Raw genomic sequence first — 72,089 nt, 5'->3', positions numbered from 1 at the left:
CCACGGGGGCGTGCCCAGCGGACACGGGGCCGTGGTCAACTCTAAGATTCGCAGAATCTAGGGAAATCTTGATAGTACGGATACGCTTCTGCACACGGGGTCGTTCTCAGCGGACACGGGTGTAGGATCGTGAGACGACCTGACGAGTCGATCAGAAGAGTGCTCAGACTGAATCAGAGGCGGAATTCATTGATTCAGTCTTTGTTTAGCTTGATTTCACTATTAATTTTCTCTTGTATTGATTATAAAGCTGTTACAGATGCGGAGACACTTCGACAGGGCTTCGCCATCGAAAACAAGACTACTACTACCTGATTTCGCTCATCTCACATATATATAGTGCTGAGATTTCGCTCCAAGGGACACAGGTCCACATGAGCGAAATCAGCCATTACCACATAAGCGAATCACCTACACAATACCCTATGAGCGAAATCACAATCTAATACACACACATTCTCATGTTTTCTCGTAAAACGTGCCCTAATCTATACAATGTAATCTAAGACTCGATCCAAGACGAAGTTGACATATGTAGTGCACCAACAGACTCCCCCTCAGATGTTGACGAGTCGTCCATCGAGTCTTTGACAATATCATGTCTTCACTTCTTCAGTCTTGATCAGTCTCTGGGCTTCTCTCTCTCTATTTAAGACTCGAACAAAGATGTAGTCGACAGACAACTGCACCAACAGTCTCCCCCTTGAATGTTGACGGAATCTTTAGTGAGAGTCTTCAACATGTCAACTCTTCAATCTTGATCGGTCTGCATAGATGATGTTCCAGGATCTCTCTTTGACTCTAATTTCATCAGACTCTCCCTCTCATCATGCTAGAATCACTGTATGGAATTTGTTGGTCAGACTCTCCCTATCATCATGCTGGGTATGCTGTCTGAAATTAGATTTTGCCTTTAAACCGAATCCTGGCTTTATCCCTATTCAGCTCAAACACCTACACATCTCAAACACTCTATTACAACAAACCATGTTGTGATTCAAATTAATAAATCAACTAAACATTCTAGAATTATCACATTTAAAACTTATCAAACTTTGAAATATTTCTAAATCTGATTCAATTTAATGAATCATCTAAAACATTTCAAATCATTTAACCAATCCATCTGTTCATCATGTTTAGCCTTTGAGATTTTGAATATCAGTTTTCCAACATCAGTTGTCGAATTTTTTTTTGTATTTTTCATACTATGAAACATAAATGCAATAACAGAAATTAAATGCAGAAATTAAATATGTACAAACATATTTTTTGTGAGTTTGCGAAAGAGGATCATATCAGATTTTAGACACATCACAAACACCGTTAAGCTTTTAATCTTTTTAAGTTCTAAACGATTCACATAGATTGGCGATATTTTTGTCCACTTAAACTCAATCTAAAAACTTTCGACATGCTTACCGATACGTTAAAGTATATTAATTTTGCACACAATTCTAATGGACCCCACGATATCAGCATATCCCCTCATCAGGTAATACACTAACTCAAGTAATGCCTTTAAACTTTCATCAACTGTGATATGTGTGAAAATAACGCAGAATGTTTAAACATTAACAATCAGGTCGATACTTCCGTATACACAGAGAAAGTCCAATGTTTAAACAAAATAAGAAAAATAAAAATAAGTTGAAGTTGTTTAGGCTTTAACCACCAGGTCGATACTTCCGTATACGCAGAGAAGGTCCAAAGCTTAAACGAAACACCATAGAAAATAAAGCAGAACGTTTAGGCAATAACATCTAAGTCGATACTCACGTATACGCAGAGGATGTCCAATGCTTAAACAAAATAAAGATATAAAACAAGTTTAAATCTTTGCAAAATAAAATGCACAATCACAGTGTTATTTTTAGTGAAGTTGTGAAAGCTCACAAACTTAACCAGTTTTTATGCTTTTGGCACTCAGCAATTACTGAGCAGGCACACAATCAAGAAGGATAAAACTAAGTACTATGCTTTTGATCATGTTTTTTCACTAGAACTAGGCTTTTTCTTTATGTTTGTATCGTTATCGCAAATCTACTAGTCTAGCTGAGCCTATCGTCATATCTTTCGTGAGACCGTTTATCACATTTAAACTTTTCATTTCTTTAGCATGCTGTGATAGTCCACTGATTTTCTATCATTTCCTCTTGTTTCAGCAAAACTCATTTTTAAATTTTTAATGTTTTTGACATTTTCAAATTTTCTATTTTTTTAAAAATTTTTCTCCCCCTAAAATCAAAAGATGTCTCAATTTTGATTTTCTAGGAAAATTTGAAACAAACTGCACAAACTTGACAACTTGATGAGAATCACTTCAATTCTCCATTCTCATGGCGTAAACAATCAGAACTCCCCCTCACAACAAACTATTTTCCCATTATGATTTCAAAACACTTAAGTTTGTTTTAATCAAAATGGGTTTTCTGGAAAAAAATTAGTTTGTTTACTAATCATTTGTAGGTTCGGGGTCACTTCATCACATTGTTTTCTTCATACACATGACAGATTTTACAATTTCAGTTTTAAATCTCAAACATCACTTGTAGAAAATCAAGTACAACTTAATGTCCCTGATTTACCACGTGTAAGTCGAAAAATCACCAGAGTGAAATTTCTCAAGAAATGTGCCGATTCATGTTCCACGCTTACCAACCTGGGAACTCCGGCAAGTCAGGCTTTTCTATTTGAACAGATTCACCCAAGCCTGACGATCCTTGGGTGATTTTGAATTCTTGTTCAACAATGGTGGAAAATTTGATCATCCATTGTTAAACCCGAATTCTCCCTTTTTACCTCAACACCAGGCTCCTCTGGCTTTGATAAGCCAGAATCATTGCCTGCACATGGCTTGTCTGACCTTGATCTATCAGATTCATTGCCTGAAGGTGGCTTGTCTGACTTTAACACGTCAGATTCATCGCCGACCATTTTCTTCTTCTTCTTTTCTTCTTTCGTCCTTAGATTTGTATCCGATGAATTCGTCTTGCTTGACTTTGCCATCGAGGGAGTCAATTCATCAGAACTCTTATTCTTACCAGCTGATGAACCCGAGGACAAAATTTTTTCGAGATACTCTCTCGCCTTCTTCCTCTTTTTCCTCGGTCTGTCTTTCTGCCCTTAAAAAGCTTCACTTTCTTTTCTAGAACTTTAGGTTCTTGAACCTTCTGTTCTTTGGGCTTGACATTGACTGGTTTCTTTTTCATCTGCTTCTGAGATTCAGCTCTCGATCTTCTCATTCATTTCATTGAGCAATCTCTAGCAATGTGACCTATGATATTACAGTTAAAGCATCTTCTCGTCTCAAAATTCTAACTCTGGCAGTTAACAGCAATGTGTCCTTGATAACCGCACCGGTAACACACCCTGTTATCGTACCAATCATCATTGTCAGTCCAAATGCTCAAATCAAAGCACTGTTTGGCTTGGTGATAATCCTTTTTCCTGTTGATTGTTGGATTTGACTTTTGAGCACTGTGGTCCGACCTGCACCACTTATTGCCAACAATTTTGAATTATCATTTTTTTACTTTTTGTAATTTTTGATTTTGATTTTGATTGGATGATTGATCTGATGAGCTGTTATTTTCTTTTTGTACATTTTTTAAATTTTTATCTTTTTGTTTATGTTCCACTTTCTTCTTCAAAGGTTTTTGCTTAGAGCATTCTCCCTTTTCAGTTGATTGTAAAACAGTTTTCTGAAATTTTTCTTTTAATTTCAAAAACAATTTTTGTTTTTCACATTTTTCATTTTCATCATCAGATTTTTCATCACAATCTTCAACTTTGACATTATCAAAGTTTGTGACATCGTCACTTATTGGAACTAAATTGATCGGTTTTGGACAGAGAAAATTCAAACTATCTGATGAAGTCACAAAACCTTTCAATTTCTTTTCAAGTTCATCAATCTTGTTTCTTGAATTTTCAGCTTCGTTTTCAAGCTGAAATATTCTTTCAAGATGAGACTTGATTGATTTTTCATTCTCATTCTTCATGTTTTCAAGAACAGATTTTTCATTTTCCAAAACTTTTAACTGTTCTTGAAATTTTATTTCATTTGCTTTCAGATTCTTGTTTTCCAGTTTTATCCAGAAATCTTCATTTTCTGAAGATTTCTTTTTGCTTTCAAAGTTTTTTTCTTTTTCTTTCAAAGTTTTATTTTCTGATGTTAAAATGTTTAAGTCATTTAACAGTTTAACATTCTCAGATTTCAACTTCACACAATTTTCCTGTAAATCCAGAATCTGTTTTACATCAGTTTGTTTCTGATCTTTCAACTTCTTGACATCCGATGTCAAACTTTCCGCATCTTTCAAGAGTTTGTCATTGTCAGTCTTAAAGTTGTCACATTTGGTGCATACTGATTCAGAACTTGAAGATTCATTCTTCATAGATTTTTCAATCTTTGGAGCTTGCTCTTTCTCTATCTTATATGTTCCTGCACCAAAGATTTTAGCAAAATCAAGAGGATTTTCATTTTCATCAATATAACAACCTCTCTTCATATCGTATTTCAAACTTCTTTTTGCTGCCCAACAAACATTGATTCTTTTATTTATTTCATCTATTACGTCTAAATTCAAATCTTCTAAATTCAGTTTTATTTTATCCATCAAATCTCTCTTCTTTTTATAAATTTTATAATTGTGATTTTTAAGTTCACTGATGAATTTAGTCAAAGATAATTTTGAAAAACTTGAATTTTCTCTCAGATTTTTCAAAAAATCATCCCATTTAGCTGGTAATCCATTAGCAAACTTTGATACCATTTCAGCTTCTGATATAACTATTTGATTTTCTTTCAAATAGTCAATCAAACGATCAAAACGCTTCTCCAAATCATCCAATTTTTCATCTTTCTAACACGGAAAACATTCGAACTGATTACTCCAAACCTTTTTGGGAAAACCTTGATAAGAACTACTGAAATATCCTCGATACCAATCATTTAACCTTTTAAGATCATTGTTTTCTTTTTCATCAAAGACCATTGTCATCTTTTAAACTGTCCTGATAAATTTTCTCAACGAAATTTGAGTTTTCAAGTAGAAAACTCTTTGGAACGAAATTACTTGTTGAGCCTCCTTGGAATGAGATAACCAAATTTCAGTCTTAAGAGCGAAATCCCAATAAACCACAAAAGTGAAATCACCAGATTGCACACAGGAGCGAAATTACTATCAATTGTGTCACAGGAGCGAAATCAGGATAAAGGTTCACAAGAGCGAAATCAAATCAAGGCTTCCTTGGAGCAAAATCACACTGTACTCTTGAGCGAAATCCCTATTTGATGTCACAAAAACGAAATCCCAAGATATGAGTGACACAAGAGCGAAATCCCAAGATATGATGTCCTATGAGTGAAATCAGAACGATCTATGGGCGAAATCTCTCAACTTATGTAACCTTTGGAGCGAAATCCCAAGATATGATGTCACAAAAGCGAAATCAGGACTGACACAAAAGCGAAATCAGACTAAGTCCGTAAAAACGAAATCAACTCGAATGCTAATTTTGTCTATTTTTAGTCCGTGTTTATGTCTCAAACTTTCAGGGATTTGTCTATGTCCAATTATACACAATCTATGAAATTTTGAGCGAATTTTGACCGTTAAAATTCGATCTGATGATGAAAGAAGGTGTAGAAATCAGAATTTTCCAGCGAAAACGAACTAAACGGTAAGAACTCTTCCTCCTGAGCTCTGATACCACTTGTAGGATCGTGAGACGACCTGACGAGTCGATCAGAAGAGTGCTCAAACTGAATCAGAGGCGGAATTCATTGATTCAGTCTTTGTTTAGCTTAATTTCACTATTAATTGTCTCTTGTATTGATTATAAAGCTGTTACAAATGCGGAGACACTTCGACAGGTGACGGGTGGTCCGTAGGACAACCCTTAAAAGGTTTAATACAACGCATATTCTACACTTTATTCGGTTACTTGCTTGAACTAGATAACCACTTTATGTTGGACTGTGCAGGTGTTAAAGCTACCAAGATGTAGCTTTTAGGAGGTATGATGGAATGCTAGAAGTTATTGGAGTCCAAGAGGGAAGGAATGAAGAGTTAGTGAAGAATTGGAAAAGAAAACAAAGTTCAGCACCGTAAGCTACGCCACCAGGCCGTAGCTTACGGTCCTCATTCCATGCCAAAAGTTCCCGCCGTAAGACAGGAAGGATGCGCCGTAAAAGAACATTGATCGCCGTAAGCTACGGTGATCTGGCGTAGCTTACGGCGATATGCTGATTGTTGGGACACACTGACCGCCGTAAGCTACGGTGATCTGGCGTAGCTTACGGCGCCGACTGGGTTCAAGTTGTAACTTCTGCATTGAATGACCTTTTTATGGAGCTTTATGAAGTTCAATCATGTTTTTTTCAGTTACTACTTGGAGGAAACGAATTGAAGGCTATATTTAGGGACTTGGAGCAAAGAAAACATCATCCAATCTTCTATCTTTTACTATCTTTCACTTAAAAATCTCTAGCTACTTCTTGTTGGTAAAACTTGTGAACAATATTTCCTTTCCACTTTGTTATGATGTTTGTTAAAGCCGTGAGTGGCTAAATACTTGGATGATTATCTTGTGTTGAAGGTTTGTGGAAGACTTTGTGTTTTTATTTATATTTCTAGAATAACAATTCCTTTTTATTTGAATTGATTGTTATGGTGCATAATTGGTTGTTAGTAACTTGTTGATTCTTAGGAATTGAGTACTTAGTCCCCTTTCATCACTGCAATTGATTATACATGAACTATGTCCATGTAGTTCTTTCTAGTTGAATGCTAACACAAAAGTCGAAACAAACCGGAAACTCAAGATAGTCATTTGTCTCTCAAATTGTTTACAAACTAAATTTTCATTTTGCTAATTAATTAGCATTCTTAGTTTTAAAATTCAACCAATCAAAACCACTCTTGAATTTACTTTTATTTGCATTTAGTCTAATTTTAGTTAACATAATAAAATTCAGATAGCACATTTTCCACAAACTCCCTATGTTCGATACCCTCTTGCCACTATCTACATAGTTGTTATTGGGATTAAATTTGATTGTGACCACGACATCACGTCAAATTTTGGCGCCGTTGCCGGGGAGTAGTGCGCAACGTGTGTTATCTTTGTTCTTGCTTTGAGTTTGTCATTTTTCTGGTTTACGCGAGGTGTGTTTAGTGTGCAGGTATTTACAGGTGCATGCGTACTAGAAGCTCTCACAAGCTTTCACCACTAGTGTTTGATCCGGAAATCGAGCGAACTTTGCGAGCAAACAGAATTTTGCTAAGGGAAAATACAATCAGCAGTTCACCAACAACACCAATTACACCGATTACACCACTTCGATACATGGATCCACCACCACCACCACCCACTACGGGTGAATCCACTTCATCATTTATACCAACATCCACTCAACCTTCACCAAATACCACCATTCCACCAAATACTACTGATGCGTGTGTAGTGTAACATATTTTTAATGTATAATTAAGCCCTTTTTACACCTTTAGCCAAGTTTTAAATTTATAAAACACGATATTCACTAACACTAAACACACATATGGGCAAGTGCACCCATCGTGGACGTAGTATAGTGTTGGTAAGATACCGAGGTCGTCCAAGGACACAAGAACTTTTAATACCGGTTTATCCTCAACGTCTAATCAAATCAAAAAGTGAGAAAAATGTTTTAAACTAAGAAAATAAAAACTAACTAAATGCTGAAAAATAAAATGAAAATAAAAAAAAACAGATAGACAAGATGAATCACTTGGATCCGACTCGTGTATTAGTATAACCTTTGATTATTTTCGCACTTTTGCACTTGTTTAAGAGATTATCTTAGTTATTATAGTAGGCCCCTCTTTTGAAGGCGACGTTACCCTCAACCCAGTAGTTTGAGTCAGCAAGGATACAATCCTAAAGGGTCGGATTATTGAAAGATAATGAATTAAGTTATTAATGCAAATTGTGGTAGGCCCCGCTTTCGACGGTGACGTTACCCTCGGCTAAGTAGTCTGAGTCAGCAGGGATACAGTCCTAAATAGCCGGGTTATAGTATTAATAGTAGTTAACTTATGAGGGGGTCAAAGAGTTTGGATCCCCGCCATCCAAAACCTTTGGGCATTGAAGGAGATCCTACTAAATTTGACCCAGGTCCCAAGCAGGACCTCTAAACGCTGAACAAGGGCAAGACCCTTACCAAACCGTTCCCTTAACCCCCGACCAGGTAGCCAACATACCTCCATATAGACCGTGGAGATATGAATGGTGAAAATCTTTTATTTTATATAGACAGTAAAATAATGCCAAGACACCACGGACAAACGATAAGGAAAGATCACCTTCAACATAAGTAACTAGTTATTAAAGTCATTAATACAAAACCAAATAAAAAGTGCAAAAGATTGAAAATAAAAAGTATTATACTAAACACTTGTCTTCACCAAGTGATGTAAGAGACTTAGGCAAACATGACCTTGATTGTCAAGAACTCTTACGATCAATCTTGGATCCCGAGACGACTCACACACTCTACGATGGACAATGGATGATGGTGGTGGATGATGGTGTTATGGTGGTGGTGGGTGGTGGATGAAGTGTGAGAGAGGTGGTGTGCCAAGGGATGAGATGGAATGAAACCAAGCACTCCTATTTATAGGCTGAACAGAAGGCTGGGCACGGCCCCGTTTCCGCTGGACACGCCCCCGTGCCCGTCTGACACTCTCTCTCCTCATTAATTGTAATTCGCAATTACAATTAATGCGCCTGCTGTACTTTCACCATGCCCCCGTTCCCGCTGGACATGGCCCCGTGGTGGGCAATGGAAGCTTCTATAAGTTTGTCTTTTATGCTGCTTCTTGGGCACGGCCCCGTGCTGGCTGAGCACGGGGCGTGTTCAGACTTCTACTTTCTCTTCTTTGCTTTGGGGGATGCCGTTGAGGGTCCGGGCAGTCTACTTTTATTCCTTTTCTTGTATTTATGCTAGAATTAGTTGTCTTTTTTGCTTCTTTTATGAATTTGAGCTCATTTCATCCTGAAAATACAAAAGGAAGACAAAAACACTCTTTTTCCAACATTAGTACTTAAAAAGGGTTAGTTTTATGCCTTAATTGATGTGATTTATATGTTGCATTTTACACACATCAAATACCCCCACACTTGAACTTTTGCTTGTCCTCAAGCAAAACTCTTTAAATGTGGCTTACACTCCCAAATGGAATAGGTAGAAGAGAAAGTTTTTGGCTTGTCATAGAGTGTCGGGAATCCAAGATCTTTGTAAGTTTTATTTTTATTTATTTACAATCCTATTCGTTATGATTTATTTAGAACGTTTCACAGGATAAATTACTTATTCGGGCATAGCATGCCTTATTAAAATTCCATTTATATACAAGTTCACATACCTCACGGGAGATCACTCAACACTCGGCCGAAGGTGTATTTTTTTAGTGAATCACTCGAGAGCGGCATGGAACTTACGCCTTCCATAGGCTTGCCAAGCAATCAACCCTCCTCCTTTTTAACTTTTTACCTTTGTAAATATCAAGAGGACTTTTTGGGTGAAGGGTTAGGCTTGGGTTAAAGGTGGGTGGATGGGTTAGTGGTTAGTAAAAAGGGCGAAAATCGTAAAAAGCGTCGGTTTTCGTGACACACCTTGTTTTTAGTGACTCTTTATTTTGAAGTATTTCTCCAAACAAGCTTTTATATAGCTTTTGTTTGTTTTTGACTTCATCATATATATATATATATTTTTTTTTTGGAAAGTCACATAAAATAGTGATCTTACGAAAAACCGAGCTTGTTACTAAAATAAAGGGTGAAAAATAAAATAAAAAAAAAGTTTTTGATGGGTAAAAAGGGTTTTAGGGTAATGAAATGAAAGGTTTAGGCTCAAAGGGGCTAACTAGGGGGATTTTGGGTAGGTGGTAAAAAAAATTTGAAAAATAATGGTGTAGAAAGAAAAATATGGTTAGTCCTAATGCCTCCATCACTTACTTACTTGGGTTTAAGTTGGTAAGGACCGGGAATGTATCGTCGTGGCAAGTTCTAGAGTTGTAAGAACCAAGCGGCTATTCACACAAGAAACGAAAAATGAGCATTTAGTCTAAAGATGTATATTTGTATGCTCAATAAAGGCTCAAAACTCACTTTTGTGGGAATGGGTTTTTAATGCGATCAAGTATATATAATCGAATTTTTAACTAGACTTGTTATGCCGTTTCGTAATTTTCTTATGTTGGTTCTTTGTTATCACGACGCTATCGGTTGTAAATTTGTAAAAATATAACCTTTTTAGAACTTGTTATTCCCAAATTAAACCAAGACAAGTAAAAAAAAACAAAAAGTTTTTGAAAAAAATTTGGGGTGTTTAGCGGTTCCAATAGAGTTTTGTGTAAGGCTTGTAATTAGGATTTGCAAAATTCAAGGTTTTAGCATCCCCCCACACTTAAATTACACATTGTCCTCAATGTGTCCCAAAAATAAGATTTTCGGTTGATTAGAATGTGTAAAAGTGGGTTAAAAAGCAAAGATTTATGTTACTGGCAGCCTGGACACGGCCCCGTGTCCACTGGACACGGCCCCGTGGTGAACTGCCAGTAATGAAAACTTACAGAAGATGAACACGGGGGCGTGTCCACTGGACACGGCCTCGTGTCTGGCAAATAATTGCAGGTCAGTAACCTAACAGCAGATCTGGGAGATGAACACGGGGGCGTGTCGGCTGGACACGTCCCCGTGTGGACAGTCTGTGAGCCTGAAAAACAGGTTTTGTCTCCCGGTTTCTCCATTTTGGGGCTGCAAGTGCTAAGGTTTAGCACTCTAACCCTTGCATTGTACCTGTTTAATCACTCAATACCACACCAAGCAAACATAAAACATCCTAACTTACCAACGTCAATTGTCTCCAAGCATAAAGTGAAAGTAAAACGAAAATAAAAAAAAAACAGCTAAAGAAAGTAAATTGTTCAACAAGCGGCACGCAGGCCATAAATTGTTCGGTAGAAAAGGGTACTTAAACCTGTGGGCTCACCATCAACCCGCCCCTTATCTCTTCAAACGTCCATGTCTTCACCGCTATCATCACCTCCATCCCCATGCCCCGCCATGTACTCCCGGATGCTACCGATATCATCTTGTATATCGTTGATGTTGCGCTCAATAGCTCCAACCCGGTGGTATGTGTTGTTGGCGAGGTTGTAGGTGTTCCTGGTACACATGAGGTTTTCCTGCAAAAGATCATGTAAGCTTTGAAAGTTAGGAAAACCGCCTCCTTGTGAGGAGGATTGACCCGGATCACCATGGGGTTGGTACTGGTAGTGGGGAGGTGGTGCGTGTAGAACTAGGGCCTCTTGTGGGTTCCATGCATAGCCTTGTGTCCTTTGGAAGCTTACCGTCCCGTCTTCCGCCTCATAAAGTAAGTTCATGGCTCGGCAAATGTGGTAGTCAACTCGTCCCGACCATGGACTCCTTTCAAAGGACCTTGGGATTCTCGTGAAATGCTTGAAAAGACGGTACACCCATCCCCCGAAGAAGATAGGCGTAGGAGCGTGAGCAAGGCGATTGAGGTGCATGTTTCGTAACAAGAGATATGGAACATCGAGAGGCTTCTGGTTGTGGATGCAGTGAAGGACAACCAAATCTTTCAACCCTACAACACCACTACTGTCGTGACGCTGGTTTAGCGAGTAGGTGAGGAGCCTGTGAATGTAGCGGTAAAGCGGGTCCCTCAGTTTGGTACTCTTGGTGCTACTAGGGTTGTAGATTCCTTCACCGATCTGAGCCCATGCGGCTTGACGTTCATTTACATCCAAGTCTCGTAATCCCCCGGTATTCTCCTCATTCCCCGATTCCTCTTCACCATATAGCCCTATGATATATCCAAACTGTGCCATGGAGATTGAGTACGTTGTCCCTACACATCGAAATGTGACCCCCTCATTGTCAAACGGGTCACACCTTGAGTTGAAAACGAAAGTACTGTAAAACTCCATTGTGCATTGATGCACCGACCGAAGCCGGGTGTTCAATGCAACTGCAAGTGGCCCTCTCACGATGTTGTTGAATCGGTCAAGTTGATTCACCATGGTTAACAAGTCGGTACATGCCCGCCTAGGGTACTCCTCCGGTCTTGTTTGTAGTATCTCATACCGTGCCCTAGCGTCAAGTTCGCTTGCGTTGAACCTTGTGAATTTTGACATCTGAAAGAATACATTAGAAGTTAGTATGAAACAAGGATATTTGGGGTGAAACTGCAAACAGTGGGCTGGACACGGCCCCGTGTTCAGTGGACACGGCCCCGTGTCCAGGCGTCTGTAACCCAAAAACTTCATTTTTCGTCCCGGTTCCGAAAACCTGAAAATTTTTAGCCCAATAGCTGCAGTTTCCCCCGAATGAAACCCTAAGTGTCGTTTTTCCCAAAATAAACCATTTACCCTTCCAATTTTGTCTTTTTCGGTTCAAAAACAAGGGTTTGGGGTTTTAGTGGGAAATCGAACGAATCTATCAACAATAAATGTTTATTTACTTTCTACTACACTAATCTAAACTACTACTAACAGATTGCATCAAAAATTTGAAGTTCGATCCGGATGAACACGAAGAACCCTAGATTTTTCCCCAATTTTTGATGTTTTAACTACATGCAAGTAATTAATCTAACTACTAAAGATGATAGAATCATACCTTGATGTTGTTAAACGTGGTAGTGACGTCGGAAATCTGCGGAAAATCGCCTGGAACCAGAGCGTTTTCGGCGAAACGGGGCGTGTGGAATGAGGTAACTGTTGTGAAAAGAGGGTTTTATCCCGAAAGTTGCCTCGACACGGCCCCGTGTCCAGCGGACACGGCCTCGTGCCGAGCAAGGTTTTTGAATTTTTTTTTTGTGCTCGTGTGCATGCCCCTTTTTCCGAAAATGGTTAGAAGACTTACCGGTTGTTTTTGACGTACACTTGCCTGTTCGTAACATGTCAGGTACGATGTTGAGTTTATTCGTTAACCGTTTGAAGCGAGATCTCCTCTTCCTCATCCTCAATGGATCCTCGGTAGAGTTTTAGCCGTTGGCCATTGACTTTGAATGGTATCCCATTTCGAGTTTTAATTTCTACTGCACCGTGCGGAAAAACATGGGTGCCGGAAAAAGGTCCTGACCACCTAGATTTTAGCTTACCAGGAAATAATCGAAGTCGTGAATTAAACAATAGAACCTGATCTCCTACCCGAAATTCATTAGATTTAATATATTTATCATGTAAATTTTTCATTCTTTCCTTATAAATTTCGGAGTTAGAATATGCATAATTCCTTAGCTTGTCTAATTCATTTATTTGACAAAATCGATTTTTACCGGCAGTTTCTAAATCTAAGTTCACATTTTTTATTGCCCAGTAGGCTTTGTGAGCTATTTCTACTGGCAAGTGACAACTTTTTCCATAGACAAGCTTATATGGGGTTGTGCCTATAGTGGTTTTATAAGCAGTTCGAAAAGCCCATAAAGCATCGTCTAATTTGTCGGCCCATTCTTTTTTATTTATTCCTACGGTTTTTTCAGGTATTCGTTTTAAACCTCGATTAGTCACTTCGGCTTGCCCATTTGTTTGAGGGTGATACGCTGTTGAGAACCGGTGATAAACCCCATACCTTGTTAATATTTTTTCGAGTTGATGATTGCAAAAATGGGTACCTCTATCACTTATCAAAGCCTTTGGTGTCCCGAAGCGAGAAAACAGTTTTTCAGAAATTTTACCACTACTCTTCCATCATTTGTTGGAAGAGCCTCGGCCTCCGCCCATTTAGACAAGTAATCGAGTGCCACAAGTATATATTTGTTTCCCTTTGAAGGCGGGAAAGGTCCCATGAAATCGAGTCCCCACACATCAAAGATTTCACAAACGAGAATGCCATTTTGAGGCATTTCGTTTTTGGAAGAAATATTACCTGATCTCTGGCAGGCATCACATGTCTTTACAAGGTTTTGTGCATCTTTGTAAATGGTTGGCCAGTAAAATCCTGAATCAGATACCTTTCGTGCGGTACTTGCGGCACCATGATGTCCTCCGTATGGACCTTCATGACAATGACGGAGAATTCTTCGTGCTTCATTACCATGGACACACCTTCGGATGAGCTGGTCGGCACACATTTTGAAGAGATAGGGGTCTTCCCAAAAGTAATGCTTTACATCAGCAAAGAATTTCTTTCTTTGATGATGTGGCCATCCCTTGGTGACTATACCGCTAGCTAGGAAATTAGCGTAGTCGGCATACCATGGCTCTTGTCTACTCTCCATCATTTCCAAGGATTCTGTGGGAAATTTCTCATTGATTTGCTCGTCTCTGGTCGTTTCCAAAGCTGGGTCTTCTAAGCGTGAGAGATGATCTGCAGCAGTGTTTTCTGCTCCTCTTTTGTCCTTGATTTCGATGTCGAATTCTTGGAGGAGTAGAATCCATCTGATCAAACGGGGTTTTGCGTCTTGTTTCTTGAAGAGGTACCTCATGGCTGCATGGTCTGTATAGACTACAGTTTTAGAAAGAACAAGATAAGAACGGAATTTATCAAAAGCAAACACCACTGCTAGTAATTCTTTTTCTGTAGTTGTATAATTTTCTTGTGCATCATTAAGAGTTTTACTAGCATAATAGATTGGGTGGAAATGCTTTTCTTTTCTTTGTCCCAAGACTGCTCCAACAGCAAAGTCACTTGCATCACACATGATTTCGAAAGGAAATTTCCAATCTGGTGCTATCATGATAGGTGCATTGACCAGCATTTCCTTGAGGGTTAGAAATGCTTGATTGCATTCCTTGTCAAAGATGAAGGGTGCATCTTTTTCAAGTAATTTTGTTAGAGGCCTTGAAATTTTCGAAAGGTCCTTGATAAACCTTCTATAAAATCCGGCATGCCCTAGGAAACTTCTGATTGCTCTTACGGAGGATGGAGGAGGTAATCGAGAAATAGTTTCTATTTTTGCTCGATCAACTTCCATTCCTTCGCTTGAGATTTTGTGACCGAGTACTATTCCCTCTGTTACCATGAAATGGCATTTTTCCCAGTTAAGGGCGAGGTTAGTTTCCTCACATCGGGATAGCATTCGTTCAAGATTATCGAGGCATTGGTCATATGAGTCTCCAAAGATGGAAAAGTCGTCCATGAAGACTTCCATTGTCTTTTCTATCATATCATGGAAAATGGCCACCATACAATGTTGGAATGTTGCAGGCGCATTACATAGACCGAATGGCATGCGTCGATATGCGAAAGTTCCGTAGGGACATGTGAGAGTTGTCTTCTCTTGGTCTTCTGGTGCTATCGGTATTTGAAAATAACCTGAAAACCATCTAAGAAACAATAAAATTTATGACCGGACAGTCGTTCTAACATTTGATCAATGAAGGGTAAAGGAAAGTGGTCTTTCCTTGTTGCTTCATTTAATCGCCTATAATCTATACAAACTCTCCATCCGGTGACGGTTCTCGTTGGTATGAATTCATTTTTCTCATTAGTTATTACCGTCATACCTCCTTTCTTCGGGACTACTTGAACGGGACTTACCCACGGACTATCGGAGATAGGGTAGATTAATCCGGCGTCAAGCAGCTTGATGACTTCATTTTAACCACTTCTTGAACATTGGGATTCACTCTTCGTTGTGGTTGAATTACTGTTTTGTAGTCATCATTCATTAAAATTTTGTGCATGCACATGGAAGGGCTTATTCCTTTAATATCTACAAGCTTCCAAGCGATCGCGTTTTTGTGTTTTTTAAGTAGGTTAACTAATTTCTCTTTTTCTACGTTACTTAATTTAGATGAAATAATTACAGGTAAACTACCATCTTTGCCTAGAAAAGCATATTCCAAACCCTTAGGAAGTTCTTTGAGCTCAATGGGCGGGTCTTTAGAAGACACCTTATTTTGTGGCTCATCTAGATTAAGAACCTTAAAGGTTTGTTCTATGGCTATCTCTTCCTCGACAAAGTGGTCTTCTTCGTTAATTGTATCGGGTGGTTCAGCTTCATCTTCAATTAGGGGGTCATTATTGCCAAAAGGATATTTCATTGAACGCTCAAGATCTATGCTCCTTTTGAATGCCCCTAACTGAAGAGGTAGATTGTTGAATTTCCGGTTTTTCAATGCTTTATGAGTTTGTACAAAAGGTTTTCCCAAGACTAGGGGGGCGTCATCAAGGATGACGAAGTCGGTTGGGATTACCAATTGATTTGTGTGAACCAAAACATCTTCAACTACACCGATTGATTTTATCACTTTTCGATCGGATAGAAAAATGGGTATTTGAAGTGGAGTAAAATCACTAATACTTAATTTTTCAAAAATGTAGTTAGGCATTATGTTAACACAAAGATCTTTATCAATAGTGATGTTACTAATAAATGAATTTTGAAAGAAACATGGAACCGGTGTAATGTTAATTTCAAAAGGGTCTTCTTTTATTAGCGAAGTTTGATCATTAGTTAACTTAACACTCACTATTTCTTTGATTTTAGCACTAGTGTTTAACTCTTTTAAAAACTTGGCATGAGGGGTTATTAAACAATGATTTTCGAAAGTAGGTGACAAGAGATTAACTTCATTGACTCTTCATGAATTTTAACATTATCGGACTCACCTTTTTCATTGTTTAACTCATGTGTCGGTTTTTTACTTTCTTGTTCTTCCATTTTTACATTTTCAACTATCTCTACGTTATTATTACAATTTAATTCTTCTCTTGCGCGGGACTCCTCTTCCCTTGCGCGAGATTCTTTCATGTAACGTTCGATAGTTTTAATGTGTTCTAATATCCTATTGGTCACATCGGTGAGAGAAAAAGAATTTGGATCCTCAAAGCTTGAATCCGGTTGTTCGATCCTTGGCTCCTCATAATACTCATATGAAGTAGATGGTTCACACCATTGTTCTTCATTGTAAGTATATGATGGATAAGGGTCGAAACTTTGTTCTTCATAGTACTCATATGAGGTGGGTTGTTCACGCCATGGTTCCTCATAATAAGAATATGAAGGTGGTGGCTCATATCTTGAATCTTCAAAGTATGAGTATGAAGGCTCATACCTTGGTTCATCAAAATATGAGTATGAGGGAGGAGGTTCATACCTTTGGTCTTCATAGGATGTGTATGAAGTCGATGGCTCGTACCTGGGCTCCTCATAATGGTTGTATGAATTGGATGGTTGATATAAGTTATTATATTGAACCGAGCGTGCGTTACGACAATTAGTGCAATAATTACCCCTATAATCATCCTCATCATAGGTGTAGTTGTAACCTCCTGAGTATTGATCCATAAGAATCATTCAACAGATCACAACTGAGTCTCGGGACCAGAAAACAAAAATAAAGATGGAAACAGAGGCTGGACACGGCCCCGTGTTCAGTGGACACGGCCCCGTGTTCAGGGTCTGTATCTGGGCGTTTTAATTAAAGTTACTGGTCACGTTGAGCACGGGGGCGTGTTCAGTGAGCACGGCCCCGTGTTCAGGCTACTGTAAATGCAAACTAAACTAAAATGCAGAAAAATTTGCGCGCGTTTTAAAAAGGTTTTGAAAAACTGATTAGGCCGTCGATTTTAAGCTTTCTTAAAATCCTTGTGTCCCCGGCAGCGGCGCCAAAAACTTGATGCGTGTGTAGTGTAACATATTTTTAATGTATAATTAAGCCCTTTTTACACCTTTAGCCAAGTTTTAAATTTATAAAACACGATATTCACTAACACTAAACACACATATGGGCAAGTGCACCCATCGTGGACGTAGTATAGTGTTGGTAAGATACCGAGGTCGTCCAAGGACACAAGTGTCACACCCCGTGCTCCACGTGTCACCGGTGGGCCCGGTGTGGGGTACGTGACGTGGTTGGCTTCGTCATCGACAAACAACACAACATAATAATGCACAACGGAAGCAGAATAGATACATTTCAACTTTATTTAAAATGTAATAATAAACATCATAAGTAGTTGAAACGGATCCACAGGCGGATCAAATAAAAATAAGATAAATTTGTTCAACAGTTATTTGTCGTCCGAGCTTGCGAGACTATAGTGGACGCTCTTAGGAAACAGCCAGCCTAGTTCGTGTAGTACCTGCACTTAACCTTTTGGGAAAATATGTCAGTTTACACTGGTAAATACAAATCAACTGACTCATTTTGAAAATGATTGAAAATTGATTTAAATGCACAAGGCATAAATGTTTTTATTAACTTGGGATAATTATGCAATATAAACTTGTGAACGAATTACATGTTACTCGTACATTTGGTGGCCCGGGATCTGCTGTCCGGGCTAAAGATTAAATGACACACCACATTAAAGAGTTATACACGCTGGGTGTACGCCTACACCCCGTGCTCTGGTCGTGGCCATCTCGTAAGATAATGCCAAGGATATCCGGGACACGGTCAATAACCCCCCAAAGCCTAAAGTAAGAACAAGACTGTTTAAACGAGTCACACAAACTATTCAAGACTGTACACCCATAGGGTGCAGGATTTGTGCGCTCGATCAAGCGGTATTTTAAATACCGTACCCCAAGCCCGTATAGGGAAAATAAGTCAAAATGTATTTACCTGAGCAAGTATGATTCACAAACGGTAAGTGTAGGTAGCTTTTACTGGGCCTCCTAATCTGGAACAAAGGTTTATAATAACCTATTAGATTTCTAACGGGTCTTTTATTTAAGCCTAGCTTTGACCGGTTAGTTTTAAGGACGATACGGTACAAGCGCACGATTAAGCGAAAGACCGGATAGAATGTGATTTAGACCCGACAAGTTTGAATACTTGTATAATATGGGTATACTAAACACATTCTGGATTTTGAGATAAAAATGATAACGTTTGACCCGTTTCGGTCAATTTACGCAAACTAGTTACGTAAACCGAACCGAACGCAAAAAGGGCGTTACGGGTAGCCAAAAGAGTCAAATGCAAGTTCCCTGAGATAATATGCTTTAACTATGATATAATATCAGTAAGTCATGTTCTATTATGCCCCGAATGATTTTAAACTCAATTTTATGCCTTAGAAGGGCATTTTGGTCATTTAAAAGATTATAAAAGAGGCAAATTAGAAATCTGAATTTCGGGTCTGGTTTATACAGTAAATATACTTCATTTAACATTTTATAACAGTAGGGTATGACCCATATACCAAACTTAACATTTAAAACCAAACTATGCACCGTAGGGGTACTTTAGTAATTTCACAAGGGCTAAAACTGCCAAAACTGGAAACCTGAGTTAATATACTTATACTTACTGTTATTATATGAAAATATACCAATTACATCAGTAGGTATGAGTCTTATATGTTTAAAATGAGTATAACGCTTACTATGCGTTAAAAATGCTAAAAATGCGATTTAGAGCCGTTTCCGGGTTTTAATAAGAAAGCTGAGATTTTTACATTTCCAGAAGGCTCAAAATAATTTATTTAACATATAAAATCAGTGGGAAAAGGTTTCGGGTCAAAAGAATGTGTAAAACTCATTTTATGGCTTAAATAGTCAAAACCGGCATAAACCGGATCGACTAAGCGATCTAAGATACGATCAGCCAAAAATTAAATAAAAATCATCAAAAATCCCAAAATATTATTTAACATCAGTGGGTAAAAAGTTTTATATCAAAACGTGGCCTGAAATGGGTTATATGCGAAATGCGTCGTTTATGTAACTTTAAAATATAGTTTTACGCTATCGGCCATAACTCAAAATCTGGACCACCAACTGGTCCCAAATTTTCGGTGCAAGTTTATATATTAGAAATAAAGATTTCTACTCTTTCACTTTTCCAAAAATCACGTTTTATATCAAAAAGGGCAAAATAGTCAACTTTAAGCATAAATCGGAAACATGCAAATGAATCGGCTAAGCATAGACTCAAGTATCAAAAATTCCAGAGAGTTTTACCAAAATAAAAATGGTCAAAAATACTCTCTAATACAGATCTCAAACATGCATGTACGAATCCGAATCGATAGTCTACGAAAAAGTCGTTTTACAAGACTTTCGGTTCCGATTCGTATTTATACTAAAGATTGTCGAGTCGATGATGATAAAATACATTCTTATCTCCATTATAAGTTATTTTTGATGATCAAACGAATTGCATGCCATCTACATTACCATTTAAGCTTATTTTTGCAAAAACAACTTCTGTTGACTTTTTAGAAACAAGTTTGACTCGACAATTAGCATGCATAAAGTGGGAATCAGAGAATACCCTTTTGAGGGTTTGTTCCCCACATAAATACCAACATATATGTGGTTTCAATTTGAGAAATGACTGAGTAAAACTCGTTTAATCAAAAAGTCAAACTACAAGAACAACGGTTTGACTTTTAACAATTAATCAATGCAAGAACGAATTATAGAATGTTATAGAGGCTTCCAAAGGTCCTATTGATGCTTAGTTAACACTTAGAGGTGGCCTTGTCGTTCAGATTTGCTCCAGAAAGTCGTGAGAGTGTTCTTGAGAGTTGAGAGCTTCTTGGTCACAATGAAAATGCCAAAGAAATGATCTTTTGATCTGATTTAAAGAGGATTCAGATGTTTGGAGATAGCACACTGTTGCACTAGGCATGCATGGGATTTAATTGGTGCAAAAGGAGGTGGCCACAGCTGTTACACACTTCAAATTCGGACCCAAAATGCAATTTTCGCGAAATGTTGTTACTGGTAGTGTCACGCGGCCCGCTTGGGTCTGTCCAGGCGGGTCGCCTGGGCTGCTGATCAGCCAAACAGTTTCAAACTTTGGCAGCTTTGGTCCCTGTTCTTGTTCGCGATGATTCGGCTAGTTATTTTGACTCGTAAACCCCCAAACTTGGTTTTTAAGAACCTTGGGACATTTACCAACATGGTAATGTCCTCGGATAACTTTGCGCTCAACCGAAAAGCCATGAAATTCGACGTTGACGCTTTTAACCCCTCAAGTACGGTTTTGGCCATAACTTTCTCATACGTTATCGAAACTTCACGAAATTTTTACCACATATTCTAGTGAGTATATTTTAGCAGTATAAAGCTTCGGGTCTGCCAAAAGTTCACTCAGAGGTATAAATTCAACATGTTGACACTTTTGGCCCCTATAGTTTGTAATTCCTCACTTTTGTGAAATTTCCGCGTCGTATGATCCATGAACCATCCGTTTAAGGTTATGAACATTATGTAGGGTTATCATAGAGTCTATTTATCCATTGTTGACACTTTGGACCCTTACGTTCCATAGTTTTCACTGTTTGTCACTTTTAGTCCCTCTAAAGTTTGTTTTCACATACCGGAACCTTATGACACGTGTCAAGACATTATTGGACGAAATTTTTCGAGGTGTTACAACAAGAGCTTTTAATACCGGTTTATCCTCAACGTCTAATCAAATCAAAAAGTGAGAAAAATGTTTTTAAACTAAGAAAATAAAAACTAACTAAATGCTGAAAAATAAAATGAAAATAAAAAAAACAGATAGACAAGATGAATCACTTGGATCCGACTCGTGTATTAGTATAACCTTTGATTATTTTCGCACTTTTGCACTTGTTTAAGAGATTATCTTAGTTATTATAGTAGGCCCCTCTTTTGAAGGCGACGTTACCCTCAACCCAGTAGTTTGAGTCAGCAAGGATACAATCCTAAAGGGTCGGATTATTGAAAGATAATGAATTAAGTTATTAATGCAAATTGTGGTAGGCCCCGCTTTCGGCGGTGACGTTACCCTCGGCTAAGTAGTCTGAGTCAGCAGGGATACAGTCCTAAATAGCCGGGTTATAGTATTAATAGTAGTTAACTTATGAGGGGGTCAAAGAGTTTGGATCCCCGCCATCCAATACCTTTGGGCATTGAAGGAGATCCTACTAAATTTGACCCAGGTCCCAAGCAGGACCTCTAAACGCTGAACAAGGGCAAGACCCTTACCAAACCGTTCCCTTAACCCCCGACCAGGTAGCCAACATACCTCCATATAGACCGTGGAGATATGAATGGTGAAAATCTTTTATTTTATATAGACAGTAAAATAATGCCAAGACACCACGGACAAACGATAAGGAAAGATCACCTTCAACATAAGTAACTAGTTATTAAAGTCATTAATACAAAACCAAATAAAAAGTGCAAAAGATTGAAAATAAAAAGTATTATACTAAACACTTGTCTTCACCAAGTGATGTAAGAGACTTAGGCAAACATGGCCTTGATTGTCAAGAACTCTTACGATCAATCTTGGATCCCGAGACGACTCACACACTCTACGATGGACAATGGATGATGGTGGTGGATGATGGTGTTATGGTGGTTGTGGGTGGTGGATGAAGTGTGAGAGAGGTGGTGTGCCAAGGGATGAGATGGAATGAAACCAAGCACTCCTATTTATAGGCTGAACCGAAGGCTGGGCACGGCCCCGTGTCCGCTGGACACGCCCCCGTTCCCGTCTGACACTCTCTCTCCTCATTAATTGTAATTCGCAATTACAATTAATGCGCCTGCTGTACTTTCACCACGCCCCCGTGCCCGCTGGACACGGCCCCGTGGTGGGCAATGGAAGCTTCTATAAGTTTGTCTTTTATGCTGCTTCTTGGGCACGGCCCCGTGCTGGCTGAGCACGGGGCGTGTTCAGACTTCTGCTTTCTCTTCTTTGCTTTGAGGGATGCCGTTGAGGGTCCGGGCAGTCTACTTTTATTCCTTTTCTTGTATTTATGCTAGAATTAGTTGTCTTTTTGCTTCTTTTGTGAATTTGAGCTCATTTCATCCTGAAAATACAAAAGGAAGACAAAAACACTCTTTTTCCAACATTAGTACTTAAAAGGGTTAGTTTTATGCCTTAATTGATGTGATTTATATGTTGCATTTTACACACATCAACTACCGAACCCACTATACTTCAAAATGTCACATCAACCAACACCACACAGCCCATTACTACACAAGAAGAACCAACCATCACATTTAACCCTTCCACTACTATACCACCATTATCCCATTTTTTCCCGGGTGCGGGTCCGTCATATTCAAGCCATACCATAGCACCAATTTCGTCCATTGTCCATGCTACACCGTTTCGACCATCAAATCAGTCGGGTTTCCAATACTCGACTCTTCCATTTGGGCAATCGTCGGGAATTCAAGGAGATGTGTATGATGAAGGTTATGAGGAGTTTGAAGGTTTTGATGAAGACGGGTACGCTTATGGGGGTGATGGAGAGCAAGGGGAATACGGTTATATGCAAGGCCAAGTACAAGTGATTCCAAATGTTGGTGGGGTGCAACAACAACAACTCATACCTCAACATATTAAGCCAAGGCCACAAGGGCCGCAATTGCAACGTCCGATACCTTTGCAGCAAATTCGCCCACAAAATGTGCAACCACACTTCCAAAGGCCAATTCAACACCCACCGGTGCCACAACAACAATTTGAACAACCAAATGCACCACAAGGGCCTATACAAAGACCAATGGGTCAAGTTCGTCCAAGGGGTCGATTTGGTGTGCCAAGGAGGCATCTTAGGGAAAATGCGAGGGGTATTGAAGCGCATTTTAGACCGGTGATCACTCACAATCCTTCACCGGTGGTCATCCCTCATAATAACCAAGGAAGAACCTTTGAAGTAAGGACAAATTCCTTACAAAGCTTGCCGAAATATAAGGGTCTAGCGACGGAGGAACCTTATTTTCATTTGGAAGCCTATGACTCAATTTGCAACACTCTTGGGAGTCAAGGTTTTTCGGCCGATGATGTGAAGTTGGTCTTATTTCAATTCTCCTTGGAAGATAAGGCAAAGAAGTGGTTCTACACTTTGCCTTTGGCATCTATTTATACTTGGGGGGAGATGCAACAAACATTCTTAGACGAATTTTATACCGCTCAAAAGACCAATGATGCGAGAAAAGGGTTGAGAAGCTTTCAACAACAACAAGGAGAAATGTTTCATGAAGCTTTCGATCGTTTAAACATGATGATAAAAAATTGTCCACACCATGGGATTGAGCTTTGGGAGTTAATGAACGCCTTTCATGAAGGGTTGTGTGCCGAAGATGCACGAGATTTGATGTCCATTACAAATGGGACTTATGGCACAAACTATGAGCATGAGGATTGGGAATTTTTGGAGCAAATGGCAATCACTTCAAAGAGGAAGGCTCAAGCTTCAAGGAGAGCACGACCGGCCGTTACCCGAACACAAGTGCATGCGGTTGATGATGGTAACACACAAACTTCTAACCAAATTTATGATGTTTGTGCATTGTGTAATGAAATAGGTCATGCGGCGGAAAATTGCCAAGGAATGGTGGAAGGGCAATTTGAAGAAGTTCATGCCGTTCAAGGTCAAGGAGGGGGTGGTAGAAATTTCAATATAAATTCTAACACTTACCACCCCGGGTTGAGAAACCACCCGAATTTTCGTTATGGGAACCCTTCGAATCAATCAAACCCGAACTTTTAAGGTAGCCAAGGGAACTATGGTTCACGCCAACCTTACAATAATCAAAGTGGATATCAAGGTGGGAACAACCAAGGATACCAAAGGCAATATCGAACGGGTCAAGAACAAGGGGGGACTTCGGGTGGTAATGAAATGATGGAGATGTTGAAAAGCATGCAAGCAGAAATGCAAAAGAGGAACCAAATGGATGATGCTCGCATACAAAAGGACGAGGCTCGAGACAAAGCAATTCAAACTTTAACCACTCAAATGGGTCAACTTGCAACCGAAGTATCCGAATTGAAGAAGAGTAAAGGTCAATTACCAAGCGACACTAAGGTAAATCCATCACATGGTACTTCAAGAGGTAACAATGTTAATATCCATCATGTAAGTGTTTTGAGAAGTGGGAAAGAGTACAAAACCAATCCTTCACCAGATTTGGTTGATGGGGTGGTTGAGGATATAATGGGTCAAGATAGTGAGGAAGAAAATGAACCACCCATTGTTTCTTCTAAAAAACCCAATTTTGAAAAACCCGAAGTTATTAAAGAAAAAGAAAAAGTAAATGAGGGTGAGGGGTCTAGTGAAGTACCGTTTCCTTCGGCTTTATTAGATCCGGGTAGAAAAATTTTTATTTCAAAACGGGGTCCTCAAAAAGAGGAAATGTGGGAGGTTTTCAAACAGGTTAAAATTAATCTTCCTTTACTTGAGGCTATTAAACAGGTGCCCACTTATGCCAAGTTTCTAAAAGAATTGTGTACTCAAAAGAGGCAACAAAAAGTGCCTAAATTGGTAGACTTGACGGAGCGGGTAAGTGCGGTATTGAAAGGAGACCTTCCTCCTAAGTTATAAGACCCGAGAACGCCCTTAATAAACATTCAAGTTGGAAATTTTCAAACCACAAGGGCGTTATTGGATCTTGGAGCCGGAGTAAGTATCCTACCGGGGGGTTATAAGACCAATACGATATTGGTCCATTGAAGCGAGTTGAGACAACGGTTGTATTAGCCGACTTGTCTCATAAACTTCCCCGGGGTATCGTACGGGATGCGATAGTTAAAGTTGACGAATTTTATTATCCCGTTGATTTCCTTGTGCTAGATTACTCATCCGCGGACCCAATTCAACAACAAAATGTTATTTTGGGTCGGCCATTTTTGAACACCGCACATGCTATTATTGATTGTCGATATGGTACGGTCGACATGACATTCGGTAATAGAAAAATGAGGTTAAATGTTTTTACTAACGGTACTAATGTGTATGGTGATGAGTGTTTCTTAGCAGATTTCATAGATGGTTATGACCCGAAGGAGTTCGAAGAAGAAATTTTGGGTTCTTGTGTTTGTGATATGTCTTTGCAGGTTCACGCATGTGAGTTGGAGGTGGAAGAGAAAGAGCAAGAAGCTCTTGCGGTGAAAGAAGGAAGACCACCATGGACCCACCAAACGGACTCTTTACCGGTGGGAATTGATTCGGGTACAAAGCCCTCTTTGGAATGTCCACCAAGTGTGGAGTTGAAGGAGCTACCAAAACATCTCAAGTACGCATTTTTGGGGGAGAATGACACTTTACCGGTGATCATTGCTTCCAATTTGGCGGTAGCTCAAGAGGAGGAGTTGATACGGGTATTGAAGGCTCACAAGGCGGCAATTGGGTGGACGATAGCCGATTTAAAAGGTATTAGCCCATCCATTGTGATGCACAAAATTATCACAAGTGAGGATGCGAAGCCAACTCGTGAAACCCAAAGAAGGTTGAATCCAAATTTGAGAGAGGTGGTGAAGAAAGAAGTTATCAAGTGGTTGGATGCGGGGATCATTTATCCCATTTCGGATAGTGCATGGGTAAGTCCGACTCAGGTAGTGCCTAAAAAATCCGGCATTCAGGTAGTGAAAGATGAACAAGGTGAGCAAATCGCCACCCGCCCGGTAACCGGGTGGCGAGTTTGTATTGATTATAGAAAACTAAACGCGGCTACCTCAAAAGACCATTTCCCGTTACCCTTCATTGACCAAATAATTGAAAAACTTTCCGGTCAAAAATATTATTGTTTTTTGGATGGGTACTCGGGATATAACCAAATTGCTATTCACCCGGACGACCAACACAAAACCACGTTTACATGTCCATATGGTACATTCGCTTTTCGGCGAATGCCATTTGGACTATGTAACGCCCCCGCCACGTTCCAAAGATGTATGATGAGTATATTTTCGGACATGGTCGGGGAATCTCTTGAAGTGTTTATGGATGATTTTTCCATTTTTGGTCCAAGTTTTGACTCTTGTCTTAATGAATTAGAAAAAGTTTTAAAAAGGTGTGTTGAGACAAACTTGGTACTAAGTTGGGAAAAGAGCCATTTTATGGTTCAAGAGGGTATTGTGTTGGGGCATGTCATTTCGGACCGGGGAATGGAGGTAGATAAAGCAAAGATTCGGGTAATTTCATCTTTACCCCCACCAAAGAATGTTAAGGGGGTGAGATCTTTTTTGGGACATGCGGGGTTTTATCGAAGGTTTATTAAAGGCTTTAGTGTAATCACAAAACCTTTATGTAACCTACTATTAAAAGATGTTCCATTTGATTTTACTGATGAATGTTTGCAAGCGTTTCATGTTTTGAAGGAACAGTTGGTGAAGGCTCCCATCTTGCAACCACCGGATTGGTCAAAGCCGTTCGAGATTATGTGTGATGCTAGTGACACGACCATTGGAGCAGTTTGGGTCAAAGGGTCGATAAGAAACCGGTGGTGATATACTATGCAAGCAAAACTTTGTCCGAGGCACAACTCAATTACACTACAACCGAGAAAGAATTATTAGCGGTGGTGTATGCTTTGGACAAGTTTAGATCTTACATTTAGGGGAGCAAGGTGATAGTGTATTCGGATCATAGTGTGGTCCGATATTTGATGGAAAAGAAGGATGCAAAGCCCCGGTGGATTCGTTGGGTGCTTTTGTTACAAGAATTCGATCTTGAGATTCGGGACAAAAAGGGATGTGAAAATGTTGTTGCGGATCATTTATCCCGAATCCCGTTGGAAGGTGTCGATGACCCAAGTGAAATCAATGAACGGTTTCCCGATGAACACTTGGTGGTCGTCTCTACTTATGTTGCACCTTGGTATGCCCATTACGTCAACTATTTGGCTAAGGGTGCAATTCCAAATCATTGGACTAAGAAGAGACGACAACAGTTTCTTAGTCAAGTGAAGCAATACATATGGGATGAACCCGACTTGTTCAAAATCGGGGCCGATCAAGTGATACGAAGATGTGTTCCCGAAACTGAAGTTTTAGATATTTTGACCCATGCTCATTCATCGGCATGTGGAGGGCATTTTAGTGGGAACAAGACGGGTTATCGGGTGTTATCTAGTGGGTTTTATTGGCCCACGATTTTCAAGGATTCTTGTGAGTATGCCCGGAATTGCATCAATTGTCAAAGAATGGGAAGCATTTCGAAACGTGATGAAATGCCGTTACAACCGATCTTGGTAGTAGAAGTATTCGATGTTTGGGGAATAGACTTTATGGGTCCTTTCCCAAACTCGAATGGGTTTTTGTACATATTGGTTGCGGTTGATTACGTGTCGAAATGGATTGAAGCTATCGCCACGATAACTAATGATCATGTCGTTGTATGTAAGTTTGTGCAATCTAATATTTTTGCTCGTTTTGGTGTGCCTCGGGAAGTTGCTAAAGAGATATAATGTAAACCACCGCGTTGCTACACCGTACCACCCGCAAACGAGTGGTCAAGTCGAAGTTTCCAACCGACAAATTAAAGAAATTTTAATGAAGACGGTGAGAACGGATCGGAAAGATTGGTCAAGCAAGCTTGACGATGCGTTGTGGGCTTATCGAACGGCCTACAAAACTCCACTTGATACCACTCCTTATCGGATGGTTTATGGGAAAGGATGTCATTTGCCTATGGAGTTGGCACATCGGGCATATTGGGCAATTAAAACGGTGAATGCAAACTATGATGAAGCGGGTCGGGCGAGAAAGCTTCAATTGAATGAAATTGAGGAAATAAGGGATCAAGCCTATGAGTGTGCATCCGCATATAAAGACAAACTGAAAAAAGTTCATGATGCGAAGATAAAGAAAAAGAACTTTGAAGTGGGTCAAAAGGTGTGGTTGTACAATTCAAGGTTGAAGATGTTCGCGGGAAAACTCAAAAGCAAGTGGATGGGTCCTTACATTGTCCGACGAGTGGGAAGGTTCGGTGATGTTGATATTCAAGATGAACAAACAAACAAGCAACAAACGGTGAATGGGCATCGGCTCAAACCGTATTTGGAAGGTAATGATATCAACAATCTCGAGCTAGACAAAGTGAGTTACATTTTACACCCGGTGGATGATGAAGAAACGTGAAAGAGGCCCAGGTTTGGTATTTGTAAATATTTAGTTTAGTTTATTTCGTGTTGAATAAGTTCCGTTTAAACCGGTGTTCGAAACAAGTGTGGGGAAATTTTACGGATTTCCCGAACATAGTGTTGAGGACAACACGGGTTTTTAACGGGGGGTAGGGTAATAATTTTCATGTTTTCAATAAATCTTAAAAATTATAAAAGTTAAACAATTTTGAAAAAATAAAAATAAAAATTAAAAATAAAAATATTTTTACACAAGCTTGTGCCGGCCCCCCTATGCCCAGTACCCGCCGTAAGCTACGGTGGGGGGGGCATAGCTTACGGCGACCATCCATCATTTGAAGTCTTACGGCGTTGGGCTCCTGACTTACGGCGCACATTTTTTTTCAGTAACCACCGTAAGCTACGGCTGGGGACCGTAGCTTACGGCTCCGAGCAAAAAGGTGTGGGGCGTTTGGGATACCAGTGTCGGCAGTTTTTATAAAAAAAAACCCGAAAATTTAATAATAATAATAATAATAAAACAATTAACAATAACTCCCCAACCACATATTTCCATCATTAATCCCCAACCACACATTCTACTCCTTCTTCACCTTTCTTCTTCCTCTAGAACCCTAAAACTCCATTACTCTCCAACCTTCATATTTTCATAAATCCCTCAAATCAAGCCCGATTTCAGTGATTTTGGGTCGTTTTTGACTTAAATTTCACAAGCATTCTGATTGTGGGTAAATTTTTGGAAGAAAATCACGTTTTCTGGTCCGAAATTCAAACCCTAGGTGCCGAAATTTTGGGGCTTTTGTGGGTTTTTGTGTGAACTTCAAGTGTTTGTTATTCTCTTCTTCTACAACACCAAGGTATGCAATTTACTTCATTTTTTTTATGTACATTGAGGTTTGTAAGTTGTCATCTCTGTTTTTGCTTACATACACACTTGCTTGTACATGATAGATGCAGGATTTTGTGAACTAATGCATGTATGGGTATAAATGTGTTGATGTCTTGTGGAAATTTTTGGAAAAAAATTCTGATTTATGGGGACATCATGCCGAAATTTCGTTTAAAAGAATGGAATTTTTGGTTTTTGCACATCTATACCCATAACATGAAGCAAGTGTGGGGAAGATTTGATGGAAACATTAACTTGATTTGTTTATGTGGTTTTTGAATGTGTGTAGGCATGGCGTCTAAGAAAGGGAAAGGAGTTGCAAGTTCTTCTCAAGGGGATGCGGCACAACAAAAAAGGAGGAGATTGACCCGGGTTGGTGACCCGGACTCGGAGGAGGATGCACCTCCAAGGGGGCCAAAGCCGGATTGGACAACCGGTTCATTGTTAGACCAACCCGCGGAATGGAGAAAGGATCTATTTCATGAACAAATGAACAAGTTAAAACAAAGGGGTGAAGCATTTATTTGTGAAAAGGAGATCCGGGAGGTTGATTTCGGGCCATTCGGGATCATAGCCAAGTTTAACGCGTTGGGTTGGGGGGCGGCTACAAAATGTTATGATGGTGAAGTGAAAAAAATGTATGACACGCAGATTCAAGAGTGGGTGGCATCACTTGAATGTCCCCCGTTCAAGGCTCCGAACAAGATGCGGTTAGTTGGGTGGTGTAATGGGGTGAAAGTAGAAATGTCATACGACTCTTTGCGCCGGGTAGCAAAGTTTGATGATGGGTCGGCCAATGAATACATCTACCCGAGTCTCAAGGATCTCTACCATGAGCCCAATAAGCATCCGCAATGGCAAAATATGCTTGACTACCTTTTCCTTCCGGGTACAACACATGGGAAGCTATATAGAAGAAATTTGAGGATGGAAGCAAAGTTATTGTTGACATTGTGTATGTATAATGTGGTTCCAAGGAGGGGTGACAAGATGGAGGTGCGGTTCCAAGAAGTGCCAATTTATATATGATGATGCATGGGTCACCCAAAGTCCCTTTCCGGTTCTTGCTGCTAAACAATATTTGGTTGAGCAAGAATAGTAGGGAAAGAAAGATTATGCCCCATTGCCGGTTGATTACGGCATTGCTTAAAAAATATGGGGCAATCAAAGGAGATGAAAAAGGTTCTTACAAGAGGTTTAGACCATTCGACCTTAAGAATCTTGGGTCGGATTGGACTTACACAGAATCGGAGAGGTTTCATAAGTTGAAAACAGACGGTAGAAGGTGGAGAACATTGAAAGTGGATGCGAGACCGTTGCGACCGGGAGAGGAAGAGGAACCCGAATCAACGGATGATGAAATAAGTGGAGATGATGATTATTGTGAAGACACATTCATGGTAGATGCTCAGGTAAGGGTTGCCGGTCAGGCGGGGATTCAAGGAGCTGGCGTACAATCTGGTTATGTGGGTAGTGCATTTGATTATGCACAACAGGCTTATGACCCATACTGGGCCCATTCGGGGGATATGGGTCAAATCATTCAACAAAGGCGGCCACCCACTTTTGGTGATTGGAGTGAACCAAACCAGATGCTCTTTGATCAACAAACATTCATGGGTGCTAGTGTGGAAAGGGCTATCAAAAGAAGTTATGATAGAAATGAGCAATGGAACTGTGCTCATAGATATGCCCGTGAAGAGGAAACAAACAACCGTTACTTGGATGATCGTCAGAGACGCATGCATGACCAATGGCATGCGGGGCAGCCAGTTGTAGGAGATCCGCCCATTGTGGACTACACCACATTCCCACCATACGATGGTAGTGTGTCATACCCCACCCCGCCATTGCACCATTCTCAGTGGGTGGATCCGCATGCTATGAGTTACCAACAGGCGAATCCAAGTAGTGATTAAGGAAGCAGTAGTAGCGGTGGAGCATTTGGCTTTGGTGAGTGGACGGATATGATGACATCCATTTTCGGGCCTCCACAGCCGAAGTACTACTAGCCAGGTTGTATTTTGCTCCTTTGTACATTTTTGTATATTTGTGTATGTGGTATGTTTATGTTACGGTTGGGTGGTTGGGTGGTGTTTGTGTTAATATGTTCTTGGGTTGTGAGAGTTGGTGGTGTCTTTTATAATATCTAAAAAAAAAAGAGAGAGAGAAATTTGGGGTTTGAGAATATAAGCAATTGGGGATGTTCTTGGTTAAAGGAATCTTTCCCTCAAAACCATACATTGGGACAATGTATCCCAAGTGTGGGGATGGGGGAAATTTTGAGAAATTTAAAAATTTTTGCAAATCCAAGAAAAAAGTGTAAAAATTTGAAAACTTGATATTGTACCATTTGACACACCGACACCCGTTCTTAGCTTTTTCTTGGTGAGAATTGAACCACATATGAGAGTTAATTCTTTGCTTGAGTGGCGGTGTGTGTAGTGTGTAAATAGAACTTGTGTGTGAATGCTTGTTAAATCCTAGAGTTGGCATGCTTTTGAAGATGATAGGGGACTTTTAGGATGCCTCGTCTAGATGTGTGAGAGTGCGGGAATTGGTGGGTTGGACCTCATACGTTACATATATGAGCTTGGCATTGTGAGGGGTGGGGGTTTGGTCCATAGAAAGCTATGTTTGAGCCTTAAGCCATTCGATTGAAACCCAAAGCCTACTTCCTATATAAATTATACCCTATTGAGATGACCCGGTTTAGGAATTTAGTTGTGATTGTGATGTCTTTGTATATATTGTTGAGTTTTATGTGTTATGAAAAAAAAAGATAAAAATATGAGAAAAATACAAAAAGAAGTCATTAGTGCAATAGTAGTTTAGAAGTTTATGATGTTTTGGTACATAGTCGTTTGCTTTGTTTAGTAGTGGAAATAAACCCGGGTCAAATCAATTAGCTCTCTCATATGTATTCCACTATTGTCCTACCCTTGCACCTAGCCCTATTACAACCCGTAAGTTTCTTTGATTCATAAGCATGTTAAATATTTGTTAAGAGGAAACTTGATTCTCATACAAGCTTATTGCCGCACACACACACATATACGCATTGAGTGGTTTAGCATAATATGCTAATTTTTCTTGTCACCGAGAGTTTTTGTGAGGGGTGTGCTTTGTGGTATGATAGAAAGTTAGTAAAAGGACGGCACTTTAGCTTGGTTTGCATATTTGATCGTTCTTGGTTGAAAATGGTTTTGAATGGGTTGCTTGGGACAAGCAACGGGTAAGTGTGGGGATGTGACGGGTGGTCCGTAGGACAACCCTTAAAAGGTTTAATACAACGCATATTCTACACTTTATTCGGTTAATTGCTTGAACTAGATAACCACTTTATGTTGGACTGTGCAGGTGTTAAAGCTACCAAGATGTAGCTTTTAGGAGGTATGATGGAATGCTAGAAGTTATTGGAGTCCAAGAGGGAAGGAATGAAGAGTTAGTGAAGAATTGCAAAAGAAACAAAGTTCAGCACCGTAAGCTACGCCACCAGGCCGTAGCTTACGGTCCTCATTCCATGCCAAAAGTTCCCGCCGTAAGACAGGAAGGATGCGCCGTAAAAGAACATTGATCGCCGTAAGCTACGGTGATCTGGCGTAGCTTACGGCGATATGCTGATTGTTGGGACACACTGACCGCCGTAAGCTACGGTGATCTGGCGTAGCTTACGGCGCCGACTGGGTTCAAGTTGTAACTTCTGCATTGAATGACCTTTTTATGGAGCTTTATGAAGTTCAATCATGTTTTTTTCGGTTACTACTTGGAGGAAACGAATTGAAGGCTATATTTAGGGACTTGGAGCAAAGAAAACATCATCCAATCTTCTATCTTTTACTATCTTTCACTTAAAAATCTCTAGCTACTTCTTGTTGGTAAAACTTGTGAACAATATTTCCTTTCCACTTTGTTATGATGTTTGTTAAAGCCATGAGTGGCTAAATACTTGGATGATTATCTTGTGTTGAAGGTTTGTGGAAGACTTTGTGTTTTTATTTATATTTCTAGAATAACAATTCCTTTTTATTTGAATTGATTGTTATGGTGCATAATTGGTTGTTAGTAACTTGTTGATTCTTATGTTGAACTAATTACAAACCATACGTTCTTGGTGCCATTGGCAATCGAGATATCATGGGTATAGTTAGGTTTGGGTAAGGGTTGATTGATCATCGGGTGACAACCTCACGTTCTAGGAATCTGAGTACTTTGTCCCCTTTCATCACTGCAATTGATTATACATGAACTATGTCTGTGTAGTTCTTTCTAGTTGAATGCTAACACAAAAGTCGAAACAAACCGGAAACTCAAGATAGTCATTTGTCTCTCAAATTGTTTACAAACTAAATTTTCATTTTGCTAATTAATTAGCATTTTGCTAATTAATTAGCATTCTTAGTTTTAAAATTCAACCAATCAAAACCACTCTTGAATTTACTTTTATTTGCATTTAGTCTAATTTTAGTTAACATAATAAAATTCAGATAACACATTTTCCACAAACTCCCTGTGTTCGATACCCTCTTGCCACTATCTGCATAGTTGTTATTGGGATTAAATTTGATTGTGACCACGACATCACATCAACAGGGCTTCGCCGTCGGAAACATGACTACTACTACCTGATTTCGCTCATCTCACATATATATAGTGCTGAGATTTCGCTCCAAGGGCCACAGGTCCACATGAGCGAAATCAGCCATTACCACATAAGCGAAATCACCTACACAATACCCTATGAGCGAAATCACAATCTAATACACACACATTCTCCTGTTTTCTCGTAAAACGTGCCCTAATCTATACAATGTAATCTAAGACTCGATCCAAGACGAAGTCGACAGATGTAGTGCACCAACAGACTCCCCCTCAGATGTTGACGAGTCGTCCATCGAGTCTTTGACAATATCATGTCTTCACTTCTTCAGTCTTGATCAGTCTCTGGGCTTCTCTCTCTCTATCTAAGACTCGAACAAAGATGTAGTCGACAGACAACTGCACTAACAACGGGGGTGTGGCCAACTAATGCAGAGAAACTGCAATTAATGAAGAAAGAAAAGGAGGATGGACACGGGGTCGTGCCCAATGGACACGGGGCCGTGCCCGAGCTTCTGTTCAGGCTATAAATAGGGGTGCTTGGCTCATTTGCAAGCCATCCCTTGACACACCACCTCTCTCACACTTCACCCACCACCATCACAACACCATCATCCACCACCATCATCCATCATCCATCATAGAGTGTGTGAGTCTTCTCGGGATCCAAGATTGATCGTAAGAGTTCTTGACAATCAAAGGCCATGTTTGCCTAAGTCTCTTATATCACTTGGTGAAGACAAGTGTTTAGTGTAATACTTTTTATTTTTAATCTTTTCGCACTTTTTATTTGGTTATGTATTAATGACTTTAATAACTAGTCTTATGTTGAAGGTGATTCTTCCTTATCGTTTGTCTGTGGTGTCTTGGCATTATTTTACTATCTATATAAAATAAAAGATTTTCACCATTCATATCTCCACGGTCTATATGGAGATATGTTGGCTACCTGGTCGGGGGTTAAGGGAACGGTTTGGTAAGAGTCTTGCCATTGTTCAGTGTATAGATCCTGCAAAGGACCTGTGTCAAATTTAGTAGGACCTCCTTCAATACCCACCGGTATTGGATGGCTGGGGTCCAAACTCTTTGATCCCCTCATAAGTAAGCTTTTATTAAAACTTTAACCCGGCTACCTAGGACTGTATCCCTGCTGACTCAGACTACTTAGCCGAGGGTAACGTCACCTTCAAAAGAGGGGCCTACCACATTATGCATTAATAACTTAATTAATTATCTTTCAATAATCCGACCCTTTAGGATTGTATCCATGTTGACTCAAACTACTGGGTTGAGGGTAACGTCACCTTCAAAAGAGGGGCCTACTACAATAACTAAGATAATCTCTTAAAAAGTGCAAAAGTGCGGAAATAATCAAAGGTTACACTACACACAAGTCGGATCCAAGTGATTCATCTTGTCTATCTGTTTTTACTTTTATTTTATTTTTCAGCATTTTAGTTAGTTTTATTTTTCTAGTTTAAATCCTTTTTCTAACTTTTTGATTTGATTAGACGTTGAGGATAAACCGGTACTAAAAGCTCTTGTGTCCTTGGACGACCTCGGTATCTTACCAACACTATACTACGTCCACGATGGGTGCACTTGCCCATATGTGTGTTTAGTGTTAGTAAATATCTTGTTTTATAAATTTAAAACTTGGTTAAAAAAGTGTAAAAGGACTTAAAATATATATAAAAACCTATAACACACGACACACATCAAATTTTTGGCGCCGTTGCCGGAGACACAAGGATTTTAAGAAAGTTAGGAATCAACGGCCTAATCGTTTTTTTTTATTTTTCTGTTTTTTTTTTTTGGATTTTCTTAGTTTTTCAGTTCCTGCAGGGCTCAGCACGGGCCGTGCCTAGTCGGACACGGGCTGTGCCCAGCGTTGTTACTGGCAGTTTTTATTTTCCGAGTTACAGAGAGTTGAGCACGGGGCAGTGTCGGTGCAACACGGGGTCGTGTCGAACTCCCCAGTAACAGGGATCCGGAAAACAATCACTGTATCTCCGACCACGGGCCGTGTTCATCTGAACACGGGGCCGTGGTGAAGCTTCTGACCAACGTTCTTTTTGTTTTATTGCAGGACTTGGAACTCAAGCGTCACACCACGTAGTGTAGGAGCTCCAGTTCTAGTAAAGACGTAAAAGAACCCCTAGACGAACTCGAACGCTTTCTAAGAAAAAGACTTAAAGCTAAAAACCAAGAGAAAGTTTCGGGGGACCCACTTTCAATGGCGGACCAACGTACCCTCATGGATTACCTACGACCCACCGCAGGTATTCTCGACGCCGCTATAAATGCACCGAATGTCGAAGCCAACAACTTCGAACTTCGGCCACATTTGAAACAAATGCTTCAAAACTCCGCAACCTTCCATGGGCTTGCGGACGAAGATCCTCATCTACATATTACTAATTTCTTAGAAATATGTGATACCTTCCGGATCAATGGAGCATCAAACGACGCCATCCGCCTTCGAATGTTTCCATTTTCACTAAAAGACCGAGCTAAGGCTTGGCTTAACGCCCATCCCAGTTGGCTCGGTAAACACCTAAGATGAGCTAGCCCAAAAGTTTCTATATAAGTATTTCCCTCCTGCTAAAACGGCTAAATTAATGACTGAAATTAATACATATTCACAAGAGAATGGGGAATCCTTATATGAAACTTGGGAAAGGTTCAAGGAGCTACTAAGAAAGTGTCCTCATCACGGTTTGCGGTATGGCAACAAGTATCCACTTTCTACAATGGGTTGTTGGCACACACAAGACATGTAGGATCGTGTACGGACCCGAACGAGTCTATCAGAGGAGTTTTAATCAGTTTCAGAGGTGGAAACTAAGAAACTGATGTAGAAACAGCTAGTAATTCACTTTAAACAGCTTTTATATTGATCTAACAGCTTGTACAATCAAAAGGAAAACCGGCAGCACCTCGGTATCCGAAATCAGAAAAGATACCTATGATCTCGCTTGAACACATATATGTAGGATTAGGGTTCTGCTTGAAAGTGACTAGTGTGTTTCAAGCGGAATCTATTACATGTGATTTCGCTTGAAAGTGACACCTGTCATTTCAAGCGGAATCAGCCTCTTCAAGCGAAATCAGCTCCAAACTCAACCTAAAGTCCTATTTTCTCGTACAATGTGCCCTCATCTAGCAAATTCAGTCTAAGACTCGATACAAGACAAAGTCGACAGATGTATGCACTAACAGACTCCCCCTCAGATGTTGACGAGTCTTACGGTGTTGAGTCTTTGCAACTTCAGTCTTTATCAGTCTCTGGGCTTCACTTTCTCTATCAGCATCAACAGACTCCCCATAACAATGTGCTGGAATTCCTTAAGTTCATCAGCATCATCTGCTTCAGGATCGTAATCTGGCTCACACTTTATCCATACAGTCCTTAGGTATTACAACCTGGCTCTTCAATAGGTTGTTCCAAGATCGTGACCTGGCTCTCATCCAGCTCAGGATATCTGCACAATCTCTACCTCAAAGTAAATTTCATGACAATTTAATATCAAAATATATGCACTAACTCAAACTCTCCCTCAAATCAACCAGAAAGATTTATCAATTATAATCCCGATGAACCACTTGTAGATTTGATTAAAATTTATTTGATTAAGAACAGACTCCCCCTCACAAAATGGTCATCATGTCTAGCACTTAGAATTTTGAAAATCAGCTCTCCAACACCAATTGTCGAAAATCTTTTTGAATTTTTCAAACTTTATGCCAAAACACGCTAAAAATCTTTTTGGCTTTTGTACTAAGAGAAATGTAATGCAGTAAAGAAATATTTACAGACAATATTTTTGTGAGTTTGTGTGAGAGGATCATATCAGATTTTTTAGACAAATCACCAACACCATTAATCTTCATTTCATTTTAAATTCTAAACAATTCACCTAGATTGTTAGTATACTGGTGCACTTAAATTTCCACACAAAGTTCAACTAATCCGAGATACGATATTAATGTCTTAAGAACTTAAACTTATTCGCGTGTCCCACTACTTGAATATACTCCCGTATCCAGATCCCAATATTCAGTCTTACAGGTGAGTATACCACAAATGATATCTGTAAAGGGGTTAGATGCGAAACCATGAGAGCTCAGGTCAGAACTTCCGTTCAGCAGAGAGATGACGGCTCGACTTTAGGTGTGTCCCCTTTAGAGGATCTTTTCTTCAACAGCAATGATTATCAATTTTATTGTTTCATCATTTTTGCTGAGGGCTGTGCTATGTTTCAAGCATTTGCAGAAAGTATTATGCGGGGACTAGGTCAGAATTTCCATTCAGCAGAAGTCCCGGAATAATACCCCAGATATCACTGAGTATAAAGACCTAGTATCTCAGAAAGAGGGACCTTTCAAACAAGATTTCAGGGGTTACCTATATATCCAAGAAATGTTCCCCACAAAATAAGCAAGTTTGAAATTTAGGTTTATATCTCGTCACAATTTACTAAATGTACAAAAACCTACTGGCATATCATCAGTGAGATTGTTTATCACATTTTAACTTTCCATTTCTTTAGCATGTTGTGACAGTCCACTGATGTACTATCATTTCCTCTTTTCTCAACAAACTCATTTTTGATTTTATCATGTTTTTAACTTTTTCAAATTTTCTAATGTTTTTGGATTTTCCGAAATTTCTTACTCCCCCTAAAATTCAAACACATTTAAAGAAAATTGAAAACAAACTATGCATAAAATTGACAACCGATATCAAATCGCCTCAATTTGCCATCCACTAGGCATAAACAATCAGAACTCCCCCTTTCAACAAACTATTTTTTCATTATGATTTCAAAACACTTAAGTTTGTTTTAATCAAGATGATTTTTCCGGAAAATTAGTTTAGTTGATTTTATCACTTGTAGGGTCTGGTTCATCATCTTGTTCATTCAATCACATATATGAGGATTACATCAAGTTCAAACTAATGACCTTGACGAATCACTTCTAATATCCAATCTCTTACCACTTGTAAGTATATCCAAAACATTTAACCACATGTAGGAATAAAACATCTACACAAACCATTTTACCAATCAAGATACTGATTCCTGCTTCACACTTACCAACCTGGAAGCTCCGGCAAGTCACACTTAACCTGTAAAAATTTCAACAATTTTTAAGATTCATTCACAAAAAAACAATTATCAATAAGAATGCCGAATCCTGATCCGCAATTACAAACTTGGGATCTCCGGTAAGTCAGGTTTTTCAAGCAAATAAAATGTCCACCCAAGCCTGACCAGCCTTGGGTGATATCAACTCTTCAGCAGTTGGGGTGTAAGTTGCTTTGTTTTTAACATAAAAGTCTTTAACCCCTTTAACCTTCCTATCGATCATCTTTCCAAAAATTTTCTTTACATTTCCATTAAAAGCCTCCTCTACATCAAATTCATCCTTTTCAGAATAAATTTGATTCGAGATCTCAACTTTTCCAATTTTTCGTTTAAAATTTTCAGTCCTCAATGGTGGAAAGTTTTCATCATCCACTTGATGAACTGAGTTTTCACTCTTTTTTATCAACATGTGGCTCCTCTGATTTTGTGGAATCAGATTCATTGCCAGATTTTACTTCAGATTTCTTAACAACCCACTTTTGGTTGTCAAGCTTCACACTTCTCCTATAAAATCTCTTTGAACATTCACCAACTTCATATGTTGAATTTTTAAACACTTTAAATTTCTCAGTTGGTGGCTCAGTTTTATCAACAACCACTTCTTTTAGTTTTCCAGAAACTCCCTGTTTTGTGTTAGTTGCTTTAGGACAGTTCCATGCAATGTGACCAATTTCATTGCATCTAAAACAGGTTCTGGTTTCTTTTCTTTGAACTTCATTCTTCTTCTTCTTCGCAGCAAGAAATTCTCGATTTGATTGTCTCCAGAATGAGCTCTTCTTTTCTTCTTCAGCAGACGGTCCTGAAACAAATTTTGGATTTTTAGAAATTTTCTCATTTTTATAATTTTCAGGAGGTATAAAACCAAGACCTTTCTTTTTGTAGTTACCATTATGGTTTGATTTCTTTTGAAAACCAGAACCAGAATTGTAACATTTTTTCTTGTTTAACCGCTGTTGAACTCTTGAAGTGTATTTTTTAGGTTTTTCAGTAAGATTTAAATTTTTTATTTTAGAAATATTAATTTCTGTCATTTTAAAAACCTTTTTGATCATTTCAAATTTAACACTTCTTATTGGAAACTCTTTATCAAAATATAATTTGTCAGAATCATTCAAAGTATAAGCAACCTCAAATGTTTCATCATTCAAATTAGATTTTGACAACAAAAATTCTTTAGTATAAACCCGTTTTCCCGACGATATTGAATTCTTTTCAGACGAACTCGAACTCCCAACTGACAAACACGAACTTTCAGACTCGGACTTTGACTCTGACTCCTCATCCTTATCCAACACCTGATCGACCATTCTTTTTATTAATTCGGACTCATGATCTGTATCGGACGCTGTGAACGTGATGTCAATGTTGTCTGGTAAAACATCGGTTAACTCGGACTCTAACTTTAAATTGACTGCCCTTTTTACTTGTTCCTCATTCGGTTTCCTAGGCGAGTACCCTTCCCAAATTGGAGGCGGACACTTGTTATAACAGACACTCTGTTTCTTACCAGTATCCTTTTTCTTCTTTGACTCCTTTTCTTCATCTTTAAACGCCTTAAAACCTGCAACAGTAGGATAAATTCTGTCAATTAAGTAATCAGAACTTGTATAACTTCTCAATAATCTTCTGATTCTTTTGTTTTCAACTTTTTCACCATCCAACTCTTGCTTCCATTTCGTACATTCTTCAATGTAAAAATTTATCTCTTTTTGCTTCGACATCATTGTTGCATTCATCATTTTCAAAGCTGCTTCTCTTTCTGAGTTTGTCTTTTGCAAACTATTCACTGTTCTGTTTAATACATCATACGACTCTTTCAAATTCTTAACATCAAATAGCAGCTTTTCTTTCAACTTTTCTGATTCGCTAAACCTCTCGTCTTTTTCTTCACATTGTTTGCGAGATTCTGAACATGTAAGACAGGGTTTTGTGACTTCAACTATCTTTTCAACCTCCACAATCTTCTCAATCACCTTTTCTACTTCAACTATCTTCTCAACAATCTTGATTTCTTTCATTTCTTTTGCAGCTTTTCTCTCTTTGAGTTTCTTCAGTTTATCTGCAAAATAAAATTCAAAACTGTCAGAAGATAAATGAGTTTTTCCAACATTGATCTGTTCAATTTCTTCATCATCATCACTTGTATCTGATGAACTATTTTCTGAAGAAATAGATTTTTCATCTTCATTAGATAACACAGCCATCCATTCCTTCATCAACTCTGGCTTTTGAACAATCTGAGCAATAAAAGCTTTAACATTTAGATTAGCTGGAATGTACTTGTCCCAGCTAAAACCTTCAGCCACTTTCTCATCATCTTGATCAATAATGCCATAATAAGCTTTCTTAGTTGCATCTTCGATCATTTTTCCATGAGCAGTTTGAGAATCCTTCTGTTGATGTGGTTTATGAGTGATTTGCTGATATATTGCCTTCCGATAGTAATCATCTTTTCCAAACGGATTCTTTGCTCCACTAGACTCCTGATTCTTGCACTCTCCTTTGAAATGACCTTTCTCCCTGCATTTAAAACAAGTAACTTTAGATTTATCAAAACCTAAAGATGAAAGATGAGCATCCAAAAAGTCATTTCGTCCTGTAATCATCTTGAATTTTTCAGCTCTTCTCAGAACACTCGCTAAAGCCCATTTTATATCCATAAGCTCTAATTCTTCTGCATCGATCTGGTCGTAATCTTCCTTTGTTAGCATTGGATTGCCAATTTTTCCAGCAATCAACCCTTCGTAAGATTCTAATGCAGTAACCAGCAATGCCATATGACTTTTCACAACTTCTTCTGAAAAATTCTGTCCATTTTGAAGATGCAATGCCACATTGCACTGAATCATATGCCCATTAACAACATTCGCACTTTGAACACTTAGAGGATTCACATTTGAAAATCCACTAGTGTTGACTGAACTTTGACTGCCTGTTCCGGATGAGTTTCCTGCACTAAATGTTGTTTGGATCTTTGGACTCGCCTCAACTGTTTGAACATTTCCTTTATAGTACAGTTTGATATCCTGTTGACGACTTGAGCTGTTCATTCTGGCAATTTTCTGCTGTTCAAGATCCTGTGCCTCAAGCTTTTCAATAAACTGTCCGATCGACAATATGCTAAACTGTCCAGAATTCTTCAGAATCATGAGATATGTACCCCATTCCTTTTGTGGTAACGCGTCAGCAAGCTTTTCAACCCATTCTGCTGGAGTTTTAGTAATCTTCAACTGAGACATGGTGTGCACAAGATGGCAGTATCTCTCAATGAGAGTCTTTGTAGTCTCACCAGGCATACTAGTAAACAACTCAAACTCCTTTTTCAGCAATGCTGCTTTGCTCTGAAGCATCTCTGTACTTCCTTCAAATTTCTTCTCAAGTGCTTTCCAAATCGAAAACGCATTTCCATCATGCTGAAGCAAAACAAATATATCCTCTTTGATAGCTTGCTGCAACAGACTTATCATCATATTCTCTCCTTTATAACTATCTCTCTCTGTATCTGAAAACTCCGAGATAATTTTATCAACTTTCATAGCAGTCTGTGGTCTGATATATTCTGTTTCAATGCTTTCCCAAGCTCTTAGATGGTTTGCCTGAACCCAATTCTCAAACCGATTCTTCCATCCATGATACTCCTCAATTCCCATAAGTTTCGGGGGGTTTTTGCATTGTTCCTGTTTCATTTTCCATGTTCATATTCTTAGCAATGTCAGCCGGAGTAGTCGGGGTTGTAGCAAACGCATTGTAGAATTCAGAATCCATGATATGACCACACGTTTTTCAAAAACAGTACTTTTCAAGCGGAAACAGATACAAGCGGAATATGCACTTCAAGCGAAATACCAACTATGCAGTTTCGAGCGAGATCACCAGAAATTAATTCAAGCGGAATACCCAATTGACAACTTGAAGCGGAATCCCAACTAATTTTCAAGCGGAATATCTGATTTGGAGCGGAATCAACACATTGGAGCGAAATAACAACAATTTGGAGCTGAACCAGACCATCTCAAGCGGAATCAGTGGTTTCGCTTGAAAATTTCAAGCGGAATATCAAATTTCGAGCTGAATCAAACAAAGTCTGTTCAAGCGGAATCACTTCGTGGGTCAATTTTAGTCACTTTTAGGCTGAATTTTACACTCAAACTTTCAAGGGTTTGTTAATATGCACTTTTATACAGACAGTGAAAAATTGAACTAATTTTAACCGTAAAACGTATTCTATTTAAGAAAGAAGGTGTAGAAGTCAGAAAACACAACGAAAACCAGCTGAATTCGCCAGAACTCCTCCTCCTGAGCTCTGATACCACTTGTAGGATCGTGTACGAACCCGAACGAGTCTATCAGAGGAGTTTTAATCAGTTTCAGAGGCGGAAACTAAGAAACTGATGTAGAAACAGCTAGTAATTCACTTTAAACAGCTTTTATATTGATCTAACAGCTTGTACAATCAAAAGGAAAACCGGCAGCACCTCGGTATCCGAAATCAGAAAAGATACCTATGATCTCGCTTGAACACATATATATAGGATTAGGGTTCCGCTTGAAAGTGACTAAGTGTGTTTCAAGCGGAATCTATTACATGTGATTTCGCTTGAAAGTGACACCTGTCATTTCAAGCGGAATCAGCCTCTTCAAGCGAAATCAGCTCCAAACTCAACCTAAACTCCTATTTTCTCGTACAACGTGCCCTGATCTAGCAAATTCAGTCTAAGACTCGATACAAGACACAGTCGACAGATGTATGCACTAACAAGACAAACACTTGACTCTAGCTCCGGGGGACTCTTAGGTAATCATCGCCCAAATGAAATATATAATCAAATTGAGGAAATTGCTCAAACCAATTTTCAGTGGCACACTCCCCGAGGCAATAAATCTATTGCCCCGGGCGCCCATAAGGTTGTTGAAAGCACTTCTTTACAAGCCCAAATCGAGGCCCTTTCTTCAAAAATCAAAAAGCTAGAAATGGCAAAGACAACCTCGGTCATGGCTTGTGAAGGGTGTGGTGGGCCACATGAAAATTGGAGTTGTATGAAAGAAGTAGATGATCAAACAAAAACGGAGAACTACATTGATAATAGACCTAGGCCGTCGAGTCCTCCAACGGGTACCTGAACCAAGGATGGCGTAACCACCCTAACCTTGGTTTGAGAGAGCCCGACAATGGTAGTAACCAACAAAATCTAAACCAACGAACAAACTTTCAACAACCAAGAAGTGAGTCACAAAATTTATCTCAACAACAAGGTGGACGGGAAAGGCTTGAAGATACTGTATCTCGCCTCATCTCCGACACCGAAAAGAAAAACTCGGATCGATTTCAACAATTGGAATCGAATTTTAGAAATCAACAAGCTAGTATACAAAATATTGAAAAACAATTAAATCAAATCGCTCAAAATTACTCCGAGAGACCACAAGGCGCGTTACCAAGTAATACCAAAACAAACCCAAAGGCACAAGTACATCTCATAACATTGAGAAACCGTACCGTGGGTCCCGAAGAGGCTCCATTACCACCAACTGGAAGAAGCCAAACCACAACTCCACCCACGCCCCAACAAGAGAAGGCTTCTCCACCAATTCAAGAGCCTACTAAGACTCCTCCGGTTCCATACTCCGGTCGGTTAATTCGTCAAAAGACTGATGAGCAATTCGCAAAGTTCGAAAATTTACTAAAACAATTGCATGTTAATATTCCATTTATCGAAGTCCTAACTCAAATGCCTAAATATTCAAAATTTATGAGGGACTTCCTCACTCATAAAAGGAAAATTGAATCATTGCAATTAGTTAATTTAGGCGAAGAATGCTCCGCCTTACTACTCAACAAACTCCCGCAAAAGAAGCTTGACCCCGGAAGCTTCACAATTCATTGCTCGATTGGGGAATCCCCCATTGGTAATGAACTAGCCGATCTCGGGGCAAGCATCAACCTCATGCCCTCATCAATGTTCAACCGACTTGGCTTAGGGAAAACAAGCCCTACAAAAATAAGCATACAACTCGCCGATAGATCCGTCAAATATCCACAAGGTGTCGCTGAAAATCTATTGGTCAAAGTCGGCGAATTTGTCTTTCCGGCCGACTTTGTCATACTAGATATGGAGGAAGATGCCGAAGTACCACTCATCCTAGGGAGGCCATTCCTAGCTACGACCCAAGCAGTGGTAGATATGAATGATGGAACACTAACATTGCGGATTGGGGACGAGGAAATGAAGTTTGGAGTTGGAAAAAGAGTAGAAGACGAAGACCCGGTCAACTACATGAAGGTCATCGACTCAAGTTTGGATGATGCTCTCCAACGGTGTAGCATGGGATGCAAAACATCCCACTTGGGTAACATATGACCAGGCTTTGGGTCTAGCTAAGGACCCTTATAAACGTGGCGCACCACGGAGGCATTCCGCGGAACTATCCTTAGTTTAGTTTAGATTAATTTTTATGTTTTCTAGTTTAGTTTTAATTTTCAGGAATAAAACACACTCGGGATGGTGAAGGATACCAAGGGAAACTTGAACCAGCACCCCATGCACAAAAACAGAGCCATCCGACAAATTTTTTTTCATTACAGCAAGTTCAGCACGGGCCGTGCTCGCCCAACACGACCCCGTGCTTCACAATCTGTAGGAAATGCCCAGTTCAGGTAACTGGACACGGGGCGTGCTCACTGAACACGCCCCCGTGTCCAGGCTTCTGTTTCTTTTTAACAATTTCTGTTACTGGCGATCTGAACACGGGGTCGTGCCCGGACACCACGGGGCCGTGTCCAGACGCCCAGTAACATAATTTTTTCTTTTTCACACCTTTTTACACATTCAATCAACCTAAAAACTTATTTTTGGGACACATTGAGGACAATGTGTAATTTAAGTGTGGGGGGATGCTAAAACCTTGAATCTTGCAAGTCCTAAATACAAGCCTTACACAAAACTCTATTGGAACCGCTAATCACCCCAATTTTTTTTTTACTTGTCTAGGTTTAATTTGGGAATTTCAAGTTCTAAAAAAGGTTATATTTTTACAAATTTACAACCGATAGCGTGGTGATAAAAAGAACCAACATAAGAAAATTATGAAACGGCATGACAAGTTTAGTTAAAATTTGATTATATATACTTGATCACATAAAAACCCATTCCCACAAAAAGTGAGTTTTGAGCCTTTATTGAGCATACAAATACATATATTTAAACTAAATGCTCATTTTTCGTTTCTTGTGTGAATAGCCGCTTGGTTCTTACGACTCTAGAACTTGCCACGACAATACATTCCCGGTCCTTACCAACTTAAACCCGAGTAAGTAAATGATGGAGGCATTAGGACTAACCCCTTTTTATTTTTACACAATTATTTTTCTTTTTTTTTTACCACCTACCCAAAATCCCCCTAGTTAACCCCTTTGAGCCTAAACCTTTTCATTTCTTAACCCAAAACAAACACCCTTTTACCCACCAAAACCCTTTTTCATTTTAAACCCTTTATTTTAGTAACAAGGCTCGGTTTTTCGTATGACTTGCTTATGAAAAAAAAATGAAAAATGATGACGATGAAGCCAAAAGAAATAAACAAACAAGTTTATCAAAAAGAACTTTGTTTGAAAGAAATATTTCATCAAAATAAAAAGTTATGAAAAACAAAAAGTCTTCCGAAAACCGACGCTTTTTATGCCTTTCGCCCTTTTAATAACCACTAACCCAACCACCCACCATTAGCCTAAGCCTAACCCTTCACCCCAAAAGTCCTCTTGATATTTACAAAGGTGTATAGTTAAAAAGGAGGAGGATTGATTGCTTGGCAAGCTTATGGTAGGAAAAAGTTCCATGCCGCTTTCGAGTGATTCACTAAAAATACATCTTCGGCCGAGTGTTGAGTGATCCCCCGTGAGGTATGTGAACTTGTATATAAATGGAATTTTAAAAAGGCATGTTATGCCCTAATAAGTAATTTATCTTATGAAATGTTTTAAATAAATCATGACGAATAGGATTGTAAATAAATAAAAATAAAACTTAATAAAGAATCTTGGAAATCCCGACACTCTATGACAAGCCCAAAAACCTTCTCTTCTACCCATTCCATTTGAGAGTGTAAAGCCACATTATAAAGAGTTTTGCTTGAGGACAAGCAAAGATTCAAGTGTGGGAGTATTTGATGTGCACAAAATGCAACATATAAATTACATCAATTGTGGCATAAAACTAACCCCTTTTTTAGTACTAATGTTGGAAAAAGTGTGTTTTTGTCTTCCTTTTGTATTTTCAGGATTAAATGAGCTCAAATGAACAAAAGAAGCAAAAAGGCAGCTAAATCTAACATAAATACAAGAAAAGGGACAAACGTGGCATGCCCGACCCCCCGACAATATCTTCCCAAGCAAAAACAAGAGAACAGAAGACTGAACACGCCTCGTGCTCACTGAGCACGGGGGCGTGCCCAAGTGTCAGCAGAAAAGACAAAGTTGTAGAAGCTTCTATCACCCACACGGGGGCGGGACCAGCGGACACGGGGTCGTGGTCAACTCTAAGATTCGCAGAATCTAGGGAAATCTTGATAGTACATATACGCTTCTGCACACGGGGTCGTGCTCAGCGGACACGGGGGCATGGTCAACTAATGTAGACAAACTGCAATTAATGAAGAAAGAGAAGGAGGATGGACACGGGGCCGTGCCCAAAGGACACGGGGCTATGCCCGAGCTTCTGTTCAGGCTATAAATAGGGGTGCTTGGCTCATTTGCAAACCATCCCTTGGCACACCACGTCTCTCACACATCACCCACCACCCACCACCATCACAACACCATCATCCACCACCATCATCCATCATCCATCATAGAGTGTGTGAGTCGTCTCGAGACCCAAGATTGAACGTAAGAGTTCTTGACAATCAAAGGTCATGTTTGCCTAAGTCTCTTACATCACTTGGTGAAGACAAGTGTTTAGTGTAATACTTTTTATTTTTAATCTTTTCGCACTTTTTATTTGGTTATGTATTAATGACTTTAATAACTAGTTTCTTATGTTGAAGGTGATTCTTCCTTATCGTTTGTCTGTGGTGTCTTGGCATTATTTTACTGTCTATATAAAATAAAATATTTTCACCATTCATATCTCCACAGTCTATATGGAGATATGTTGGCTACCTGGTCGGGGGTTAAGGGAACGGTTTGGTAAGAGTCTTGCCATTGTTCAATGTATAGATCCTGCACAGGACCTGTGTCAAATTTAGTAGGATCTCCTTCAATACCCACCGGTATTGGATGGCGGGGGTCCAAACTCTTTGATCCCCTCATAAGTAAGCTACTATTAAAACTTTAACCCGGCTACTTAGGACTGTATCCCTGCTGACTCAAACTACTTAGCCGAGGGTAACGTCACCTTTAAAAGAGGGGCCTACCACATTATGCATTAATAACTTAATTAATTATCTTTCAATAATCCGACCCTTTAGGATTGTATCCTTGCTGACTCAAACTACTGGGTTGAGGGTAACGTCACCTTCAAAAGAGGGGCCTACTACAATAACTAAGATAATCTCTTAAAAAGTGCAAAAGTGCGGAAATAATCAAAGGTTACACTAAACACAAGTCAGATCTAAGTGATTCATCTTGTCTATCTGTTTTTACTTTTATTTTATTTTTCAGCATTTTAGTTAGTTTTATTTTTCTAGTTTAAAACCTTTTTCTAACTTTTTGATTTGATTAGACGTTGAGGATAAACCGGTACTAAAAGCTCTTGTGTCCTTGGACGATCTCGGTATTTTACCAACACTATACTACGTCCACGATGGGTGCACTTGCCCATATGTGTGTTTAGTGTTAGTAAATATCGTGTTCTATAAATTTAAAACTTGGTTAAAAAAGTGTAAAAAGGGCTTAAAATATATATAAAAACCTATAACACACGACACGCATTAGGGCCTTGGGCCTGAAGGCGACAACAAGGAATATCTGTTTTGTCTCTCTGGCGACGACCGTTAGTGTCTTCTAGAAGATATTCGATGCTGGCGCATCTTGATTGGAGCCACGTGTCCGGGCTGTCGTCCTTGTTGTCATTCTGACATCAGCAGGTGAGTGGAGATCATGGTGCAGTTGTCGCCGCCCCATGATTGGTGCCACGTAGGCGTCCTTGTGTACTTTTTGTCTCCTGCACGATTGTTAATCGTGGAGCACGATGTGGTTCAGCCTGTTGGATGCTGATTGGCTCGCTCCTTTGCCACTCGTACCTTTGATGCTTCCTGAAATTGACCTGCATCGCTACCCTCGCGCGGCCTCTGGTGTGTATTCAACCATTCGATGCAAAGCTTGGGAGTTGAGGGCTCTTATTCAGGATGCTAAGTGTGAAAATTGATGCTACATCTTGTTTAGACCTCGCGCGCAACCTAGGCATTGACAAAGTAAGCCACGAGGGGTGTGCAGATTAGTCTTATTAATGTATAAGGAGTATGGTTCAGTGCGCGACCTGATAGGTCTGCGCAGCTTTTTTGGGACCATACCCCATCACAAGGTTAGGCAATACAATTTTTGTTTATAAGACTATGTAATGTAATATAATATCTTGTTTGACATTTTTGTTTGTGTAACACCCCAAAAACGGGTTTGGTAATCAAACCATGTTAATATTAATGAACGGGTAAAATACCGTTAGTGGTAAAAATTAACCCGGTAAATATTAGGCTTTAAATAAATGAACCTAATATTAGATGAAAGAAAATAAAAGCTTTTAAAGAAATAAAGTTCATAAGAGGCCCGAGTTAATGAGACTTAAAATGAAATGGGTTATGACTTCCCCGAACCCACTAAGTAACTAGGAATATTAACCTAGTTAGTTATGTGTTGTTAGAATAATAAAGGAAACTTGAAATAGTTAAACCTTTTATAAATCCTTGAAACTATAGGGACTAAAATGGGCCAAGAGTGAAACATGATTAAAATTAAAAGAAATAAAACACCAAAACACACACTTATGTGTGTGTTTGGTCGTGATTTACAGGAGCCAAGAAAGGGGCTCTTACAAAGCCCTAAAACTCACAAGAAATCCAACAAAAATCGAAGATAGAACAAGCTAAAAATTGGGGCTTTTAATAAATTTGGGATCACCCAAGCTAGAAGATTGCAAGGTATGTTGAATTTTGTTATTTGGTGAAATTTTGAAATTTTGATTAACATGCAAGAACGAAATTCTGGTATGAATGATGAATGTTGTAGTGAAATTGATATGAGTATGAGTCTAGGAACAAACCTTAGGTGAGAACTTGATGAATTAGTGTCATATATTAGAGATTGAATGATTACCCATATATATGTTAAGTGGGGTTTTATGATACTATGATGAACACTTGAAAAGTGATGGTAAATCTGAGAAAAATTGGTGTTATGATGCAAGATTTGATATTGTTCATGAGTGCTAGACATAAGGGTTTGATTTAATGATTGAAAGTTGGTTAAAAATATTAGCCATGAACTAAATAGAAGAGGTATAAAAATCATGCCCATAAGGTGCTCGTTAAAATGCCCAAGTGAATCGTGTTGTCTACTAGTTTGTATGTAGGGCTTGATTTGATGATTTCATGAGTAGTGGGTTTTTGACAAATCTTTGATTTGTATGAAATTAAACATGATGGTGTATGGGAATCACCAAACAGGACTTGAATATATGTTAATTTTAGTTCTAGTTTTTAAATGGACAAAGATGAAGTTGAGAAGATGATAAAATTAGGATTCACATGATGACTTCTTGAAATAATGATGTTTTTGACATCTCTTAGCCTACGATCATTGTGTTATAGGTTTCTAACCATTACCAAGAGTTTAATAAGGGTTTTAGCCATGGAAATGGGTTGCATTTGATGGTTCGGGTCGAATTTCAAAGGACCCTAAACATGATTTCCATAGCTTTTTATATGGATTTCGACTAATCTTAAAAAAATCATATAAAATCAACCGTTTATCCGATTTGGGTGTTCTATACCTTTTCGGAAAGCTTATGGAGTAAATTTTTACTGTTTTCAATCATAAGAAACAAATGTGGTTGTTAAATAGGCCAAAAAAGGTGAATTAAACTGCTGTTCAAAAACCTTTAAAGCTGGTTGAAAAATGAAAATATAGTTGCTGTGCTGATTTTATAAAAATCATATAAAATCATAGAAAATTCGTTAGAAGGTGTACCTTATATGCTTGCGAAGGTATTGAAGTTTTCTACGATCCATTTTTGAACATGTTAATCTAGTTCGGACTTTAAATGGGTCATAATGGTCGATTACAGCAGCTGAATAGAAAATCGCTGCACATTAATAATGTTATTATTAATCCGGAAAAAGGCATATGATTGCGTATACTTGTTTAGTCATGAAGTATTTATTGTTAGGAACAAGTAACACTTTATATGACATGCTTAAAGTGTTCAAAATCACTTACTAACTAGTTTGTATAAATAACTTGACTAACGGGTCAAACGGTCAGTGAAGTGAATGGAAAGAATTATGACAAAAAAATAAATAAATAAATAATATAGTTGTTGAATAAATAGCATACTTTGGTAAATAAGTGTGTGAATCCATAAGGTGTGATGGTCATGTTAATGGTTGACTAATCTAATCATCTTGTGGATATGATATGGTAGTTTGACTCTGACAAGCTAGGTAGGAGCTTGGAAATGAACGGGTCAAATGGATACAAGTTCAAGTATGAAGCTCGCAAGGATGCAAGGTAAGTATAACTTACACTAGTCATATATTTTAGAATGTTCTTTTGTCGTATTGACTACGAATAAGACAAATGGTAATTTAGTCACACGTTGACAATAATCGTTAGTTTTAAAAGACGCTTTCCCGCGTAAGACATAAAGAGCCGAAAGTGGTAATAAACGGTTTATAAATAAAATGAGCATACGGTGTTAAAAGGAGCGAGTCATGTAGATGAGATGATAATAAATATTATCTCGCAAAGGTAAACGGTCAATTCGGCCAAACGGGTCAAAAGGTGTAGACATCACCTTTTGACAATATCGACTAATGATTCTGGTGTCGAGTTATATGTTTACAGGAGTAGATATCCAATGGATACTCGCATCGCTCTTAATTAGCAATTATAAAGCAAGGTATTAAACCGGGTTAGTAAGTTGATCCGAGCCAGGTATGTATAATAGATTAACTCATCATGTAGAATTTGAAGTTCGATGAAAGTTAGGCAAAATAAAAAAAGGGCATTCGGTTACCTTAATAGGTAAACTAAAGGATTTAAATTATTTAGACAGAATGTTTTGAAAACAAGATTTGGTTAAAAATGAGAAATTAGAATCAAACAACAGGTTTATTTGATAAAATCACGAACGGGTCAAATTTGGTAAAAAGGGGTAATAAGCCGAAGACTTAAAAGTCTTAAATTTTGTTAATCCAGATGTTGGGTCTTGACTCCATTTGATGGAGGTTCAATTTACAATCACGTAGGAAGAAACGGTAGGTCAAACGGACAAGCGGATTAAAAGTTATGAAGGTTTCCGTTTTAGAAATCGGCAAACTTGGAAAATCTTGCAGAGGCCACCGTAAGTTACGGTAGCTACCGTAACTTACGGTAGCCTTAAAAATCTTTACGCTTTAAACCCACTGAGTTACGGTGGAAGAATCAACATTCAGGGGCTACCGTAAATTACGGTAGCCACCGTAATTTACGGTAGACCCTGTAACAAAATTTATTTTAATCAGTTTCGTTTCCCAGAACTCGTTAGACACGTTTATAACCCCCGTAAGACTAAAGCATTTTTTGTTTATGAAATGTAGGTACATTTTGGATGCCGGAAGACGATCAAGCTCATTGGAGAACCGAACACGATAAAGATACATGCTTCCGCACAGTGTCCCGTCGTAAATTTTAAACGACGAATTCAATTACGTTATGTCGAATAACTTATGATTTGTAAAAGTTTTAATAAACCCATATTTTTATAGTATGTGTAGTCTTATCTACACAACTAATTGTTGGTAATTATATGTAAAACCGTTAAATAGTAATTAGGGTGTTACAAGTTGGTATCAGAGCTCATGGTTAAAGAGTAAAGTGTGTTCGGTTCGAGGCTTGATCGCAAATCCGGTAAGTACATGTATATTAATGGTTTAGTATGATTAAAGTGTTGTGAACAACACATAGGGTTATCGTGTAATACACGTTACTCCAATTAAATGATTGATATAGTTAACGAAATTATGTGCGTTGACACGTATAGTAAAAAGTCTCGTATTAAATACAGGCGATTATTGATGTAGACATTACTAATCTTTGTAAATGTTTTAGTTGAAGGACACTCGCATCTGAAGATGGTTAGAGTTTAACAAATTTCGAATATGACAGAGGAACAGTCCGAAGTATGACAAGTAGAGCATGCTCACCAAGGACCCAAATCGCGTAACGATAGCAAGTAAGGATAATTGGCAAGGAAAGCCCGTTAGGGCAAGCATTACCAGGTGCACGTTTTAAATTTATTACACGAATATTAATATGTAACAAATACATAGAGACTGACTGTTGCGTACGTAGGATAAAACTTGGAAAACCTGAATAGGATACCTATTCAGGATGATGTTTCCAAGAGAAATTAAGTAGAAATATGTGTTATTCACGATAGTGAATAACAAAACAATAATAGAGTTAGTTTATGTGGAAACTTGGACGGGAGTAATTATCCAAGTGAATAATTCTCAATATTATACTAATGAGAAAAGTAGAGATCACATTAACGAATGTGATTACATAATAATTTGATAGAAAGAAAACATTTTATATGTTTAAGGGCAAAACAAGTAAAACTAATGATTGTCGTTTAGCATTTAGATAAAGTTTTACGAAATGAAATCAAAGATATAGAAATAAACAGAGGCGTTACTTACATAGGGCGTGATGTGGAAATTATAAAAAGATCATGTGTACCATGTGTTGATCGCTTACTCTGGCCAAGTAAGTAGTGAACACATGATACCATGAACTTCTTATGATGGATACATTTATGTCCGATGTGGTAAGGACGGGGTGAATGGGACGAACTAAAAAGGTACCCATATGAATCAAATAAGCAAGATGTTTGATAATAAATGTAAAGTTGTAAACGCAAGCCAGATGACGGAAGTGTATTACGTTAGAATAACGAGCCCGAGAGAAGGGACAAGGATCAAAGTAAATGAAAATACAGACCGACTAATGAGAATATTAAGGCATAGGAATAAAGTTTGACTGTCATAAGTGATGAAATTCACATGGACAAGTCAAACGGATTAAATAAAGAATAAATGACTTGATTGAATAAAAGCGATGGATTTCGTTAAGACGACCAAATAAATTAACAAAAAAAAAGTCTTAATGCATACCGGAATGGTTGCTTTGATAATGACTTCGGTAAAATACCCGATAGATGGGTAGGATTTTGAGTGTATGCGTAAACCAAGAGACGGGAACGCGGAATAGAAAGTCAAACGACTCGGATTGTGAGTTATGACTAAAGAATGACAAAATTTTGTAAACAGAAAACTTGATAACTATAAGATGAACGGGTTGAATACAAATGAAGTTTGACGTTCACAAGTGATGAAATTTCAGACGAACAAGTCAAACGAGTTAAATAAAGAATAACGCTTGATAATGTAAGTAAGCGCGAACCTAATAAATAAAAGCGCGAAATATTAACAAATCTATATAAACGGTTATAGGAAAATATAAAAAGGAAAACGTAAATCAAACAACGGGAGCGTTAAAAACAGTAAGATGAAAGAACCCGGATAATGGACTGTAAAGAAATAGAGGCGTAAACCGAATAACGGTAAACGGAGAATAAACCGACGTGTAAATGACGTAAGAAGTCAAAGAGTTGTAAAGATAATCCGAAAGAAAACGAATGTAGCCTTAGACTACAGTCAAGGTTAAATGAATTTCAAAAGCGAAAATAAATGATTCTAAGCATAAAAAGGGGTGAAAGCCTATAGAAATAGCCTACGAGGCTAAGTGAAAGAACCTACGGGTCACTTGGGTAAAGCGTGGGAACTGGCTACGATTCCCCCGTGTAAAATAATAATAATAATGGAAGAAAATAAATTCTTGTCTTCAATTTCTTGATATAAGTAATTGACATAAGTTAAAGAGAAAACGTTAAACTAAAATTCAGTTTTAGTGAGAAACAACATTTTAACGAAAATGAATATTTTTAGAGAAATCAGAAAATGGTTAAAATTAAAGCATATAGGTCTTAACACTGATAGGTGTAAGACGATACATTCGAAAGAAAGATTTCCGATAATGAAAAGTCGATATAAACTTAAACATGACGTGATGTGATCACGGTCGCAAAAAAAAAAAAAATAAATAAATAAATAAAATAGTGATGTAGAATATAACCACGCTGTAACGCGAGTTACGAGATAGGAAATCATAAACACACAAAGGCCAATGGTGGCAACATGGTATACCCGAACGGCGGGGTGTAAAGTGACGGTGACTAACCAGTCTAGCCGGTAAAACTATTCAAAGTCAAGATAGTGTCATGACCAATACAAAGCGCTTGTCAATATAAGACAAGCGCGGAGTATACGTGTTGACGGACTAACGCGACTGAGTGGTCAAGTGACAACTCGGTCAAAGAGGCGACAAAGATATGAAATATAAGATGAAAGTTATGGTTCGTAAGGACTTACACATGAAGGACGTACATGTCAATACGAATGATAACTATTGACCGAAAAGAATGAATGCCTTGAAAATGAAACTATGTTCGTTTAGTTTAAAACAATTAACCATGTAAATAAGGTTTCGGGGACGAAACCTCTTTAAGGGGGGTAGACTTGTAACACCCCAAAAACGGGTTTGGTAATCAAACCATGTTAATATTAATGAACGGGTAAAATACCGTTAGTGGTAAAAATTAACCCGGTAAATATTAGGCTTTAAATAAATGAACCTAATATTAGATGAAAGAAAATAAAAGCTTTTAAAGAAATAAAGTTCATAAGAGGCCCGAGTTAACGAGACTTAAAATGAAATGGGTTATGACTTCCCCGAACCCACTAAGTAACTAGGAATATTAACCTAGTTAGTTATGTGTTGTTAGAATAATAAAGGAAACTTGAAATAGTTAAACCTTTTATAAATCCTTGAAACTATAGGGACTAAAATGGGCCAAGAGTGAAACATGATTAAAATTAAAAGAAATGAAACACCAAAACACACACTTATGTGTGTGTTTGGTCGTGATTTACAGGAGCCAAGAAAAGGGCTCTTACAAAGCCCTAAAACTCACAAGAAATCCAACAAAAATCGAAGATAGAACAAGCTAAAAATTGGGGCTTTTAATAAATTTGTGATCACCCAAGCTAGAAGATTGCAAGGTATGTTGAATTTGTTATTTGGTGAAATTTTGAAATTTTGATTAACATGCAAGAACGAAATTCTGGTATGAATGATGAATGTTGTAGTGAAATTGATATGAGTATGAGTCTAGGAACAAACCCTAGGTGAGAACTTGATGAATTAGTGTCATATATTAGAGATTGAATGATTACCCATATATATGTTAAGTGGGGTTTTATGATACTATGATGAACACTTGAAAAGTGATGGTAAATCTGAGAAAAATTGATGTTATGATGCAAGATTTGATATTGTTCATGAGTGCTAGACATAAGGGTTTGATTTAATGATTGAAAGTTGGTTAAAAATATTAGCCATGAACAAAATAGAAGAGGTATAAAAATCATGCCCATAAGGTGCTCGTTAAAATGCCCAAGTGAATCATGTTGTCTACTAGTTTGTATGTAGGGCTTGATTTGATGATTTCATGAGTAGTGGGTTTATGACAAATCTTTGATTTGTATGAAATTAAACATGATGGTGTATGGGAATCACCAAACAGGACTTGAATATATGTTAATTTTAGTTCTGGTTCTTAAATGGACAAAGATGAAGTTGAGAAGATCATAAAATTAGGATTCACATGATGACTTCTTGAAATAATGATGTTTTTGACATCTCTTAGCCTACGATCATTGTGTTATAGGTTTCTAACCATTACCAAGAGTTTAATAAGGGTTTAAGCTATGGAAATGGGTTGCATTTGATGGTTCGGGTCGAATTTCAAAGGACCCTAAACATGATTTCCGTAGCTTTTTATATGGATTTCGACTAATCTTAAAAAAATCATATAAAATCAACCGTTTATCCGATTTGGGTGTTCTATACCTTTTCGGAAAGCTTATGGAGTAAATTTTTACTGTTTTCAATCATAAGAAACAAATGTGGTTGTTAAATAGGCCAAAAAAAGTGAATTAAACTGCTGTTCAAAAACCTTGAAAGCTGGTTGAAAAATGAAAATATAGTTGTTGTGCTGATTTTATAAAAATCATATAAAATCATAGAAAATTCGTTAGAAGGTGTACCTTATATGCTTGCGAAGGTATTGAAGTTTTCTACGATCCATTTTTGAACATGATAATCTAGTTCGGACTTTAAATGGGTCATAATGATCGATTACAGCAGCTGAATAGAAAATCGCTGCACATTAATAATGTTATTATTAATCCGGAAAAAGGCATATGATTGCGTATACTTGTTTAGTCATGAAGTATTTATTGTTAGGAACAAGTAACACTTTATATGACATGCTTAAAGTGTTCAAAATCACTTACTAACTAGTTTGTATAAATAACTTGACTAACGGGTCAAACGGTCAGTGAAGTGAATGGAAAGAATTATGACAAAAAAATAAATAAATAAATAATATAGTTGTTGAATAAATAGCATACTTTGGTGAATAAGTGTGTGAATCCATAAGGTGTGATGGTCATGTTAATGGTTGACTAATCTAATCATCTTGTGGATATGATATGGTAGTTTGACTCTGACAAGCTAGGTAGGAGCTTGGAAATGAACGGGTCAAATGGATACAAGTTCAAGTATGAAGCTCGCAAGGATGCAAGGTAAGTATAACTTACACTAGTCATATATTTTAGAATGTTCTTTTGTCGTATTGACTACGAATAAGACAAATGGTAATTTAGTCACACGTTGACAATAATCGTTAGTTTTAAAAGACGCTTTCCCGCGTAAGACATAAAGAGCCGAAAGTGGTAATAAACGGTTTATAAATAAAATGAGCATACGGTGTTAAAAGGAACGAGTCATGTAGATGAGATGATAATAAATATTATCTCGCAAAGATAAACGGTCAATTCGGCCAAGGGGGTCAAAAGGTGTAGACATCACCTTTTGACAATATCGACTAATGATTCTGGTGTCGAGTTATATGTTTACAGGAGTAGATATCCAATGGATACTCGCATCGCTCTTAATTAGCAATTATAAAGCAAGGTATTAAACCGGGTTAGTAAGTTGATCCGAGCCAGGTATGTATAATAGATTAACTCATCATGTAGAATTTGAAGTTCTATGAAAGTTAGGCAAAATAAAAAAAGGGCATTCGGTTACCTTAATAGGTAAACTAAAAGATTTAAATTATTTAGACAGAATGTTTTGAAAACAAGATTTGGTTAAAAATGAGAAATTAGAATCAAACAACAGGTTTATTTGATAAAATCACGAACGGGTCAAATTTGGTAAAAAGGGGTAATAAGCCGAAGACTTAAAAGTCTTAAATTTTGTTAATCCAGATGTTGGGTCTTGACTCATTTGATGGAGGTTCAATTTACAATCACGTAGGAAGAAACGGTAGGTCAAACGGAGAAGCGGATTAAAAGTTATGAAGGTTTCCGTTTTAGAAATCGGCAAACTTGGAAAATCTTGCAGAGGCCACCGTAAGTTACGGTAGCTACCGTAACTTACGGTAGCCTTAAAAATCTTTACGCTTTAAACCCACTGAGTTACGGTGGAAGAATCAACATTCAGGGGCTACCATAAATTACGGTAGCCACCGTAATTTACGGTAGACCCTGTAACAAAATTTATTTTAATCAGTTTCGTTTCCCAGAACTCGTTAGACACGTTTATAACCCCCGTAAGACTAAAGCATTTCTTGTTTATGAAATGTAGGTACATTTTGAATGCCGGAAGACGATTAAGCTCATTGGAGAACCGAATACGATAAAGATACATGCTTCCGCACAGTGTCCCGTCGTAAATTTTAAACGACGAATTCAATTACGTTATGTCGAATAACTTATGATTTGTAAAAGTTTTAATAAACCCATATTTTTATAGTATGTGTAGTCTTATCTACACAACTAATTGTTGGTAATTATATGTAAAACCGTTAAATAGTAATTAGGGTGTTACAGTTTGTCATTAAGACATGTGGCATGGCCCGATTCCATACGGGTTCTTTAGTTGTTTTGATAGAAACCAATGAATCGTTTATAAGTCTAGAAACTTAGGGGGCGTTTGGTTCGCAGAAATTTAGGGGAATTGGAATTTGAATTTGAATTCCATCTCTTAAGATGTTTGGTTTACAGAATTAGATGGAATTGGAATCCCAATTTCAATCTTCATGTGTTTGGTTGACAATGGAATTGGAATTGGAATTAGGCATGAATTCATTCAAATTCCTTTAATTAAAGGAATTCAAAATCCTTCCTATATGTGAAGGAATTAAAGTAAATTCATTGGAATCTTCGACCGTTTCGACCTGCGCCTTTCGACCCGTACCGTTTCGACGCGAACAATTTCGACTCGTACCGTTTCGACGCGAACAGCTTCAACCCGTAACGTTTCGACGCGAATGGTTTCGACCCGTACCATTTCGAATCGAACCGTTTCGACACGTATCGTTTCAAATCGAACCGTTTCGACGCGAACCATTTTGACCCGTACCGTTTCGCCCGATACCGTTTCGACTCATACCATTTCGACACGAACCGTATCGACGCGAACCGTTTTGACCCGTACCGTTTCGAATCGAACCGCTTCGACCCGAACTGGTGGTTGTGGGTGCCGAGGTGATGGATTCCAATTCATTTGACAACCAACACAACAAAAATGGAATTGAGATTCCAATTCCAACAATTTCCAATTCCAATTGGAATGTTTAAATTCCAAATCCAATTCCTTCAAATTCTAATTCCTATACAAATTCCAATTCCAATTCCAAATCATTCCGCGAACCAAACACACCCTTATATTCTAATTAAAGTTGTTTGCTTTAGTTGCCATAAGTTGCTTGCTTTAGTTGCCATGTGTATATTATATAGATTCATCTATTTTGTCTTCTAGTTGTTCCAAGCTTGCGAAAAAAATAATAATCCCATACCTGATTACCCTACCATATACCTATCCCAGATATTTCAGGTTTATCAATCGGTTTAGAGTTCGATTGCAATCCCTAATTTTAATCAACCAGTACCAATACTCTAAACAAGCTAAATGTTGAAATAACTAATAAACATGGTCAAACCAAACCTTCTTAAGCTTATGAGGCTAAACAAATAGTTATTTACATAAAAGTACTCTTTCCTATTATAATATATAACTAGCTTCTTATGTATAATATAATACATAAGAAACTAAAGGAAAAACAGTTTTGTTAAAGTTTGGACAATGTAAAAAAATCTACTTTATTCGATTTTGAGGACTATATAGTAAATTGTAAAGTTGAAGGGTAGTAATGTAAATGATTAAAGTTCAGAGTTCTATTTAGACAGTCCTAATTTAGCAAAAAAGGGAGAATTACTCCATTGGAACCTGAGTCTGGCCGTTTAGAATCTGTTTCCAAATCTGTCACGAATTCTAATTTACCACATCACTTTCATTACTTGTTTAAATATTGTTTCCAAATCTATATATGCAAATGCTGCAACCGGGAAAGCAAAAAAAAATTACCTTCATTATTTGTGTTAAAAAAATCTGTTTCTAAATCTATATATGCTAACGTTGTGATCGGGAAAGCAAAACAATTATTTTAGTGGGTATCATGTGACATCCACCGGTTAGGCAGCCGCCTCCTCCACCAATTGTTAGCTGCCACGTAGCATACAACATTACCTCCCATGGGTTTTGTATATATAGATAATTACATATTACATAAAAAGATAGTTTAATAATTAATAATATAGGTTGAGCTCGTAAATATTTCATGACTATAGTTCGAGCTCTAGACACAACGAGAAACAATTAAAATTCTAGATCTCTAAAGTGAAACGATCAAGGCTCTAGCTTTCCAAAATTAAACAATACAAACTCAAGATTAGAAATCTCGAACTCGACTCATTTACACAGTTAACGAAACCAATCATACAATCATACTTAATTGAGATAGCATACTAGTATTGCAAATATGAAGAAACAAATAAATACTCGTTACCGAACAAATTAATGCTTGAAGACAAAACACAACAATACTATCACATGCAAAATTTGATACATACGACTACTTGTAGTCTTGTAAGACACCATGTGAAAGTCAATTTTATTTAAATTTGATTCGTAAAAGTCTTCATTTCTTTGATAACTATTTAAAACTAGTGTTCTCGTTTTCAAACAAACGAGTTTTAAATTCCCTTATAAATAGGAAAGCTTTCGTCATTAGCATTGCATCGGGCCTTTGATTGTAAACACACTAGCTATTTTACATCAATGGCAATGAAATTTATCATCTTAATCACCGTTTTCATAGTCGTATTAGGTGCATCACAAACAAAAGCTCAACTCCCTCCTATTTCTCTTAATGGTGACGGTTTGATAAACGTCAGTGGAATTATATATTGTTCTGTGAATAGTACCATCGTTGTTAATGGCTCAAACCCAACCCCTACCTTCCCAAGTAAGTGGAATTATAGATTGTGACATTAAGTTATAAATTGATGATATTGATCTCTTAATATTACACATAAAAATATCTCTGACAGACAACCAAACAACTCACTCTAGCTCATATTTAAACAAGTGAGTTGTTTGGTCGTCTGTCAGTAAAGATGTTTTACTAAGGTGCTGTTTAGCAATTTCTAAATGGTTAAGTGCTGAACCAGTAAAGATGTCTGAACCATTAAGTGCTCAACCATTAAGTGTTGAACCAGCAAGAAGTCTGAACCATTAAGAGCTAGTATAATGATTAACCGTTCAGATGCAAATGTCTGACCAATTCACATTAGAGGTCTTAACCATTCAGACTCAGTATAATGCTTAACCATTCAGAGGCAAATGTCTGAACCATTCAGACATCTGCTCGCGAAACAAACAGTCTAAACCATTAAGTGTTGAACCAGTAAAAAAGGTCTGAACCATTGAGTGTTGAACCAGTAAAAAGGTCTAAACCATTAAGAGTCTCATTAATAGGTAAACAAACAACCCTAAGGCTACTTAAACTACTTTCTTTTTATTAATAAGTTTTAAATTCATTATCACAACTAAAACCTATAAATTAAACTCTACACAAAAAAAAAAAAAAAATGATGTTAAAGCTACTTTATCTAATTTCACTTTTATTGGATAAGTTATTAATTAATTAGCAACTAAAATGTATAACTTAAACTATGTTTATTGACTATTAATAGAAAAATGGATGTGTATATGATTTCTATATACTTCCTTGTTCACAGATGCTCTAGTCCTACTAGTATGTGGTGAAAATCTGATAGGCTCGACCATGACAAATGGAATAGGAGCATTCAACATAACTTTAAGGGGGAGTCCACTTCTTGTAACAACCCTTTTATCGTCTTGCAAGGTAGTTCTTGCTACACCGCCCTCGAATTGTAACGCAACCCTACCAGCCAAACCTTTACAAGCGTCACTAGGATATGTGGGGAGCAACATTGTTGGGCTTTCCAAAGTTACGACTTTAACCCCAAAAGAGCCATTCACATGTTTGGCCTTAATAAGGATTCGATTAGGATGATTTCGTTATGCTATTATATAATGTAAGAATAAAGAAAGACATTGATCTTTATAATATCTCTATATTTCAAATGTTTGTAACGTGAGAATGCCTCTATATAACATATGAATAAAGGAACTTATTGATTATTCTCAAGTTGGTGCACTAGTTCTTTTTATAAACACGGCTTTAAGGCCCCCATTTAGTTAACAGAATATGATGAAATTCGCTAAGGGGGATTACATAACATAAAAACTGTTTTAGTAGTATCACACCTAGACCAAAAATGAGTAAAAACATAAAGCGGATACCAGGGACGGAGCTAGTGTATTAGAAGGGGTAGTACGGGCTACCCCTCAACTCCGTCTCCATACTGTTTTCGTAGTCTAAAAAAATCCGGTTTTATACAAAGGATACCTTTGATCCCAAAAAAAAAGAGATTGGGATGGCCCTGAATTTTTGTGCTAGCTCCGCCACTGGCAGATACCGTACCGATGATGGCGGACAAAAATACGGAAAAAATGCCTTATATGTCGCTGATTTAAATATTAACATTTTCTGTATGTAAACTATATATTTTCATTTTTTGTTAAAAAAACTCATTAACAGTTTGGTTTGGTTCGTTTATAGTTTGCCAACACTTAGATTTTAGTCTAGCGAGTTTTAAAACTGTTACTAATGGTTTTGCTCACAGTTTGGTCGGTCACTTGACTCTTATTGACCCAAACATCATTTTTGAAACCCATTCATCAAACAAAAAACCCAAAGTATACAAATCTGATCGATCATCTTCCTTCTCCAAATCAAATACCAAATAATACCAATACAATACTAATTCTTTCCATAATCTATAATAATCACTAATGAACTAATCTGTAAAAATGTGACAATAGCCACTCTAAGGTTTCTCTGCGGCATTTCATCAAACACCTTCCAGACTTTCATGTTCATGATCACGAACACTACCAACTTCACCATCGATTCGATCACCACCCGTATGATCCGGATTCAACTGCGGCCCGATAATCTCTCTCCTTTGAGAAGCAGCTTCTTTTAACTTCTTCTTTCGAAGCCTTTTTCTCTGAGCTCTTGTGAGCATTTCAAACCCTAATTCACCCTCTCCCTCACTCCTTTCTTCTTCTTCTTCTTCTTCTTCTTCCAATTCATCTGTATCTGTACAATATTTATACAAGTTCATAACATTAATTGAATTGTTAGATTTCTCATAAAGTAATTGCAATTAGGGGAGAGCAAACTAAATGATGGGGTGGGATTCTGAATTGATGATTTCCCGCGCTAAATCTAGGGTTTGGGTGTGTAGTTGTTTGTTGTGATGAGGTGAAGATGGAGGTGGAGGATAGAGCATGTTAATTAGGGAATTGTGAAGCTTTTGTTGTCTGTCTTTTCTCTTCATTGGTGATTGGATAGAAGATTGTAGATTACTTTTCTTGTGAGACTGGTGTGGGTATATAAGTCTACTAGGTTATATACCCGTGATTTCACGGGTTATGGGTTGTTTTATAAAAATTTATATTTACAAAAGAATTTTATATATTTGATTTCTTATAATTGGATAACCTCTTCATACTAACATTTTATTGATTTTTGATTTTTTTTAAGAAAAACACCACTTTAAAGTCCTTTCTACCACATGTTTTTCTTACCGTGGTTCTATTAATGTAGGGTTGATGCAACATATACCATGTCATCATGTATTGAAGCAGCTCAAGCTTGGGTTGATCTGAATCATTCCATGTCATCAGATTGTCCACAACCAGGACCCACACGAACATCATCAGAACATATCAGTGATTTTAGTTATGACCCGGGAACTTCCCGGGTAGGAAATTTTTATTTACATTAATTATAAGTTTATAAATATATACAAAGTGATATATTACTGTTAACGGTAAATAACCGATAACATGATTTTTTTTCGATGATTAGTCTCCAACCATAGCAACTTTCTTTGCTCAATTTGACTGGTCCATGCACCCATTGTTTCTAAGTTACTGCTGACAGCAAGAAACATCCACAAGCCTTAGAGACCAAAAAATACCAACAAAGTGTCATATTACATAAATTACTGATAAATGGAAATATAACGAAGATAGTCGAGTCCCTTTGATGTTGCATATCCTTTAGTTGCCAAAAGCTTTTATTAAGTAAATCGAGTCCCTTCTACAAAAAGAATCAACCAAAAGGTCGGATGACATATTAAAATCTATTTATGATTAATAAATGATTAAAATCATACAAAAAGTATGGCATATTAAATGTCTTTGTTGGTTTGGATATTTACAGACCCGTGTATTACACGGGTTAAATAACGAAAACAATTATAATTTGTAAAATCTCTAAATATTTCTTATGATTGGAATTACCCATTATGCGTTCTATAAAATTTTATCGATTACCAGGTAATTATATATGACATCATTTTAGTCTACAATACCAAAATACTAAATTATCTGGTTTTTAAAGTTTCTAATGCCATGAATACTGGCCATTCAATTTTATAAGAGGTTATAAGAGTGATAAAAAAGGATATGAAATTGCAGCCTGGGCATATTATTTATTTGAGTAAGTAATTAGTTGTTTCATGTGAAATGATATAAACTTCATAGATATATTCCCTTCCAAGCAAAGGGCCTTTGATCATAAAAGAAGAATTTCCGTGCATAACTATTTTGCCGTACATTTGAACAAAAGTACCTGGCAGTCATGTAATGATATCAAGAGTATTTCTAAGGGTGTAGGGAGTGGGGGGCGGCAAACCCACTTCCCCGATTTGGTGGCTAGTGGCAAACGAATGCCAATGAATTTTACCGATCAAACCTTCACCAATTCGGTGAGGGTTTGCCGACGCGGCAAAGGAGGAAGAAGAGAGAGGGGGGTAGTGTGAGGTGGGGTCCATTCCAATCTCAACCAATCACATTTTTTTCCTTTTTTTTATTTAAAAAGTTTACCACTTCACCAAATGTCTAAACCATTGCCAACACTTTTCACCAAAGTTTAAACATTTTTCTCTGATTGACGTGGCACACTCTCATTGGTTGATTTTTTAGTTTGCCACTCTCAAGTGTTTAACCACTCCTTACACCCTAATGTGCCATTTCAGTTTAGCTTAAAATGAAAAGGTTTGATATTATTACATTTTATAAATCAAAGCTTTACAATTAACTAATCATATTTATAACATCAATCATGAAAAAAAAAATAAAGATTTTGAACAAAAAGTGTTTCAGCCAACCTAACATGACCCGCTTTAGCTGCCACATAACCTGGCCATTTTGACCCGATCACTATAACTGTACATATTATGTGTGAACAAAAATGTGTTAAAAATGGCATACATCCTCGCTTTTTGCTTTGGTACGTTCTTGTAAAGAATTACCAGGATCTTTAGAAAATTAGAAGGAGGGGGGTTAATAAGAAGGGAAATTGGTCTGTAATAATCTCACCTAGACCTTATTGGCCATTAATAATCCCACCTCAGAATATTCCCCCCACCAGTCCCACCTTTCACCTATTTTTCCTACAATGGTCCCCCGTTAAAAAAACTTAACGGAGTTAAGCTTTTTTCCAAATTACAAACAGATTTTTTAGAGCTTTTGATTAGAACGACGATACGAGTCCATTGATGTAAAACTTGCCTCGAAATGGTGCTCCAAACGATGAAAACAGCGCTTCAATTCGGGTGTTTAAATTTCCAATTAACCAAAATCAAGTCACTTGGAGCACCATTTCGAAGTAAGTTTTACATCAATAGACTCGTATCATCGTTATGATCAAAAGCCCTAAAAAATCTGTTTGTAATTTGGAAAAAAGCTTAACTCCGTTAAGTTTTTTTTAACGGGGGACCATTGTAGGAAAAATATGTGAAAGGTGGGACTGGTGGGGGGAATATTCTGAGGTGGGATTATTAATGGCCAATAAGGTCTAGATGGGATTATTACAGGCCAATTCCCCTAATAAGAATATCAAAATTTATACGAGTTACTGAGGCGTACCCTCCACCATACAACAGAACCTTTATCCCTCTCTTGGTGAGTCTCGTCTAATTTTTATAGCAGTATTTGACATAGCATAAAATCTCTCAAAACCACACGAAATTACAATTTCCTCCAAATATCATACAGTATACACTTAAATAAAATGAAAAAAAAAACAAATATTGACGCGTATGATTAGCCCATGAAAAAACCAAAATTGACTTGTATGATTAGCCAAACATAGCATAACAGTAACAACTGAAGCCCGCACAAGAAGTTTATCTCTCCACGTAGATGAAACACATGAGTAGTAAGTAATCTTTCTTCGCTGCAAACAACACAAAATGATTGATAAGCCTTACAGATCGATGGTTTTATTGAGGACTTCTATGCAAGATAAAAAAAATATACCACATATAAGTTACCCTATATTAAATAAGATTTCGAACATAAGAACCCAAAGTATTAAACTGCAAGTTAAATCATGTATGTAAAACTACCAAAACATTAAACGGGTCAAATGGAGAAAAGTTGTATTCTTGTATTCTATTTTGTTAGCAAGTGCTGTACCTCCTTAATGAAAATAACATGTTTCTTTTTTTAGCGGCCGAAAATCACAAATCAAAGCTTTCAAATCAAAATATAGAGACAAATTGATGGATATAAACGTCTTGAATACATAGCTAACACACATAGTTAATTCGTTAATATTCCTCGTTGGTCCAAAAATCTCGCGGCTCGGAGCTCGCCCGAAGCTCGCTCGGATTTAGCTCAGAAAAAGCTCGCTAGATATGGCTCGGTTTAAAAGTGAGCTGAGCCGGCTCGGCTAGAAAGTGAGCCTAGCTCGGCTCGACTCGTGACGAGCCAAATTGGCTCGGTTTGGCTCGCTTGGTAGCGCGGCTCGGCTTAGCTCGAATTATTTTACTTATAATATATTTTATTTTATATACATATAATATATTACAAAAAAGTGATTATTATATACATGTATTTAGGCTTGTAGTTTGATATCTATGACATATTTAAAGGTTGATTGTCCTGCTAATGAATAAATATTGTATTTACTTGAAATATAAAACTTATTTTGCGTTGTTGAACGTGATTTTGGCTTGTAATGTATTAGGTTGAACTTATTTTGAATATGTTTTTTTGAAGTATTGAATAATATTTTAGAATACCGAATTTTGAGAGCTATGTATTAACTTTTATTTTTAAAATCAAGCCAAACCAAGCCGAGCAGAGCCAACTCGGTTTAAAACCAAGCCGAGCCCGAGCTTAGATTTTTAGATCGGTTTCAAATCCGAGCCGAGCCAGCTCGGTTTATAATCGAGCCGAGCCCGAGTTTGCCCTTAGCTCGGCTCGGCTCATGAACAGCCCTAGTTAAACTAAGACATCACTTTGTTCCCTAAATTATACAGAATCCAATCAAATTCAATTCCTAACTTATGACCTTAACCTCCTTCTCCAATAAAGTAATTAACCAAATCTCCAAAACTCACAAACCCTAGAAAAAAAAAACATTATCATCATAGTCTAATTCACCAGTCACATCAAAAAAGCAATAACCACCATAGAAAATTCAAAGAGTAACATGTTTTAAAAGGAGAAAAAAAAATACAAAAAAAAAAAAAAACACATTACCACTGATTGTTCGTATCCTCCTATATTTATAATGTTATTATAATTTGATAAAAGATGCAACAAAAAATATGATACGTTTACCAAAAAAAAAAACCTGCTTTTACCAAATTTCTTCCTCCTTGGCATCCAAGAATTGTTGAGGGACACACTGGGCACTAAGAAGTGGTTAAACCAACAACGAAAATTTATAAAAATAAAAAAGGTTCTGATGGTTAAATCCTAAAAACAAAAGATTAAAGTTAATGAAATCTCAATTTTAAAGTTTTACAACCCGAATAAAGAAGTAGAGTAGAAATTGAGACCTGAAATGTTTAGGATCCGTGTAAACACCACAAGACGAACAACCCTGAATTGTGTGCACCCTAAAATGAACAAAAACCATAAGAAAGCAGGGGATCGAAGAAGGAAGATTTATGTTGCATCTTAAGATCCCTAAACTTACTTTCCAGGCAGTTAACTTGTAAACAATAAACCATTAATGATCCAATTAAACTGTTGTACAATGTTAAGGGGTGTTGATACCTGAGTCGCAGATCAGAAACCCTGTCGAGGAGTTTACGGTGGAATTAACATGGCAGCGACACTTGAGGTGTTCGTACAGTTCATGTTCAGAGCGGGGATGCAAGGCGTAACTTTACTGGAAACACATTATACCCCAATCTCTCTCACAACCTTTTCATAGTTGACAATGATCATTTGCTTCTGGCGGAATCAACGTTGTCGCACAACCGAGCACCGTCACACTCACAATTTTTTTGTGAAGCAGTGGCCAACTTTTTTCAATGTTAAATAGAAAAAAACTGAAGTGAGGGTTAAACATCACCTTGCCAATCTGATCAGAAATCAATAAACCTAACTTATGGTTGGAATGCCACTTACAAGTATGTTTCAAGGAGGTTGCCGAAGCGGCCAATCATCCAACACAAAACAACTGCCAGCAATGACATATTTTGTCTGGGTCTGTTGTGATAAAAAAAAATCAAATAGAGTCCCCAATATTCCGTCTTCTTTGGCTTTCCTTATTCTCGTTCTTGTACAAAACTATAGTCTATTGAAATGTGTGTGAGATGACTCAACCCTGCTTCCTAAAATTGCAAAAAATGGTACAAAGATTATGAATTGTGCGAACTGTACCCTATCAGAGATCATCAATTGCTTCCTCCAATATCAAAACTTATAATTAGCACTTAACAAAACCTCAAACAAAAGCAAAACCACTTAACAAATGTCTGAAGTCTACATATAAATAAATAAAGATTAGGAACTGTACGAACCATAACATTGCAGAAATTTGTTGTTTACCTATCATGTTTGGCAAACATCACAAAATGACTAGACTCGTATTAACAATGGTGAACAACCTAATATGTTGGTTCATTTGTAAAGCACAAACAATATCAACCTTAACAACTTTAAGTATTTCTTATGCACCTTAAATGAGATGTTCTCAGATGTGTACTCACTTTATCTTAATATAGATATTGACCCTTGGTCGCCGATAACTCCTGGATGTCTGGGTCCGCTAACTGATCTATTTAACTGTAAAACATAAAATAATTGTATCATTCAATGTAAGAGCGTTATATGCGACTTGTAGGGTAAATATTTAAAAAAAAAAAAAAAAAAAACTCAATGCAAGAGTCGAAGCACAGCCTAAATAAAGGTTGATTATATTAATGGCTAACTTGGTCATTTCCGAATCCAAAGTGTGCATTTTAAACTTTGGAAAAGAATCGAAAATAATTGAATAAGCACAGAGAGGATAAGAGTTACTATTGTACATAAATGATAACTGCCAAAAATTCTCTACATAGTTTTCTATAACCTTAATAACCTTCTATTATGATGACATCCCTGTAGCTTCCTCTGGTATCATAAACAATAAACCGACTGGAAAAAATGTGCAGATGACTTGAATAGCTATCCCGAAACTAAGGTTATTAAAAGAACCTGAAGAGATGTTCAAATTGATCCATCGACACCCTGATCTCTACACCAATCAGACACATGTATACATATAAACTATAATTCAACAAAAAAAAAACTTACATTTTTGTGCATTAATGAACCTGAGAGCTTTCCCAAGGGCAATAGTGTAATTATCAGGAGGAGGTGGATGTTTATGATGCCTAGGAACAGTCTTAACAATCAATGTAACAAACCCAGCAATAAACCCAGCCGCTAAAATCAATCCAACCGTCCAAACAAAGATCTTACGGCTGACAATAATACAACCCAGATCTACATACTTCTTCTTCTTTTGTTCACCGGGACCCAAGAGCCAGCTTTGCTGTGTCTCATCCAACGGCCATGACAACGCTGCCTTATCGAAATCGTTCAGATTCCGGCTCCGATCATCGTCGGTGGCTGAATCCGCCCCACGGATCTCTTCCGTACATGTTTTTTAATATCAAAACCCAGATGAGATCATGATGTGAATGGGTGTGAAGAGAGTGGGGATTATGTGAGTTGATTTGGGTGTGAAGAGAGTGGGGGTTTTAAATTTTGAATTTTGAATTCTGGGATGAGGTGAAGGAGTTTTGCAGACTACATTTTTTGAATCCAAACTTGAAAGGGAATTGATCTGTAGGATACAGAGAAGGAGAGAAGGAGAGAAGAAGAAGACGGCGAGGAAAGGCAAAGAATTGGGCATTAGGAATTTGCTGCTTGCTTTGACCTGCAGAAGAGAGAGAAGAGGGAGAACTATTCTCTGCCCTAGTTAAATGCTCTTGACATTTAGCAAGTCTTCAAAAAAAAAAAAAAACAAATAACAGAAAAAAGAAGAAGTTGACACGTGGACTAAATGAATGTGGGAGTGACAAGTAGGAAAGAGAGAAGGCAGGAGTGTTGTGGTGTTGACACATGGGATTTTCAACACTTGATTTATTATAATAGAGAGATAAGATGAACAGACTATTATATTAGAGTAGACCGTGACGACGGATCTTGAAAATCCCTATACGGACAACGTTTTATAGAAAAGGGGTAATAAAATCGGAAAAACATCAAATTTTTCCAAAAGTCACATTACCGTCGGAGTGTCAAGGGGCAACGTGGGTTACCCCTTGTTAAGAGGTAGATCCGCCCCTGAGACTAGAGGTGTAACACTAAATCGGTTTAAGAACGGAAATCTATTTCGGTACGGAACGAATAACAAACTGGTTCTAA

The 72,089-nt window shown here is 37.9% G+C and overlaps 1 protein-coding gene, 2 long non-coding RNA genes and 1 other non-coding gene across 13 annotated transcripts; 2 read left to right on the top strand and 2 right to left on the bottom strand.

Annotated features, from left to right (window-relative positions):
• Nucleotides 1-36,943: 36,943 nt before the first annotated feature.
• Nucleotides 36,944-37,050, bottom strand: LOC118480824. Its single transcript, XR_004863804.1, has one exon. It is a non-coding gene; the product is annotated as a small nucleolar RNA R71 (small nucleolar RNA).
• Nucleotides 37,051-50,456: 13,406 nt separating this feature from the next.
• Nucleotides 50,457-59,741, top strand: LOC110939692. Of its 7 annotated transcripts, none has more exons than XR_004862178.1 (7): nucleotides 50,457-50,611; nucleotides 52,114-53,579; nucleotides 53,781-53,950; nucleotides 56,728-56,854; nucleotides 58,356-58,441; nucleotides 58,778-58,867; nucleotides 59,511-59,741. It is a non-coding gene; the product is annotated as an uncharacterized LOC110939692 (long non-coding RNA). The 7 variants fall into 7 exon arrangements; XR_004862176.1 differs by lacking the exon at nucleotides 59,511-59,741 and having other exon boundaries at nucleotides 50,459-50,611; nucleotides 52,114-52,199; nucleotides 52,536-52,625; nucleotides 53,270-53,579; nucleotides 58,356-58,985; XR_004862175.1 differs by having other exon boundaries at nucleotides 58,356-58,867.
• A 2,258-nt stretch (nucleotides 59,742-61,999) lies between these two features.
• On the top strand, nucleotides 62,000-63,437 carry LOC110938429 (phylloplanin). Its single transcript, XM_022180768.2, has 2 exons — nucleotides 62,000-62,232; nucleotides 63,008-63,437. Exons 1-2 carry the CDS (start codon nucleotides 62,046-62,048, stop codon nucleotides 63,304-63,306), a joined length of 486 nt encoding a protein of 161 aa, XP_022036460.1. The 5' UTR covers nucleotides 62,000-62,045; the 3' UTR covers nucleotides 63,307-63,437.
• A 3,912-nt stretch (nucleotides 63,438-67,349) lies between these two features.
• LOC110939691 lies at nucleotides 67,350-71,637 on the bottom strand. Of its 4 annotated transcripts, none has more exons than XR_004862172.1 (6): nucleotides 70,971-71,637; nucleotides 70,747-70,904; nucleotides 70,385-70,460; nucleotides 69,801-70,006; nucleotides 69,444-69,721; nucleotides 67,350-69,283 (listed from the first exon to the last, which is right to left on the bottom strand). It is a non-coding gene; the product is annotated as an uncharacterized LOC110939691 (long non-coding RNA). The 4 variants fall into 4 exon arrangements; XR_004862171.1 differs by having other exon boundaries at nucleotides 70,756-70,904; nucleotides 70,971-71,636; XR_004862169.1 differs by lacking the exon at nucleotides 70,747-70,904 and having other exon boundaries at nucleotides 70,971-71,634.
• Nucleotides 71,638-72,089: the final 452 nt, after the last annotated feature.

Source organism: Helianthus annuus, chromosome 7 (genome assembly GCF_002127325.2).
Source record: "Helianthus annuus cultivar XRQ/B chromosome 7, HanXRQr2.0-SUNRISE, whole genome shotgun sequence".
NCBI lineage: Eukaryota > Viridiplantae > Streptophyta > Magnoliopsida > Asterales > Asteraceae > Helianthus > Helianthus annuus.
Note: the sequence above shows the minus strand (reverse complement) of the source record. Positions and strands in the feature narration are given on the sequence as shown.

Excerpts from the sequence above, each read along its gene's own strand:
- LOC110938429 (XM_022180768.2), top strand. The coding sequence starts at position 62,046 with ATGGCAATGAAATTTATCATCTTAATCACCGTTTTCATAGTCGTATTA. Across the intron at positions 62,233-63,007 it reads CCCAACCCCTACCTTCCCAA|ATGCTCTAGTCCTACTAGTA; the intron begins GTAAGTGGAATT and ends CCTTGTTCACAG.